At 31.9% G+C, this 58,112-nt stretch overlaps 6 protein-coding genes across 15 annotated transcripts; 2 read left to right on the forward strand and 4 right to left on the reverse strand.

Annotated features, from left to right (window-relative positions):
* Window positions 1-927: 927 nt before the first annotated feature.
* Window positions 928-4,264, forward strand: LOC107949014 (B3 domain-containing transcription factor VRN1). Of its 9 annotated transcripts, none has more exons than XM_041090965.1 (5): window positions 962-1,288; window positions 2,747-2,898; window positions 3,037-3,248; window positions 3,332-3,531; window positions 3,609-4,264. In XM_041090965.1, exons 1-5 carry the CDS (start codon window positions 1,229-1,231, stop codon window positions 3,963-3,965), a joined length of 981 nt encoding a protein of 326 aa, XP_040946899.1. In that variant the 5' UTR covers window positions 962-1,228; the 3' UTR covers window positions 3,966-4,264. The 9 variants fall into 9 exon arrangements, with proteins under 9 accessions (XP_016739201.1, XP_016739200.1, XP_040946899.1 ...); XM_041090966.1 differs by having other exon boundaries at window positions 964-1,288; window positions 3,335-3,531; XM_041090967.1 differs by lacking the exon at window positions 962-1,288 and adding an exon at window positions 1,711-2,100 and having other exon boundaries at window positions 3,335-3,531.
* Window positions 4,265-5,499: 1,235 nt separating this feature from the next.
* LOC107949015 (B3 domain-containing transcription factor VRN1) lies at window positions 5,500-8,117 on the forward strand. Its single transcript, XM_016883715.2, has 4 exons — window positions 5,500-5,733; window positions 6,629-7,175; window positions 7,254-7,459; window positions 7,557-8,117. Exons 1-4 carry the CDS (start codon window positions 5,638-5,640, stop codon window positions 7,803-7,805), a joined length of 1,098 nt encoding a protein of 365 aa, XP_016739204.1. The 5' UTR covers window positions 5,500-5,637; the 3' UTR covers window positions 7,806-8,117.
* Window positions 8,118-25,086: 16,969 nt separating this feature from the next.
* Window positions 25,087-29,802, reverse strand: LOC121215974 (uncharacterized protein At4g06598). Of its 2 annotated transcripts, none has more exons than XM_041090969.1 (5): window positions 28,597-29,802; window positions 27,594-28,307; window positions 27,148-27,223; window positions 26,903-27,029; window positions 25,087-25,682 (listed from the first exon to the last, which is right to left on the reverse strand). In XM_041090969.1, exons 2-5 carry the CDS (start codon window positions 28,247-28,249, stop codon window positions 25,489-25,491), a joined length of 1,053 nt encoding a protein of 350 aa, XP_040946903.1. In that variant the 5' UTR covers window positions 28,250-28,307; window positions 28,597-29,802; the 3' UTR covers window positions 25,087-25,488. The 2 variants fall into 2 exon arrangements, with proteins under 2 accessions (XP_040946903.1, XP_040946902.1); XM_041090968.1 differs by having other exon boundaries at window positions 28,543-29,665.
* A 1,548-nt stretch (window positions 29,803-31,350) lies between these two features.
* Window positions 31,351-35,333, reverse strand: LOC121215975 (uncharacterized protein At4g06598). Its single transcript, XM_041090970.1, has 5 exons — window positions 35,178-35,333; window positions 33,741-34,454; window positions 33,295-33,370; window positions 33,050-33,176; window positions 31,351-31,824 (listed from the first exon to the last, which is right to left on the reverse strand). Exons 2-5 carry the CDS (start codon window positions 34,433-34,435, stop codon window positions 31,631-31,633), a joined length of 1,092 nt encoding a protein of 363 aa, XP_040946904.1. The 5' UTR covers window positions 34,436-34,454; window positions 35,178-35,333; the 3' UTR covers window positions 31,351-31,630.
* A 2,981-nt stretch (window positions 35,334-38,314) lies between these two features.
* On the reverse strand, window positions 38,315-41,590 carry LOC121215977 (magnesium transporter MRS2-4). The gene is made up of 4 exons (XM_041090972.1): window positions 40,866-41,590; window positions 39,297-39,745; window positions 38,841-39,122; window positions 38,315-38,752 (listed from the first exon to the last, which is right to left on the reverse strand). Exons 1-4 carry the CDS (start codon window positions 41,224-41,226, stop codon window positions 38,474-38,476), a joined length of 1,371 nt encoding a protein of 456 aa, XP_040946906.1. The 5' UTR covers window positions 41,227-41,590; the 3' UTR covers window positions 38,315-38,473.
* Window positions 41,591-41,999: 409 nt separating this feature from the next.
* LOC121215976 (transmembrane 9 superfamily member 1) lies at window positions 42,000-47,612 on the reverse strand. Its single transcript, XM_041090971.1, has 12 exons — window positions 47,295-47,612; window positions 45,695-45,887; window positions 45,477-45,581; window positions 45,199-45,216; window positions 45,006-45,103; window positions 44,770-44,922; window positions 44,482-44,616; window positions 44,215-44,381; window positions 43,672-43,766; window positions 43,209-43,582; window positions 42,705-42,978; window positions 42,000-42,488 (listed from the first exon to the last, which is right to left on the reverse strand). The coding sequence occupies exons 1-12, from the start codon at window positions 47,391-47,393 to the stop codon at window positions 42,421-42,423; spliced, it is 1,779 nt and encodes a 592-aa protein (XP_040946905.1). The 5' UTR covers window positions 47,394-47,612; the 3' UTR covers window positions 42,000-42,420.
* Window positions 47,613-58,112: the final 10,500 nt, after the last annotated feature.

Genomic DNA, 58,112 nt, shown 5'->3' on the forward strand with positions numbered 1-58,112 from the left:
GATAAAATTATAATAAAGATTATGGGGATTTTTTTATACAAGGATCTACTTTTGCTGTGATAATAGTTGGGTCACAAGTTACTATGCGGGCATTGGTTGGGGCAATTTTATTAAATAACTCATTAGAAAATACAAAAATAACAAATATTAAGAATTGTTTCAATCTGTCAGTTTAATTTGGCTCAATTGATCCTTAATAATTTATGATTCAATCGATGAATAATTTTTTCTCAGTCACCACAAACTCTCAATTGTTTGCTATCAAATATCTCTTTTAAATTAAAATCGTAAAATACAAAATTAAAAAAAGAACAGTATGAGGATAAAAAATTTTGATTTAAATTTAATCCAAATTTAATAATACGAAGTAATGTGTCTTCCTAAATTATTTAGGTTTTAGAAAGAATAATTCAAATATTAAATAATTTGATTGGAATATCTTAGTGCTTAGGTTTAAAATTAATTAAAGCATTAAAATATTCGACTTCACTTATTATTAGATAATTAAATTTAGTTATAAATAGAGGAAATTAGCTATAGGAGATAGGTTTAAATATGTTGTATATTTCTGTATTTTTTGTTAATTTCAAATTTTAATTTCTATATTTAAACAGTTGAATTTTTTAATAATTTTTTCATCCAAAAATTTCAGTTTAATCATTAAAATTAATAATATTTTTCATCAAAATTTTCTAATTGAACACGTTGATTAAGTTATATTCATATGATTGAAAAAAAATATATATTTTGACGAATTTTGATAAAGATATTAATAATGCTTGGATTAAAATTTTTTAATAAAAAATAAAAAGGTTTAAATTTTTAATTTTTAATTTTTAAAATATAAAAACTAAATTTATCAAAATACAAGTATTATTCGAACGCCCTTACTTAGCTCAAATTCCACGTGGGATTTCCACTCAGTGGGTGGGTAAGTGAGTCCACAAATGCGATAAAAACTCGGCTCAACTTTTAAGCTCAAGGGTTTCGTTTAGAGAGCCAGAGAAGAAAAAAGAAAAAGAAAAATCAGTAAAAAAGCAGAAAGAAGAAGGGAAGACCCAGATCTCAAATCTCTTTCTATCAATGAAAGGGATAAAATATATATTGTATATATAGATAGATACATAAAGGAGTGGAATTACATGTAATTTGAGAAAGTAAGCTGTTGTCCTTCAAATTCAACATCATTTCATATGGTTTTGAAATTGAGCTGACCATTTTTTCCAAAATGCCACGCCCTTTTTTCCATAAGCTTATTCTCTCCACTACCCTTCAACACAAGAAACTGGTAAATTACTAATAAAACCCCCAAATTTTCTCTCTTTTTTCTTTCAGTCTCCATTTTTGTTTTTGGTTATGGTTTTATCTGATTTTTTTTGGTGGGGCGGGGGGGGGGAGCAAAGTAGTCTTGAAAAATGATAGAATGATGGAAATTGATTATGGGTTTTGCTTGTTTTTTGTTTTATTATTATTATTATTAACTTTTTTAATGGCAAAGTTGAAACCTTGGGAGCTTCGAAATCCCAGTGTTGGAGTCTCATTTTATGTAAATGTGTGGATTTTTTTAGTTAAGTTTGTTATTCAGTACTTGTAACGAGTTATTATGACTGAAATTGATGATATGGTTATAACTTCAAATTATTATTTGTTAGATTTTAGGGTTTAGGGTTTCTTTTTCCTTTCATTTTAGGGTTCAGTTTTGCAGGAAATACTGTCCTGAAACAAGTGTAATCGAGTGGATATTTCCGACTTTTCCATTTTTCTCTTGAAGTATCCGTTGGTCCGTCACGCAGGTCCTTGTCATGTAGCTGAATAGAGTGAAATGCTTGTTGTTTGAAATTTTAAGTGGTGTGATGGTTCAGTTTAATGGATTTCATTTGGTGGAAAAAAGGTTCAATGGTGTAAGTTAAATTAGTTTGCCTTGTAAAATTTTAGTTCATCTCTCATGATCTCTTTGCATTTGAGTGAAACCATACTAATTTGTACACTCCGGACCGATCTGCCGTGTTTTAAAAGCTGGTATATGTTTGGTTTGAGCTTCCCGAATGCACCCCTTAATGTGAAAGGGGAGTGTGGAAGACACAGCACATCTATGTGATGGTAGGATAAAATTCTTTGTTTCCCAGATTTTGTTGGATCGAATAGGATAACTAGGGCCAGTATACCTCATGTTTGTTTGTTTTTTTTCTGGGTAAAAAATTTTGTGTTTCTAATACGTATGGAATCAATCGAAACTTAAAATTAGAGTGCAGCAGGATCTATATAGAATGTAATATATATTTCTAGCTAGGATTCCATGAGAGTATTATTTGCCTAACTTTCAGATAAAGAAATCGAGATAATACCAGCTGTCTTATTTATGTCACTCTTCATTGGTGCATATTATTTGGATCGAGAATCCGATGACTATCATCCATGCTTTGCTGTCTTTTGTATGACATTCTCCTTGTACTTATACTGCTAGTAAGTTTCATCAATTTGGCATCAAGTGGTTGGCATGTAATGGTGTTTTATGAACCAGATAAGAAAGTTCATCGACATTGTATTTACAGAATTTAGATTTTAATCTTTTATCCTTTTTTGGTTTTTTGGTCATTGGAAAAAAGCATATATGGATTCGGTTTTTAGCTATATGATTATAGTAGCCATGTTTATGTGTTATGATGTATATATGCACTTAAACCATTCAAGCCCCGATTTTATTATTTGTCAGATAACTAAGCCTAACTTGATTTGGGTTCTGCAGAGGATCCCCGATAACTTTGTTAAGAAATTCGGGGACGAACTTTCTGTTGCTGCTGCTCTCACTGTTCCTGATGGTCATGTTTGGCGTGTAGGAATAAGGAAAGCCGACAAGAAGGTTTGGTTTCACGAGGGTTGGCAGGAATTTGTAGAGCGGTACTATATCCGTGCCGGCTACTTATTGGTTTTCAGATATGAAGGGAATTCTTGTTTCTGTGTTAGTATATTTAGTTTGTATAACTCGGAAATCAACTATCAGACTAATGCTTTCGTCGGTACACAATACTATCATAGAAAACCGTATCCGTTTGAAGACCTTGAAGATGATGAATGCATCTCTCCAACACTGCAGAATTTGATTTCCAGGTCTAAAGTTAATAACTGCATGAACTGGAGCGGTGAAATCAATTTTCGTGCGTTAAAGGGCATGAATAGCCAATCTTTTCGAGGTGCAGTGCTATCAAAACCAAACAAGCCTGGGAGGAAAAAGCAGAAGTTTGATCATGGTAAATTCTCGAAACTGTTTTTTTTTCTTTTTTGCAGTGCATAAGGAATCGGAATTTCTCATTATTGTTTGTACGAAATGTAGCAGAACCGGATTCATCCGTTGGACGTGAATATGATGTGTATACAAACTTTAGATTATACGAAAGTGCTTCAGCCCGAAAGAGAACCGTGACAACGGAAGAAAGAGAGAGGGCAATTAACACAGCCAAATCGTTTGAGCCGATGAACCCTTTCTGCAGAGTTGTCTTACGACCATCATATCTATACCGGGGATGTATTATGGTGAGTATTGACCATACATGTCTTTTCCGATTCACCCTATAGCATACCTCACTGTTCTTTTTGATGTGTCGTCGCAGTACTTACCATCATGCTTTGCTGAGAAGTATCTAAGTGGGGTTTCGGGATTTATTAAACTTCAGCTTCCAGATGGGAGACAATGGCCCGTTCGATGTCGTTATAGAGGTGGCAAAGCCAAGTTTAGTCAGGGATGGTACGAGTTTACGTTGGAGAATAATTTGGGCGAAGGAGATGTCTGTATCTTCGAGCTGCTCAGATCAAGGGAATTCGTGCTTAAAGTTACTGTATTTCGTGTAAGGGAAAGCGCACCAGTCTCAATGAAGTGCCGCCCCGAGTTAAACCAGCTAACAAATAGTGAACATATCCTTCCAGATGATGTGAAACCGATCCGGGTCGATAAGAGCATGCCATTTTGATGTCCATAAAAAGCTTTTAATGGGGGGAAGATTTTTAGTTGCCTAGAAGAGTAGATACAAAATTTTTCTTTTGTGGGGTTTGTTTAGGACTGTAAATAGAGCAATGAAGGTGATGATGATGGTGATGATGATGACGACGTTGAACTTTGAGGGAAGGAAAATGGGTCGTTTGGCTTTGATTTTTGTGGTCTGTTTTTTATTGGCTTGAAATTTTCATTCACTGCTTTTGGGTTGAATTCCTCGTAATGTAGTTTTTATGCTACTTTTTAAGTGGGTAAATTATACTCAAGTTCATTAAACTATTAGTAATATTACATTTTAGTCACTTAATTTTAAAAAGTTATAAAATAGTTATTTAATTATTTAAAAAGTTATATTTAAGTCAATAATTTATTTGAAAGTATTTATTTAAGTAATTTGGCAGTTAAGCTTTTTTTTTTGTTGTTAAAGTCTTTAGCGAGTTTTGGGTGACAATTAGACGAGTCAAATTGGTATGGTAGATCAATACCTATTAAAGAGTAGAACATAGTTTAGATTTAAGTTGGTTTGGTGGTCAATAATAAAGATTGGAGAAAAAACTTGTTCAGATTTTGATTCGCAAATTTGTAACGTTTAAAGTTATTTCATGAAAAAAATTGAGTTGTATGAGAAAATGAGAAAGAGAGTTTTCAATTGATGTAAGTGGTGTTTTCAATTGGTGTAAGTGGTGAGAACAGAGAAGATCATATAACAATAATTTTAACAATCCAAATGACAAATGAAAATTTTTAAACAGCTCAGTCATCATTTAGTAACAATGAGGGTAGTTTACCCTTTTAACTTAACAATTTGAAAAGGGTTAATATAACTTTTAGTCCTTACATTTGGTAATTAAATCTATTTTGGTCCTTCAAACTAAGTAAATGTATTGTTACCAAATTGATGGATTAAAAAAAATTATAGGTACAAAAGTGTACCTAATTATCAAATTAAAAGTTATATTAACCCATCTGAAAACATGTAGAACTTTCACATCAGAGAACATGGTAATTTGAGCTATAAATTTGAGGGTCTCTGTGCAATTAACTCTTTTTAAAATTGTCAATTACTTTTGTAGTTTTCCATAGCAAAATCACAATTAATAAACAAACATGAAACCAATTGTTTTTTTATTACAAAAAGTAAGCAAATTCCTTTAGATTTTAATGAATCTGGTAGTGGTTTGGACCCACAGTAGGATAGGACTAGTTTGAGAGTTGGTACTGCATGAAAAATATAGTGATTCAACTATTAATTTTTTTTTTTCAATTAGGCAATTAACTAACATAAAAATAAAAATATCCAAAAATTCAAGATAATTGAGTGATAAAAAAGATAAAAATTGAATAATTAAATGATCATTTTATAACTTTTCATAGTTGAGGTGACCAAATAAGAAATTTAATAATAGTTGAAAGATCATTTTATAATTTTTCATAATTAAGTAGCTAAAAAAAATTATTAATAATTGTATAATTGCTAGTATAATTTAGCAAAGAAACCAACTAACCAAACAAACAAATAATCATTTTTAGTGCATAAACATAGAAAGTATCAAACTATCAAAGAATACATAAAAATCCTTAGGATTTGGTCCCCAGAATTTTTATTTTTTATTTTTATTTTTGTTTCAGATGATCAAAGAAAAACAACAATGTCACAACCAGTGGGTCCATCTTTGCCCCTGAACAATTCCTCTTGCATCTTCTACAAGTTAATTGTGGCTTCCATCCTTCAAGACAAGAAGCTAGTTAAGTCCTCACTTTCTCTCTCTTTGTTTGGTTTCTGAGAAAATTTTCATCTTTTCTTTTTCTTGCATGAAAGGGTGTTTTCTCTTTCTTGTGGGTTGGATCATCTAAGATCAGTGCTTGATCTTTAATGCTTGTAAAGTTTTAAACTTTATTTTGGTTGCTGGAAATTGCTGATTCCTAAAGATTTGAGCTGTTCATATTGCTACTTTACCTTTTTTTTTTTTTCCTCTTTGATTTCTGGGCTGGTGAGGGTTTTGTGTGATTTTGGGATTGAAGCCAAAAATTCTACGTTAAAATAGATTAAATTGAATTATTAATTTTTGTGCGGAGTCAAAAATGAAAAAGAAGATTTTTTTAAGAGGGATTAAATTGAATTATAATTTTAAGAGAGGCTAAAAAGGGAATTATACCATTTGTCAGGGAGTATAGACATACCTTTTCTTTTTAAGTATCGAGATATCACTTTATATTCGAGCTTATCAATACTTGGCTTGACTCAACTGCTCGCAACTCTTATCGAGCTTTTTATTATTAATATATATTTTAAATATTTTTATATTACTAAATTATGTTATTAGCCTTAATATATTATTAACTTAAGTTTTATTATTGAGCCGAGCTCGAACTTAAGTACGTACAAGTTTAATTGAGCTCAAGAATTGATAAACAAGTTTAATTTGAACAAGAGTAGCTCAATTATATCATGAGCCGAATTTGGGCTTAAAAGTAGATGTTCAATCGAGCTCAAGCTTGCCAGTATTTGAGTCGGCTCGATTAAACCCCTACTCATAGCGGGCGGGAGAGGCTTGAAAATCGTTGTCTGAAAATCCTTGCATCAATGAACCAATACTATGATCTCTCTGATCGATTCTGACTCAGGTTTTGTACTCGCAGAGGATCCCGAATAAGTTTGTTAAGAAATTTGGTGATGAACTCTCTTCGGTTGCTACGCTCACCGTTCCGGGTGGTCGTCAATGGCTAGTGGAATTGAGGGAAGAGGACAAAAGAATATGGCTGGATAATGGTTGGAACACGTTTGTTGAATACTATTCCATCTGCATCGGGTATTTCGTGGTCTTTAAATACGAAGGGAATTCGCATTTTGGTGTTCATGTGTATAATCTGAAATCTTCGGAGATCAACTATCTGTCGAATAATTCTCGAGAACCTGGTGATTTTGCTGAGATTACGGGTTCTAGTTCGTACTTTTTGGTCGATAAAGATGTCGACGAAAGTCTAGATCACGAGAAGAAGAAATATAAGATCTCTACATGCCTGCATCAGGAAAACGAGTTGCGTGATTTACGAGCAACGTTTCAATCTACTGAAGACAAAGGCATTCAGTTTAATGGGGTTGAGCTTACGAGTATCGGAGATGAAGGTGGACCATGTTTCTCGAACGAAACACTAAGATACACTATAAAACAAGAAGTTGAACCTAGTAAGCTCGATGAACTCGAATACTTTCTTTATATAAGGTATGTTACTGATTGATTTATGCTGTTCTAATTCATTGAAGGTATGGATGAACAAGAGCCGTTCCGGAAATTCAAAGTGAAAGAAGAGCTTCCTACCCTGGACTCACCAAGGGTTCTTCGGAGACGGAGAGATGTTACGACAGAAGAAAAACAGGGTGCATTTCATGCGGCTTCTATGTTCAAACCCGACAATCCTTTCTGCAGGATTATATTGCGACCTTCTTATGTATACAAGGGAGTACTTCTCGTAAGCTATGTTACTCAGACTCGGCCCTTTTGATACAATTTATTGATTGAGCTTCGAAATATTTGTAGACTTAACTTCGTTTTCTCCTTCTGCGCAGCATTTGCCCCGTTGCTTTGCTCGGAGATATCTGAACGGAGTTGACGGGGTCATCATGCTTCAGATACCGGAAGGGAAAAAGTGGCCGGTTCAATGCGTTTATTGTAACGACAATTTGAAGTTCAGCAAAGGATGGGCCGAATTCGTCCTGGATAATAATTTGGATGAAGGAGACGTTTGTATATTCGAGTTGATTAATACGAAGGAGATCGTACTGAAAGTTACCATTTTCCGTGCTCTTCGAGACTGAAATCAGGATAGCATTGAACCCGAATATAACCGAGTCTTCCGTTCTTCAACTAAATAATACTCTCAGGTACATCTTTCATGTAGGATATGGTCATGGAGTTTATGACTGCCTTAGCTTAAATTTGTATATATAGTTATACTCTTTGCTATGTTATATTTCCAATTTCTTTCTTTTTCAAGATTTTCATGTATTTGGAGGATTTTTGGAGAATTATTCGTGTCGGACATGATTGTCGGACATGGATACCTAAAAAAATAGTTTTCCGAGCTTAATTTCGATTGGTATAATAACAAATATAGCACTCAAAGTTTATACGTTTTGTCAGTTTGGTCGACCGCTTATCCGTATTCGTGTTTATTGAAGGGCCCATGAATTAATTAATTAATTAGTTAATTAATTAATAAAAATCTAAGAAAATCGTCAAGAAGCACTGCTTGAGATGAAATGGGACATTACATCATTGTTAAGATAAAAGCATAGAAATAAATGAACCTATATCACGAGTACACCTCAAATGATAAAATTTTATTTTCTACTTAATTTGTTTTGCAAAATCTAATTATAATATATTTTTAAAAATACATTACGAACAAAATCTAGGTTTGATTTGTCGAATTTTAGATTAAGTTTCGTAATATGATTATAGGACTGTAAGATTTTGAGTTAAATATGAGACTATTCATTTGACTGAAATGTAAGATTTAAGTATTTGGTTGACGAAATATAAGATTGCCTAAAAATATATTTTACTCAATTGTTCTTATTATAAAATTTTTATTTTTAGCTAGTTTAAAAAAAAATAGTCTCAATTTTCATAAAATTATGATAAACTATTATTGAAAAGATCTTTAGTTTGCACTTGAAAAACAGTTTCTTTCTAATTACTATTAGAACATATTCGAACAAAGTTGAACTAAACAGATTAAATGCAAAGTGAAGCAATGAGCAAAATACGAAGAGAATTAACCATATGGAGCCTCGTTCAATGAATGATTTTATTAAACAATCGTTCGAATCACCTATTAGCTTAAATTCAATTTACCCTTATACAAAGAAGTAACTGCAATCTCAATACCGACTCCAATTGGTACAAATCATTCATCCAAATCTCTCACAATACAATCAATAAACCTATTTATCGGCCTCTAAAAGTGATCATATATCAGTATTTTGGTAAGCTTTAAACTCTCTTTTAAAAGCTGAAATTATTCCATTAATAATCATGAATGTTTATCACATAAAAGCTGTCATAGATAAGTTTTCCAGTTATTCCAAAACTTTCTCAAAAGATACGTATAATGATAAATATTTTCAACACTTTACACTTCTCCCTTCTCCTTCAACTTAGTCAAATGGACGAGGGTGATTTAAACTAGATTATAATACAAAATTCCTTCCTCAATTGCTGTATAACAAGATTAAAACATAACTCGTGTAATTAAAAAAAGTCAAACATGTCAACTCGAAAAATTTGACTACACCAAAGTTGTTGTTCTATCTGTCATTCGAACAAGACAGTCAAAGTTTCCAACAATTACAATTCTTACTTTTTATTACAATTTATATATTAATAAGTAAATATATAATGTTGAAATAAATTTATAAGTCATAATTATAATAATTCATTAAAAGTGATTACAACACTAATTACAATTATAATTATAACCATAATTAATATATTAATAAATAAATTATTATATTTTTAAAGAAAAAATATTTGTTTTAATCAGTCTTAAATTTTATTTAAGATAAAAGCTTAAATTGATTAAAAAATAAAAACAAAAAAGTAAATTAGTCTAAATTTTAAATTGATTAAAAATTTATTGGTGTCAATGATTGTGGGTGAAGGCAGTGCTCAACACTCAGACAAATTTAGTGAGGACTAAAGAACAAGTCCGAATAAATTATTATTTATTAAAAAAACGAAAAAGTTTGAATTAGTGAGTTTTTAAAAAATATTTTTTTATAAAATTATTATTTTAATAAGTAAATTTTATACTAAAAAATGAGTATTCAATTATTTATAATTTATTTATAATAAAGTAAAGAATCAAACTATGCTAAATTAAACTACATAGACTAAATCTCACATTTGAGTATAGTGGGAGGGCCAAAAACAAAATTTAACCAACTATAAAACAATAAGGCGGTTTGACAAGGCAGTGACGATCGCGCGATTCCAACAATATAATCGCGAGTCGGCCTTAGCGTACGTTATCGAACGACCTTACATGTGTGTATATTTAGTAAACTATAAGATGAGGATTAATGCGACTCGAGTTCAAATCGCTTAAAATAGTAAATAATTTGATCATCAAATCAGTACATGGGCTGGTTCTTGCATATATCGAGCTCTAGTCAGCTGTCCTATTTTTTTTTTTAAATCACTTTGATTCATTTTATCATCAAATTCCCATCCATAATTAAAACAGAAAAAAATGGGTATTTCGAAAACATTGAAATTATCAATGAGTTTAGAGACCCAAAATCATTGTTCTGTAATGGTTCTCTCTCAGCCATGTAAGAAAAACAGGGGAAAACAGGGCAATCTAAATGGCTGCCTTTAAAAAAAAAAACTCCCCTTTTTTGCTCTTCATACAAGTGAATAACAATGTATACATTCCAAAAAATTTGAGCTTAAATTTCATTTTTATGAACAAAACTTGAATAACCATCAGCATCACCCTTGAAAACTTCAATTTTGTAATGTGGACCTGTAAGTGTATCATCGTCTTTGTTAAGAACAATAACATCACCGTTATTTAACTGTTTGAACCGGAAAAATTGGATCCAACCGGAAACTATGTCGAGTTTCGGAACAACCCCAGATCGTATAGTGCAATGAAAGTTCCATAAGATTCCGACATCATCTTTAACCTGCAACTTTTCTTCTCCATCTCCATGGCTCCGTTGTGATTGTGGCGAAGCTTGTTAACAGCTGTCTGGTAATGATAATGATCTTTCGATGTCGATTTTCGTTGGAACTTTAACGAAAATCGCCATGTTTTTGAGCAGAAAAATTTTGTTGACTTAATGATCTGAAAGGGAAATGGGATCAAATATTTTCTACAGACCCTTTCTGCATGCTTCACAATTTCTTCAAATGATGTATACATTAGCATAAATTTCCTTTTTATGAACAAAACTTGAGTAATTATCACCATGGTCCTTGACAACTTCAATTTTATAATGTGGACCTGTAACTGTATCATCGTCTTTGTAAAGAACAATAGCATCACCGGTATTTAACCGTTTGAACCGGACAAATTGGATCCAACCGGAAACTATGTGGAGTCTCCGAACAGCCCCAGATCGTATTGTGCAACGAAAGTTCCATAAGATTCCGACATCATCCTTAACCTTCAACTTTTTTCCTCCATGGCTCCGTTGTGATTGTTGCAAAGCTTGTAAGCAGCTGTCTGGTAACGATAGTGTTCTTTCGATGTCGATTTTTGTGAGAACTATAAAGAAACTGGCCATGTTTGAACTGAAAAGTGGTCAAGTTTATGCTTATGGAGTGGCTATATATATACATAAAGAGAAAGAGAACGAGAACGAGACTGGATTGAAAATTGAAAACGCCAGATAATATAACACGAGGGATCGTGCGATTGTGATTTGGGTGTTTTTTTTCTTCTTGATTTTTGTTAGAATAAAGAAAATATTTTCTCACATGTCATTTTCATTTGGTCTTGTCTTTCTGTGTAGAAGAAAAGACTCAGAGTCGCTCGAGATTTTGCAATTTAGTGGCCGTTACCTGCTGCCTCGCGCGCCATTCTTCTTCTTCTTTTTTTCTTTTTTAAGCCTAGCTTTAGATATGATTATCTTTGAATTTAATATAACTAGTAATTTTAATTCTTTCGCAAAAAGTGGAAGAATTTGAGAAAAATATAGGCTTAAAAAATAGATTTGGACAAAAAAAAATAAGATCCGTTCCTCGAGTAAGTTTTTTTTGCTCGGGCCGGCCGAATTTGCAAAAAAAAAAAACTTGTTTTTTGTTGTAGTTCAGTGTTTTGGTGTCGTTTCACTATTATATTAGTACTATTTTATTACTATTATTTGGATATTATATAACTTTTGTTTTATTAATTTGCTACTGTTTTAGAGATATTTATTCGCTAAGTTGCATCTATCTGACTGTTATTTAAGTATAAATAATTTTTAAATTTTATTTTCAATTTATTGAGAAATATTTATTTTAGTTTTTTGAGTGTATTTGATGTATTATATTTTTTAAAATTTGTTTTTAAATACAAATAATAAAATTGAAAAAAAATTAATACGGTCTGGCTAGACTCGAGTTTTAGCTTTTTATCCGAGTTGAGGTTGGACAAGATCTTAGGCCCATTTTTCGGGCTGGGTCAAGTCAGCCCAAGCCTAGAAAACAGGCCTAATGTTCTATTGATGGCCAAACTCGACCCATGATTACCTCTAATCACACCTTAGTGAATCTCGTTTTTGTATTTCAAAGACTCGACCTCTCATCACTAAATTCTTCACTTGAGAACTTAGTTTGTAAAACCAACAATAAAATTATTTACAATTTTCGAATATACTTTCACAAATAACATTGTTCAATAAATTGATAAGTGCTCTAAACAGTTACATACATAAACCTATATTATAATAATGAAAAAAGCAAGGTGAATTGTTGAAAGGTAAGTCTTCAAGTTTATTACAATCCAAAGGATTTGATACAATCGATCTAATCTGATCCTCAGAATATGTTTTTTCAAGTGAATTGATCTTCATTAAAAAGCTTGAATAATCTTATGATATCAACATAACCCAAAGAATTTTTTCTAATAAATGGTCAATCTTCCAAATATAGTAAGTTGCAATCTATCATAATGGTATAGAAGTGACACTTCTATTAGCATATTGTAATGACTTCAACACCTTTCACTTTTGGTAATTTTTTTTTAATAAACCAAACAAACCAGGAAACTAATCAACTAAATAACCATAATTAAACAAATTAATCATTAATGTTTTGTATAGATTTCGTATCAATAATTAACCATCAATGTTAGCTGGAGGAAACCTATTTCGGGTTGTTACAAGTTGAATATTAATGGTGCTCGTAAGCCATCTACTGGTGTGTCTACTTGTGGGGGTGTTATACGGGATTGAAGTGGAAAATGGGTTGTTGGGTTTTCTAGACTCTTCATGTAACACCCCTAACCCATATCTGTAGTCAGAACAGGGTTACGAAGCATTACCAAAATTTACAGATCAAATAACAGACATTTCATATCATTTAGCAATCATATCAGAAACTAATCAAAACCAATCATATTGTCCCTTATGTGAGCCGTCGATGCCCAAAATACACATTAGAAACAAGTCGGGACTAATCCAGGTACTCAGAAAATTTTATGGAAAATATTAAAATTTTTCAAAGGTGCAGGGGACGCACGCCCGTGTGGCCAGACCGTGTGTCTCACACAGTCAAGAGACACGTCTGTGTCTCAGGCCGTGTGGGCATTCGAAATAGGGACACATAGACGTGTCCCAGCCCGTGTCTAAATTTGGGAGCTCTCTAACTTATGTCACATGGCCGAGCCACACGCCTGTATGCTAAGTCGTGTGAGCATACTGACTTGCATTTCATAGGTGCGGGGGTCACACGGCCAAGCCACACGCCCGTGTACTAGGCCGTGTGAAATAATTTGAGCATTCTGTTTTTCAATTTAAAAGACGCAGGGGACACACGGCCAAACCACACGCCAGTATACTAGGCCATGTGTCACACACAGCTGAGACACACGCTCGTGTGGACGAAAATAGGCTATTTTCCAAGCCACATTTCTCACCCAATTTGTCTTCAACCTATATCAACACTTTTGCACAATAACAAGACATAACAATGCATTCAAATCAAGCCAAAACTAAGTTTATACATGACATATAACCACACATATCCAAGTTTTCATACTTACCAAATTGACCATCTCAATCCAAACATTAATATGCCTATATGATTTCCATCATTCAACCATTTTAAACACATATCCAACATGATAAGGCCATATACATATATATATCAAAATTTATCAAACACAAGTCATTCCAATGGTTAGTTACAACCAAAATATTTACATGCCAACATTGGCTAATTAACCTATACATGTCATTATATCCAAAATTAATTTACTATTTATACTGAAATAAGCAAATGGATAGTGTGAGTGATCTCCGCTGAGCTTCCAACCCAACGAGCTTCTAATTTACTATAAAATGGGGAAAAAATAAGTAGAGTAAGCTTTAAAATTTAGTAAGTTTGTATAACATGGAATTTAACTTACCATTTATTTCACATTTAAGGTAAGCAAACTAAACATGTTCAAATCAATTTGGCCAAAAGCCTAAACACATATCCTCATCAAGCATGTTAGTCATGTAATTCATATAATAACTCATAATCACAAATGTACATAGTCATCAGGCAAGTTTCACATACATGTATCTTTCATCTCATTTATCAACATATCAAGTAACATCATTTTCATATATTTCAGGCATATATGGGTAATAATTCATTTCGTACTCATATTGTTTCATATCAGAATTTTGTCCGTTGAATCATTTAAAATATAGATGGATACACGGGTAGTACACACTAAGTGTACAAAACTATAATCCGTCAATTCATATTCAAGAATGCTCATGTGAGCATATAAACGGGTAGCTCTTTCGAGCCATATAAACGAAGCTCATGTGAGCCATGTAACGGGAAGCTCATAAGAGCCATAATCAGGAAACTTATGCGAGCTAATATCGGGAAGCTCCATAGAGCCATAAGTGGGAAGCTCATGAAAGAGCTTTAAATCGGGAGGCTCATGAGAGAGCTTTAAATCAGGAAGCTCGTAAGAGCCACATGTCGAGATGCTCATAAGAGCTAAATAACGGGAAGCTCGTGAGAGCCAAATATCGGGAAGCTCTAGAGAGCCATTAATCGAAAAGCTCCGGAGAGTCATTTATTAGGAAGCTCATTGGAGCCAATTATCGGGACGCTCTTGCGAGCTGTGGTGTGTCCGCAACACATGCAGGATCACAACCAATCGAGAACCCTTAATGACAATGTCATTTGTATCCACTGAATTTCTTAAGCTCAAACAAGACTTAACACTTGTCAGACATTATCAGATATGTGATCCATACTTATACATGAAAATTTTATATATTTGACATACATAACATTCAATTCAAACATACAAATATACAATTTAATTACACAAACTTACCTCGACAAATGTTCGTAGACTTGTAAGTTACTAATCAGATACTTTTTCTTTTCCTTGTCTAACTCCGTACTTGGTCTATCCGGATCTATACGAATGAATTTAGCTCAATTTAATACAAACTCACATTCAATTTAGTCTAATACACATATTTGGAAAAATTACTATTTTCCCCTATTCTTTTAATTAATTACAATTTCATCCTTAGGCTCGGAAAATGAAATTCATACAATTTAATCCTTATTCCAAGCCTAGCCGATTTTCATATGTCACAATAGCAGCCCATGTATTTCATAAAATTTAGAATTTTTCCATGAATTTTCCATCTTTTAAATTTAGTCCCTAAATAATAATTTCATCAAAATTCACTTTACAAAAGTTGTTTATCTATCAACAACCTTTTATTTTCTACCATAAAACTTCATAATTCAACTATATTCATCAATGAAAAAACCCTAATTCTTTGATAGTTTTGCAAATTAATCCCCGAGATAGCTAAATTAAGTTATTACGATCTCGAAAACATAAAAATAATTAAAAACGAGACAAGAATACATACCTCATTAAGCCAAATAAGTTTGTAACAGCTCGATTTTGGGCTAGTCGGAACAGTAGTTTCGGGATCACAAATCCGACAAGGAAAAATTTATTTTTCTTATATTTTTATGGTCTACAATTTCACGGAATGATTTTGTGAAATTTTCGTTCGAAAATTTCGATGTTTGGGCACTCAATGATAATTAGACCATTGGTTAAGTTGGTAGACAAAAATGGGCATGAGATAAGTGAAATAGGAAAATTTTAAGTTAGGGGCAATTTGGTAATCTAGTAATTAAAATGAATTAAAAGGGAAAAAGATGGCAAATTGTGCTCATCTTCTTCATTTGGACGAAATCAGCAAGGGGGGAAGCCATTTTTAGGGTTTTCAAGCTTCCAAGCTCCATAGTAAGTGATTCTAAGCCCCGTTTTTAATGTTCTTTACGTTTTTAGAGTCCCGGTAACTTGATTTTGCTTATTCTAGCAATAATTTAATCTAGGGTTTATATTTGGAAAAATACTCATATGTGAAATGTGTTTATTTTGATGTTTTATGGTAGAATATGAAACTAGAAATTATGTTAAGCAACTTTTGCTAAGCGATTTTGAGTAAAAACGAGTAAAATGACATAATCGATAAAAATACTAAATGTTCATAAGTAAGTGTTAGAGTGGGAATTTGATGTTGCCATAGAAGGGAAAAATGCTCAGCATGTCATAATACATAAGAATAAGGGATGAAGTTTAATTTACGAGCTTTGAGGCAAAAGTGTAAATATGCAAAAGTTTAGGGGCAAAATTGTAATTTTGCCAAAGTTTGAGTCAAGGATTGTTTTGATAAATGTGAGTACTAAATAAGTCAAATGTGTTATTATAGATCAAGAAAGAAGTGGAATCGACATTGACCGGAGAAAAGAAAAGATTCAAGACTAAATTGCTAAATTTTTATATTGTTACATCAAAGTAAGTTATGTGTAAATAATAGTAATATACTTTTATAAATTGTGAATTTTATTGATATGTGAATCAATATTGAATGTGGAAGGAAAATTGTTCATGAATTATTCAAGTGATAAAGTGTTAAAAATAAAGTGTTAAGTGTAAATTCCCGGTTGAACTTAGGAATAGAAGTGGATACAAGTGACATGTCACTAGAGACCAGTGTTACAATGAGTCCCGGGTGCTGGGTGATCTAGCATGTGTTGCAGACACCTGACAGCTTGTGTAAGCAGGCCCGTGGACATTTCCAGTGTTATTGATTAGTGGTAGCTTCGGCTACATTTCAGTGGTAACTTCGGCTACATATCAGTGGTAGCTTCGGCTACATTTCAGTGGTAGCTTCGGCTACATATCAGTGTGGCACTTATGTGCTAATTCTCTACGTATCCGTGTATATTCCGAGTGTTCAACGGGAAATTGACTAAGTGAAAATACATGAGATCATGTAACGATTAAGTGTAATTGAATAATGAATATATGTGTGGAATTGAATTGAATATTGACTTGAAAATGGAAAAAGTAGAATTAGCAACAAAACAGTTTTGGACAGTAACAATAGTGTGACTTTGAAAAATCACCAAAAATGGTGGAAATTGAATTAGAGAGTGAATAAGATATGAAATGAAATATTAAGGAGTCTATTTTTACATAAAAGAAACATAGAAAGCAAAAGAGTTATACATTTTGAGATATTTTAATTTTAGTGAGGCAATGTCAGATTGATTTCGGAATCCTCTGTTCTGACTTTGAAAAATAATTAAAATTTGTAAAAAAATTATTATGAGTTACAATTTATATTCTTAGAATCCTTAATGAGTCTATTTTCAAAAGGAACAAACGTAAATATCATCCGAGTTCTGTACAATAAGATAATTCATTTTTAGTGAAGAGAGGTCAGATATGTTGAGCAGTGAAAAAGGGGTGACTTTAAAGAATAAACTGTACTAATTGGCTAAGTCAAAAATACTGAAAATTTTATGCTAAGAATAAATGTGAGTATAGTTTCAAGGAAAATTAACGGATCTTCATTTGGAGCTCTGTAGCTTCAGATAAAAATGATTTAGTGACTCTGACTCAAATAGATAGCTTTGAATTTAAATATAAGTGAATAGTGAAATTATGTATAATGCTATTTAAGCATGTTTTATACATAAAGGACGTGGAATGGAGAGGAGGAGGAGGACAATAAAATGTATGAAAGAATTGTGTATAATGGTCATATGCCCAATTATAATCGGTAAATGTTAAATTGAATGGTAAATATGTATTGGTACTGAAGGAACTATTGCGGTATTGAAAAGCAATTGATCAAATGTTTAAGAAATTTAGTCATGACATATATATATGATGAGTTGCATTGATTAATTCGGTCTATGTGATGGAAATGTCAAGAACATTTGTCTTTGATATGTGATGATCATGGTTTAAGCTCATATGGAAAATAAAGTTTCATAATATGAGAGTGTGGTATTGAAATATATATATTGGATTGAGAAATTGATTTGAATTGTGAACATGAAAGATTGTGAATTGAATAAAATGGAAATGGAGCTTTGAATTACATGAGTAAGTATCGGGTCTCGTAGGCCCTATTTGTTATGAATATAATATTTTGAGGATATGTTGTAAAGAATTATAAAAGCATGTTAAAAATTTGAAGAGTTTAAATTTGAATGAAATTTTGTAACTCGGTTTAATACGTTTACATGTGTAAGTGTTCTAGTAATGCCTCATACCCTATTCCGGAGTTGAATACGGGTAAGGGGTGTTACAAAGTTTGCTAGAACTAAACACCATAGCTAGGGTTTCCATGTCTTTAATTTTAGGAAAGATGATAATATGATGATATTTTATTTTATTTTATTTTTATCATCTTTAATTATTTCATCTTTTCAATTTAATCTTTTTCTTTAAATTTTCCAATGATGAATAATCATCCTTATCTACTAACTCCACTAAATGGTCTATTTTTCATATAAGGACCTCAAATTTTAAATTTCATAGCTATTTGATCCCTTTAGCTACTAGAATTCAACTTTTGCACTTTCTGCAATTTGGTCCTTTACATCAAATTAGACATGTAACCAGTAAAATTTCTTAACGAAATTTTTATACAATATTCTTATCATACTGTAGACCATAAAATAATATTAAATAAATTTTTTTTTCCAAAATCAGATTTGTGGTCCTGAAATCACTATTCCGATTTCACTAAAAACGGGTTGTTACACCTCAGCTCATGTTCAGTATGGGAAGTGGAGATATGGGGTATGATTGAAGGACTCATGCTTGCTTGGAGGAGTGGACGGCGACGATTGGCTCCCAAAGTGGACAGTATTGATGTTAACATGCTGACCAGCGATGTTAAAGATGGGAGATAAATTTAATTCGGAAAGCTCGGGACTATTTGAAGAAAGAGTGGAATGTGGTTATCCAACATGTTTATAGGGAAGGTAATAAACTTGATGATAGTCTAGTACCGATGGCTTGGGGACAATCACCGCAGAGTATTTTCTATTATTCTCCTTCAGTGGCGCTTTTTGATCAATTTGGTACTGATATTATTAGTGTTATCAGAGTAAAAATTGTACCTGATTAATTTATATATTTCTTCTTCTATGATAAAAATAATAATCAAAATACTAAGTAAGAAGTGGAAAAGTAAATGTGTAAGCCAATGTAAAAACCATAAACCATTATAAATGATTTTTTGTACAAAAGATTGCCAAATTACTAATTTGTTTCCTTTTGATAACATACTTCTAAATATTGTTCTTCAAGACTTTTTATCATTTTTCTAGCATTTTTCCCTTTATTAGGACAACTGCTAGCTATATGTCCTTCTTCATCGCAAATAAAACATTTACAAATTTGTTTCTTTGGTTTGGAATTCTTTTTCCTAACCACTTTTTGATTTTTACCAGAGAATTTTTTATTACCTGGTTTCCATTTTCTTAATTTATATTTTTTTACGTTTTTTGTAAGTATTGGGATATATTTGTTTACACCCAAACTCCCATTCATTTTCTAAAATTTTTTAACAATATTTATGACTTAACTTATTTTTGACTTGTTTAGCCGCTTTACTTTGCAAGCAATGTAAAGTTATTCTTTCTTTTGCAAAGTTAATTCTGTTACCTATAGTATCTATATTATCTTTTGAAAGTCCTGAGTTTCTACAGTGCTTATCTAAATAAGATACGTATTTGTTTATACATATCTCATCCCAAGGTGGGGGTAACTTATGAAAGTATTGGTTTTTCCAAAATTCTATATTTTTATTTTTTAATTTCTAATATTCATGAAGGAATTTTTTAGAAAATTCCTCTAAATATCTAATATCACATAATTTTATTTTTGAGAGTGTGTAACTAGCTCCACTATCTTGATCTTTTTTATCACAATAACCACAAAATTCTGTTTTTAGAATTGAGGTTAACCCTTTTAAAAGGTCTTTAGGAGATCCTATTTGGTTTAATAAAAACTCCTTTTGTTCTTTTCCTTTCTCAGACTCTTCCCATCGTCTAAGAAATTGAAGAATAACACCTTGAAAAGTTCCAACAAAATAGTTTAAAAACTTTTCTTTTGACCAAGTGTTGTTGTTTACAACAATAATCATTGACTGTGCCCAATCATCTATGACCTTTTCATAGTCTGATATAGGAATATTAGTTAAATCTAAATATATTCCTCCTTGAGCAACATTTCTTTTATTTAAATCATCTATTCTTGGTTGAACAGGTTGATTTGAAGTTTCCCCTGGGTATTCAGGTTTTACATCATTAGTAGTTATGTTTTCGGTTTTATTACCAAAAACCCTAAATTTTTCATTATCGAATTCAAAGTCTTTATTAGAAAATATAAGATAATCATTTGTTTGACTATCTGACTCTACTTTTCTTTTTCTATATGGATCTGGTGGTTCAGTATCCATGGGTTCTGGAATATCTATATTTTCATCTTCAGATGAAGTGGTTTCTTCATCAGAATTATAAGTTGAGACTTTTATGTCTTTATCCTGATCTGTTGAAGTTTTTTCTTCATCAGATTGTTTCTTTAATAATTCTGTGTTTTCAGAATTACTTGAACTGCTACTATCATCATATTTTAACATATAATGATAATTAAACATACTAAAAAGATCTTTATGTTTTTCATAAAGTTATTCTATTAGTTTTAAATATTCAACTCTTTCTAGTTGATCATTACTTTTAGTAAATTTTTCTTTCCAATGTTCTATAAGGGTTTTATAAGACTGGAAATCATATTGTTTTTGTTTATCATCTTTTTTGCGTTTTTTATGTTTTTTATATTTTTTTAACATAGAAGCTGACTCATCAGAAGAAGTGTTTTCTTCTTCAGATAAAACTAAAATATGATCTTTACCATTACCATAATATAAAGGACCTAAATCTACCTCGGACTCAATATTATTATTACTAAAAACCTGATCTAATTTGTTATTAACATTAGTTAATATTTCTTTAGACTCATGGTTTAAGTCTAATTCTTTTATATTACCTAAGTTACTTTTTCTTCTACAGAACTGGCCTTACTATATAATTTACTGAAATAAAAAGAAGTTATATCAACAAGACTATTAATACCCTTACTTAGAGATGAAATGTTGTTTTCATTTTTAGAGTCTATATGCGTAATATGATCACAAGTTTTATCTTTAAACTGACACTCAATTTGCTCCATAATGTTTGTCTCAGGTACCTAAGACCGGCCTGTTATCCTAACGTCTTCACACAACGCCTAACGTCCTCCCTAGACTCAACGGCAACAAGAAGACAGATAAATAGATAAACAGATATAGGTTTTGAAACAAACAACTGCGAAACAAACAGAAATGTAAATCAAAGACAAAAACTTACAATGAATATTACGATATTATTTCTCCAGAAACTCGTTACTCCGGCAGCTCTGATACCAAGCAGGGGAGGGGAGAGAGTAGAGGGTATTTGAGAGTATAAGCGGAAGGGAATATAGACTCTTTTATTACAAAAGGAAAAGTTTACAAGAGAGAAAACTAAAAAGTAAAGTAGTTGGTAATTTACAAGATGCTATACAATTGAGCTTTCCTCCCTATTTATAGAGGAAATTAAAAATTCTATACAATTGTATTTTGAATCCCGTACAGTGTTTCTAATAAGGACTCGGCTTCTTTGTGGATATGGTTGCTTCCACGTCTCCATCTTTTTGCATGGCTATGGTTGCTTCCATGTGTCATGCTTGCATTTATGACCGTTGTTGTCACTGCTTGTGTCACAGCTGCTTTTTGTCATCTCTTGCATCATCATTGTTTTAATGATGATTACGACTTGATTAAGACTTTTTGTCTTCATCTGGATGTCTTCATCAAGCATTAATGGCTGCTTCCATCCATCTTGATGTGATTAATGGTTGCTATCTTTGTTGACTTCAACCTTCTTGCATATTATTGAGATTCATTTCTTCAATCTCATCCAAATGTAAAGAATCTGATGAGAGTCTTGGTAGTGAGTTCCACATTTCCCATGTATATTTGATTTTTTCTGTGATGTGAGATGGAAATTCTTCTATCTCCATTTCAGCAATCTTTTTTAACAACTTCACAGATTCTTCATTTCTTTCCTCCTGGATGTTTCCATTTGGAAATGCCAATATTCTTCTGCCATCCGTCCATAGTTTGTAGACTTCATCATGGAGAAGATAATAGGCTTGTGATAATAAATCTAATCCTGTTTGGACTTGATAATCTTCAAATTTATTATAACATTTATCAATTGTTTTTGACAAATATTCTTTATCTTCATTTACAGCAGATAATTGGGGAGTTCCAATCATCTTTTTAATTATCCAAATTTGATACGGCTGATAAAATTTTTCTTGTTCAGCTATACCAATTAGACTACTAATATCAATATGAAAATAGTAATAAAAATCATCATTGTTTATGATGTTTTGTAAGACAGACTTTACAATAGCTGGAAAATCTTTTAAAAGATGAAAGGAGAGATTTTGCACAACTATTTCTTTAGTAAAACCCCATTCAATATTGGTTATATCAAATGGTTCATGATCAAGTCTATATTTTAAAGTAGGAAATTCATTATCTAAATAGTCAGTAAAAACATAAGCTTGTAGAAAATATTCTGAAAAAGCTTTTTGAAATTGAATTTGCTGTCTGCAAATTACTTTATCTATTTTTGTGAATATTTCTATCGATAATAATTTCCTAGCTTTATTATACATACATATTCTAAATACTTTATTTATAATAGAATTGTTTTTCCCTTTATGAATAAAATATTGAATAATATCAAGAAGATTGTTTATCTCCTTTATATCCATGAATTCTAACTGGAATTCATCCCATTTTCTATATAAAATAGATTTTAATAATAAATCTTCAGCTTCATTTTCTTTAGTTGTTTTTTCAACTAAGGATAATGAAAATCTGGTAAGAGCTCTTCGGAAATTGGCTCTTTGATTTGAAATATGGGTTTTCTATATCTCATTTATAAAATCATAAAATTATGGTGATAAACCAGCGTTATAAAAATCTTTAATTTTTGAAAGATCTTTTAATTCTTGAATTTGCTGTTGATTCAACAAATTTTCAGCTCCCTTAATGACTTCAGCATAACTTGTTTGTGATACTGAATTCGGATTTTGGGACCATTGTAATTGACTCACCGTGTTTGGGGTCAATGAAAAAGTATTTCCCATTGGTTGGTTTACCATCGGGTAATTTAAAACTTTTGATCCAAGTGGTTGATTTACCATCGGATAAGACATATAATATCCTTGGTAAGGATAAAATGGTATTTGTGCAAGTTCAAATCCTTTTTTGGAATTTGTGCAAATTCAAATCCTTTTTTGGAGTTTGATTCTGCTTTCCCTTTGTTGGACTTTTTGTGAACAGTTGTCCATTCACCAACTATTAGAGATTGTTTAACTCTATCCATGAGGCCTGCTCAGAAAATCAACAAGAAGATTTTCGTCACTTGTAATATAGAAAACTTCAAAATTAAAAGTACATAAATCATTTGTTTTCTGAGTCCTGTTGGCTGCTCCTCAAGCTCACTCGTCGCATGCTTTCCTTCAAGCCTGTAGCCTTTCTGCATGCTTCACAATTTCTTCATTTCTGCAACCTTTCTAAGAAGCATAGCAACTTTTGATATACATTTGAGCAAAACTTGAATAATCATCACCATGGCCCTTCAAAACTTCAATTTTATAATGTGGACCTGTAAGTGTATCATCGTCCTTGTAAAGAACAATAGCATCACCGGTATTTAACTGTTTGAACCGGACAAATTGGATCCAACCGGAAACTATGTCGAGTTTCGGAAAAACCCCAGATCGTATAGTGCAATGAAAGTTCCATAAGATTCCGACGTCATCTTTAACCTGCAACTTTTCTCCTCCATGGCTCCGTTGTGATTGTGGTGAAGCTTGTAAACAGCTGTCTGGTAATGATAATGTTCTTTCGATGTCGATTTTTGTTAGAACTTTAATGAAAACCGCCATGTTTTGAACAGAAAAATTTTGATTCTTTGAGGTGGTCGGGACTGGTCAAGCTTTTTGGTTATGGAGTAGATATATATAGTGAAAGAGAGATAGAGAACGAGGCTCGATTGAAAATTGAAAATCCAGATAATGTAGCAGGAGGCATCGTGCGATTGTGATTTGGGGTTTTTTTTTATTGATTTTTGTTGGGTTAAAGAAAAAAAATGTTCTTACATGTCGTTGTCATTAGGTCAAATGTCCTCTGTAATAATCAAAGTTCATGGTCGCTCGAGATTTCGCAATCCAATGGCTGTTAACTGCAGTGTCGCGCGGCACTTTTTTTTTTATTTGTCCACTGAGTATTAATTTTAATTTAATTGATATCTTGCTGTTGCAATCAATGTTAATTGGATTCGTGTAAAAACAGCGGTTGCGGTGAAATTAGATACTGTACCGATACTATAACGTGAGACAAAAAGTAAACTAAACTTACCGTACCGCACTCAATTGCCCATCCAAACCCACCCTAATAGATCTTTTAGATGAGCGATGCGTTTATTTTCAATTATGATAAAAATAGTGATAGCAGTAAGATTAATTATTGCAGCGATGAAATTAAATAATATAACATTAGACAAAAAGAAAACTAAATACACTGCACTAGAACTCACCACCCATCCAAAAAGAACTAAGAATCAGTCAAATAAATGGGTTGAATTAGTAATCACTCGAAATTAATAAATAAAAATAAAAAATCAGGATTAAAATTAATGGTTGAATCTATTTTTTATAAAAATTTTAATATTTTCTATTAATTTATTTTATCATTGTTGGTTGAATCAGAATAGAAATTTACAGTTGAACATCGAATAAAGAATTAGTGATCTGATCAATACAATGTAAAAAACTGTAGTAACTTGAACTCAATCGAATTTTATTTTTGTGATTTGATTTATATTTAATTTTTTTATGATGTAAAAATAAATATTTTATATTTATAGTAGTGAAAATAAATTAAATGGTATTTGTTAGAATGAGTTAACATAGTTTTTTAAACCCTAAACCCAATTTCAGTTCAAGCAATACAAATGTTCAATGGAATTTGCTCAAGAGAAGCTGAACATTCACCATACATAGATTGGGAATATGGAAGTTGAAAGAGTAATTAAATGGATCTAATTATGAAAATGGTGAATCTAATTCCTTCTTCTTCTTCTTCCTGCTCCAATTGCAGAAACCGAAAGGGTCGTCTCGGCTTTTGGGGTACGCGGAATCTACTTTCGTAGTAACCTCACACATGTTTTGTGTCGTCTCATGCGATGAAGAGTTGAAGACGGGTACAGCGTCCGGTGTAGAAGAAGAATCTATATAACGGAGGTGGCAGTGGCGGCTAAATTAAGAACTTAGATGCGAACTGGACCGGTGATAGGGTCAAGAGAGGAACTGCTATCATTATGTTTCAGAGAGAGGTTTGCGAATTGGGAATCAAGATCTCTACTGCTAGAGCATTGATGGCTAGACGACGGCTGCTGTTGATTTTGCTGCTGGTACATGACTCGTAACCGACCGATCTCCCTCTCCAATACCTCCTGCTCAACTGAGAAGAAACATGAATGCCTAATTCAGTCTTTATTCAATAAATTTTTATTCTAATCAATTAAAACAATTACAGTTCATAGCAACATAGATCAATGATGGGCCATTAGCCACATTGACCTTTTTCTATCATGCTTTTGGAAGATCTAATACATTGTTAAGAGAACCTGCTATGTCGATATGATAAGTCTTTTTTAATCACCCAACTATAAAAAGTTAAAAAATATTACCCATCTATTCAAATTTTTCTTTTTCGGTCACCAGCCATGGGAAGGTAACTTGACAGCTTTTAAAATTAACATAATAACAACTTTAACCCTCAACATTTATATACTATGTGAATTTAGTCACGATTTTAAAAAATTTAACTCTCAACGTTTACACATTGTGTAGCTTGGTCTACTTTTTTTTAAAAATATTTTTCTTTATGTCATTCACTTAAAAAGTAAAAACCAAAAAAAAAACAAATTTATCAAAAATATACTAAAAATGAAAACACTCGGAAGTCCAAGATAATATTTTTTATCTTTTTTCGTTCTTTTAAAATTTACCCTCGATATCACAAATAAAAGTAAAACTGCAAAAAGAAAAAGAAAATTTATACAGTGTATAAATGTTGAGGGTTAATTGGTGATAAAAAAAACAAAAGTGAATAATTGGGTGACCATTTGTAACTTTTCATAGATGGTGATTAAAAAAGAAATTTACTAATAATTGAATTACTACCAGTGTAGTTCAACTTAAAATATTCATGTCCGACACACATATATGACGCATATCCAAACATGGATATGGGGCTACAACCCTCCAAAGGCACTCCAAATATAAGGAAAAGCCCAAGGGACATCTACTCATATCCAACGCTCATACCCGAGTCCCATTTGTGCTCTCGAGGAAGGGGGAAAATCAAATTTTCCAAGCATAGAACAAAACCAAAAGAATATGACATGGACCCCCCCCCCCTTAACATGAAGAGAAAACTAGTAAAAGTGGCTCAAACTATCTGAAAAATGAACTCTCCGGTGATTTTTCAGATCAAAGTTTCTACTCCCTGGATTTATCACACCTCTCGTATTGCCAATTCATACAGGTCGAAAATATGGAGTATATACAAATAATTAGAAGGTAAAAAGAAAAAAAAAGTGAAAAGCGATACATAATACGTAATGCAGAAAAAAGAAATCTAATCATAGCTTTAGAAGTCATGGGTTCAATGCTTACGATATTTGATAGCTTGTTCTTGAGCTAAACTCTCTAAACGTTGCTTAAGAGCTTTGTTCTCCATGCTAAGAATAAGATTCTGCTGGTTGAGAAATTCGAGCTCAGCTGAAACTTCAGACCCTTCTGCCTGTTATTTAAGAACCACATTTCATACTTCCATATTGAGGCATATACCGATCCATAACTTCTAAGTCAATTTCAAATGTAAATAAATGTTTAAAATTTCGATTTGCACAAACTCTTGCCTGCAAGGCTTGTACATTTCTTTCGAGCTCAGCTATGTACTGGAGTTTACGCCCCCTTGAGCGTTGAGCAAACTGCCTGGATAAGACAATAACAAAAGTACTGTAATCAAACATAAGAAAACATAATACGTATTACTGTTATGCTTCCATAAGTATCTATGCATGAAAAACCTGCTAACAGACAATACAAAAGCAGGCTCATATACCTTGATCCTGTATGTGCATGAAAAAAAATAGTAGCACAATAGCCAACTAGTGTTATTCGTTGAGCTCGTAAAATGTAACTTTTAAATGATATTTGATAACAGTGTGAGATTCGGCTCAAAGTAAGCACAAGCAGGGAACAAAAAATAGCACAGAGGCCCTTGTAACCAGGAGAACACTGTAGGTTGCTTTACTGTAATTGTAATGTAATTCAATTGTGAAACAATAAAATGGCAACTCACTGCTTCGCACGTTTTGAGTCGGTGTCAGATGAAGAAGACTTAGTGTGAGAATTATCCTTTTTCTCGGAAGAACCTTTTGCATCAGGAGATGCAGATTCAGCAGAATCTTTTTTCTCACTTGCTGTTGATGGCGGAGCCTCCGGTTCTTCCAGTGTACATGATGATCCTAAACCTTGGATAAACGTGCTTTCTCTAAGAGAAGGTGAATCCCATGCCCTATTTTTTTGCTTTACCAAGTTTACATTGGCATGGAAAGAGTTAACCCGAGCATCTTTCTGATTGTGATGATCAAAGTCCTGATGTGTCCAAGAAGGTGAGGAAATCATACTTTTATATCTGCATTCATCCCGAGCTCCGTAATCTAGGTTAGGTGCATTGGATACATCAATGAATGCAAAAGAATCACTAGATGAACATCGATGACGGCCTTTGTACATAGGACTCTCTGGTTCGTTAAGGAGATTGTCAAGCCAAGAAGGTTGTTCCTCTATCAGATGACTTTCAGAGGAAGTATGCTGGTGGTACGTACTTCCCACTCTAGACTTTTGAATCACTTTTGATCCAATTACATTGTTCGGGATATAATCGGTATACACAGGGGAGGCTATAGGAAGAGGACTTTTAGGAGGAAGCAAAGCGTGTTTTCCGGCAAACATCAAATTTCTTATATTTGTTGACCCCTTCGAATTCGCAATGACCAAGGACAACCAGTTCCTGCAAAGTAACATATAAGAGAGACTGATCATGTAGTACCCTTGTTATATAGCAGATAATGATCTAAACATCAAAATATCCATGTTCGATGCACAATATATGCGTAACAACGAGACATTCCAGTAAATATTCACGAAAACAAACCAAAAGATCACACAAGAACATTAAAAAAAAAATCATGAATTATACATTGCATACATATTTCAACTTATCGAGCAATCACTGAATTTTGTACCTTCATAGCTTGTAATAGCTATTGTGCCCTTTCCCTTGACTTCTAAGTACTCACCATTTCCAATCCTCACTCTTTTGACTTCAGTGTTTCTCAATTCCTCGAAGAGCTCCTTGTCATACATCATGTGATTTGTGCACCCACTGTCAATCAACCAGCTCTCACTTGATTCTCTTCCTGAGAAACAAGTAACCACGAACAATTGATCTTCTTCTTCTTGATCAGCTACCTGTGCATCTACTTCTTGCACCTGGCCTTTGACATTGCAAATCACAGCTTCATGTCCAAGTTGATTGCATTTGGGTCAGGTCTTTTCCAACATTTGAATGGTGGATGACCTTTCTTCTCACAATGGTGACAAGGTGGGTAGGAATTCTTGACACCTCCTCTTTTGCTCTTCTGATAATTGCCTAATGAATTTTCTCCACTCGTCGACTGGTTATTAAAATATTTCTTCTTTTTATACTTGTTGTTGTCTTGATGCTTGATAGGTAAGGCACCTTCTATCACTCCCTCTTGCCTCATAAATCTTCTTTACTCTTGTGCTTGTAAAGCATTCAAGAGCTCTGTAAGAGAGATCTTTGACAGGTCCTTAGTGTTATCCAGAGTAGTAATAGTGGCTTCAAATTTCTCTGAAACAGTGACCAGCAGCTTTTCTACTATTCTAGAGTCGTTCAACTCAGAACCAAGCAATCTCACCTTGTTGGCAATGCTGAGAAGTCTGTCAGAATATTCTTTCACTGACTCAGACTCCTTCATCTTCTGTAACTCGAAATCCCCGATTAGATTCAGGACTTTCATTCCACGAATCCTTTCATCTCCTTCGTACTCAGCCTTGAGGTAATCCCAGATTTCCTTTGCTCATTTCAGAGACATTATTCGTGTGAAAATCATTTGAGACACAGTTGCAAATAAGCAAGCTTTTGCCTTTGATTTCCTTGTCTTCTTTTCCTTTTGTGCTATAATCTGTGTCACAGTAGGATTTGCTGGAAGTGGTGGGACCTCGTAATCCTCTTCTACAAGTTCCCAAAGATCTAAAGCCTCCAGGTAAGTCTTCATGCGAACGCCCACATCTGGTAATTGTCTCCATCGAAGACTGGTGGTGTAGCAACTAAAAAACTGGACCCTCCTCCCATCTTAACACGCAAATAACCTCACAGATCCCTGAAGAAAATAACTCCGATAGCAATTTGTTGGTGATTAGAACTCGAACTTTGATGATTGATCGAGAGATTTGAAGCAGAAAGAAGAGAAAAGAAGTTTTAAGATAGAAAATAATTAAAGACTGGAATAACAATTGATTTGCAATTCAACAATTTAAATATAAAAGTTCAAGACTAAAAATAGAAAAAGAGTTCTAAAAAATTGGCTAAAATTCTGGTAACAATATACCAAACAAATCAAGAAACTAAGCTCCTAAAGTCAAAGGAGAATTATTTAAACTTAGTAACAAAAAAAATTAAATGGCAGCAATAAACACATGATCTCAACACTTTCTAAGAAGCATAGCAACTTTTGGTATACATTTGAGCAGAACTTGAGTAATTATCACCATGGCCCTTGACAACTTCAATTTTATAATGTGGACCTGTAACTGTATCATCGTCTTTGTAAAGAACAATAACATCACCGGTATTTAACCGTTTGACCCGGACAAATTGGATCCAACCGGAAACTATGTCGAGTTTCGGAACAACCCCAGATCGTATAGTGCAATAAAAGTTCCATGAGATTCCGACATCATCTTTAACCTGCAACTTTTCTCCTCCATGGCTCCGTTGTGATTGTTGCAAAGCTTGTAAGCAGCTGTCTGGTAACGATAGTGTTCTTTCGATGTCGATTTTTGTGAGAACTTTAAAGAAACTTGCCATGTTTGAACTGAAAAGTGGTCAAGTTTATGCTTATACTCCTAAAGAGAAAGAGAACGAGAACGAGACTGGATTGAAAATTGAAAACGCCAGATAAAATAAAACGAGGGATCGTGCGTTTGTGATTTGGGGTCTTTTTTATTGATTTTTGTTGGATTAAAGAAAAAAAAAGTTCTTACATGTGGTTGTCATTAGATCAAATGTCTTCTTTAATAATCAAAGTTGGTCGCTCGAGATTTCGCAACCCAATGGCTGTTACCTGCACTGTCGCGCGGCACCTTTTTTTTTTAATTTTGTCCACTGAGTTTTAATTTTAATTTAATTGATATTTTATTGCAATCAATGTTAATTGGATTCGCATATATTTGATTGGTGACACTAATAAATTTTTTAGATGAGTGGTATGTTTATTTTCTGTTATGATAAAAATAATGATAACAGTGATAAGATTAAATAATATAACGTGAGAAAAAAAATTAAACGCACTGTACTAGAATTCACCGTCCATCCAAAAGGAACTAAGAATCAGTCAAATAAATGGGTTGAATTAGTAATCACTCGGAATTAATAAATAAAAATAAAAAATCAAGATTAAAATTAATGGTTGAATCTATTTTTATAAAAATTTTAATATTTTCTATTAATTTATTTTATCATTGTTGGTTGAATAAGGATAGAAATTTACGGTTGAACATCGAATAAAGAATTAGTGATCTGATCAATACAATGTAAAAAATTGTAGTAACTTGAACTCAATCGAATTTTATTTTTGTGATTTGATTTATATTTAATTTTTTTTATGATGTAAAAATAAATATTTTATATTTATAATAGTGAAAATAAATTAAATGGTATTTGTTAGAATGAGTTAACGTAGTTTTTAAACCCTAAACCCAATTTCAGTTCAAGCAATACAAATGTTTAATGGTATTTGCTCAAGAGAAGCTGAACATTCACCATACATAGATTGGGAATATGGAAGTTGAAAGAGTAATCAAATGGATCTAATTATGAAAATGGTGAACCTAATTTCTTCTTCCTGCTCCAATTGCAGAAACCGAAAGGGTCGTCTCGGCTTTTGGGGTACGCGGAATCTACTTTCGTGGTAACCTCACACATGTTTTGTGTCGTCTCATGCGATGAAGAGTTGAAGACGGGTACAACGTCCGGTGTAGAAGAAGAATCTATATAACGGAGGTCGCAGTGGCGGCTAAATTAAGAACTTAGATGCGAACTGGACCGATGATAGGGTCAAGAGAGGAACTGCTATCATTATGTTTCAGAGAGAGGTTTGCGAATTGGGAATCAAGATCTCTACTGCTAGAGCATTGATGGCTAGACGACGACTGCTGTTGATTTTGCTGCTGGTACATAACTCGTAACCGACCGATCTCCCTCTCCAATACCTCCTGCTCAACTGAGAAGAAACATGGATGCATAATTCAGCCTTTATTCAATAAATTTTGATTCTAATCAATTAAAACAATTACAGTTCATAGCAACATAGATCGATGATGGGCCATTAGCCACATTGACCTTTTTCTATCATGCTTTTGGAAGATCTAATACATTGTTAAGAGAACCTGCTATGTCGATATGATAAGTTTTTTTTAATCACCCAACTATAAAAAGTTAAAAAATATCACCCATCTATTCGAATTTTTCTTTTTCGGTCACCAGCCATAGGAAGGTAACTTGACAGCTTTTAAAATTAACATAGTAACAAATTTAACTTCTCAACATTTATATACTATGTGAATTTAGTCACGATTTTAAAAAATTTAACTCTTAACGTTTACACATTGTGTAGCTTGGTCTACTTTTTTTTAAAATATTTTTCTTTATGTCATTCACTTAAAAAGTAAACCAAAAAAAAAACCAAATTTATCAAAAATATACTAAAAATGAAAACACTAGGAAGTCCAAGATAATATTTTTTATCTTTTCTCATTCTTTTAAAATTAACCCTCGATATCACAAATAAAAGTAAAACTGCAAAAAGAAAAAAAAACAAATTATATAGTGTATAAATATTGAGGGTTAATTGGTGATAAAAAAAAACAAAAGTGAATAATTGGGTGACCATTTGTAACTTTTCATAGATGGTGATTAAAAAAGAAATTTACTATTAATTGAATAACTACCAATGTAGTTCAACTTATAATATTCATGTCCGACACACATATATGACGCATATCCAAACATGGATATGGGGCTACAACCCTCCAAAGGCACTCCAAATATAAGGAAAAGCCCAAGGGACATCTACTCATATCCAACGCTCATACCTGAGTCCCATTTGTGCTCTCGAGGAAGGGGGAAAATCAAATTTTCCAAGCATAGAACAAAACCAAAAGAATATGACATGGACCCCCCCCCCCCTTTAACATGAAGAGAAAACTAGTAAAAGTGGCTCAAACTATCTGAAAAATGAACTCTCCGGTGATTTTTCAGATCAAAGTTTCTACTCCCTGGATTTATCACACCTCTCGTATTGCCAATTCATACAGGTCGAAAATATGGAGTATATACAAATAATTAGAAGGTAAAAAGAAAAAAAAAAGTGAAAAGTGATACATATTTCGTAATGCAGAAAAAAAAAATCTAATCATAGCTTTAGAAGTCATGGGTTCGATGCTTACGATATTTGATAGCTTGTTCTTGAGCTAAACTCTCTAAACGTTGCTTAAGAGCTTTGTTCTCCATGCTAAGAATAAGATTCTGCTGGTTGAGAAATTCGAGCTCAGCTGAAACTTCAGACCCTTCTGCCTGTTATTTAAGAACCACATTTCATACTTCCATATTGAGGCATATACCGATCCATAACTTCTAAGTCAATTTCAAATGTAAATAAATGTTTAAAATTTCGATTTGCACAAACTCTTGCCTGCAAGGCTTGTACATTTCTTTCGAGCTCAGCTATGTACTGGAGTTTACGCCCCCTTGAGCGTTGAGCAAACTGCCTGGATAAGACAATAACAAAAGTACTGTAATCAAACATAAGAAAACATAATACGTATTACTGTTATGCTTCCATAAGTATCTATGCATGAAAAACCTGCTAACAGACAATACAAAAGCAGGCTCATATACCTTGATCCTGTATATGCATGAAAAAAAATAGTAGCACAATAGCCAACTAGTGTTATTCATTGAGCTCGTAAAATGTAACTTTTAAATGATATTTGATAACAGTGTGAGATTCGGCTCAAAGTAAGCACAAGCAGGGAACAAAAAATAGCACAGAGGCCCTTGTAACCAGGAGAACACTGTAGGTTGCTTTACTGTAATTGTAATGTAATTCAATTGTGAAACAATAAAATGGCAACTCACTGCTTCGCACGTTTTGATTCAGTGTCAGATGAAGAAGACTTAGTGTGAGAATTATCCTTTTTCTCGGAAGAACCTTTTGCATCAGGAGATGCAGATTCAGCAGAATCTTTTTTCTCACTTGCTGTTGATGGCGGAGCCTCCGGTTCTTCCAGTGTACATGATGATCCTAAACCTTGGATAAACGTGCTTTCTCTAAGAGAAGGTGAATCCCATGCCCTATTTTTTTGCTTTACCAAGTTTACATTGGCATGGAAAGAGTTAACCCGAGCATCTTTCTGATTGTGATGATCAAAGTCCTGATGTGTCCAAGAAGGTGAGGAAATCATACTTTTATATCTGCATTCATCCTGAGCTCCGTAATCTAGGTTAGGTGCATTGGATACATCAATGAATGCAAAAGAATCACTAGATGAACGTCGATGACAGCCTTTGTACATAGGAGTCTCTGGCTCGTTAAGGAGATCGTCAAGCCAAGAAGGTTGTTCCTCTATCAGATGACTTTCAGAGGAAGTACGCTGGTGGTACGTACTTCCCACTCTAGACTTTTGAATCACTTTTGATCCAATTACATTGTTCGGGATATAATCGGTATGCACAGGGGAGGCTATAGGAAAAGGACTTTTAGGAGGAAGCAAAGCGTGTTTTCCGGCAAACATCAAATTTCTTATATTTGTTGACCCCTTCGAATTCGCCATGACCAAGGACAACCAGTTCCTGCAAAGTAACATATAAGAGAGACTGATCTAAACATCAAAATATCCATGTTCGATGCACAATATATGCGTAACAACGAGACATTCCGGTAAATATTCACGAAAACAAACCAAAAGATCACACAAGAACATTAAAAAAAAAATTCATGAATTATACATTGCATACATATTTCAACTTATCGAGCAATCACCGACTAGAGTATCAAAGCGAACACCGTAGTTACCAAAATCGACATCCCCCATGACCATGACCAATTCGAGCATCAATAACTATACATCCCCTAGTGTTGCAATCACTAAATCTTAGGTAACAACAACATTTTTTTTAAGTAATCTAACTTAGTTTTCAATTTCATTTGAGAAAAAATGGGAAAAAAATGCAAAGCAAAATCTCTCAAAAATCCAATTTCTGGCACCATTTTTCTATCTAAAAATACTAAAAACAACATTAAAGAACCCTAGATAATTTTTTTTCTGAATAATTAAAAAGTATAAATAAATATTAAAATCTCCTAAGCTAACAAAGGAATAGAATAGTGAAAACCCAAGAACTGGAAACTGTGATTTCTTACTATTTTCCACATTTTCTCAATACCCAAAAGAAATCTAAGATTAAAAAAAAAAAAGCAGCTCATGAAATTAAAAAGGGAAAAAATCATAAGCATTGAAGATTGGGTATTTAAATATATCAAATAATTTATTTATTTTTTAAATTAAAGCTTACCTTTAGTGGATTGAAGAACTTGAGATCTCGAAAAAACAATGCTTTAGTGTTTCTTATGTTTTTTTTTTTCCTGAATCTCTGCGTCTCTATGACTATTTTTCTGAGTTGAAAATCTAGAGGTAGGAAGGGACTGAACTGAAAAAAAATATAAAATATGAAAAGGGAAAAATGTTTTTTTTACAATTTAACCCCTCTAAAATACAGTTTTTATATATTTACTCAAGTCAATTTCTAGTTTTTTTTTTCTTATAACAAGTTGTTTATTAATAAGAGTTATTTTAAATTGGTTCTTAAACTTCAAAACATTCTAATTATATCTTTAAACTATCGATGTTATATCAATAAGATCCTTTCGTTATTAAAACAGTTAATTTAACCATTATATGACACGTCAAATCTTAAATAGATAAATTTAAAATAAAAATGTTAAAGAAATAGAACGTTGCCTCGTAACTTTTAAAAGTTAAAAAGTAAAAATAAAAAAATAATATAATGAGTGAATGATAAAGCTTCTATAAAAGCTTTGAAAACCTCAAAACTAAAAATTTTAAAACATTCGTTTTTGAGATATTCATTTTTTTTTAATTATTTTTAAATCATATCACATAAGATTCGATGTGTCATTTAAAGTTTAATTAATGTTTTTAGTAACAAAAATATCTAATTGATATAACTTTGATACTTTAAGGATATAATTATAATAATTTAAAGACTAAAGACTAATTTAGAATAAAATAAAAATTTGGGGATGTTTGGTGCAATTAACTCTATTTTATATTTACATTTTTATCTTTTTTCTCATTTTAGAAAAGCCGGGTTTGAGTGGAACATTCTTAATATGTGAAAAATTGAATATAGTTATTTATTAATAATAAAACGGGTTAATTCATTTTTGGGTCTTGAACTTGGCAATAATTTTCATATTAGGGCTATTTTTTTCATGTTAGTCTCTGAACTTATTAGTTGTTCTTACATTGGGGCCTGAAATAGACAATTATTCTCACATTGGAGCCTAAATTCTTTTTTCCAGGTTAATCCATGAACTAGACATTTGTTCCTACATTGAAGCTTGAACGTTTTCTTGTCCGATTTTTTTAAAAGAGGTATCAGGGACTAACTTGAACAAAAAATTTCAAACTCTAATGTTGAAATAATTGTCAAGTTCAAGGACTAATTTGGATTCAAAAACTCCAAACACTAATGTGAGAATAATTGCCAAGTCTAAACCCCAATGTAAAAATAATTGCCAAGTCTAAGTCCCAAATAGTATATTAACCCTAATAAAAAAATCAAATCTCAACTAATTTTTTTTTAAAAATTGATAAACTATCAAAATAGTCACTTTTGTTTGCTTCAGGTTACATTTTAGTCACTTAAATTTGAAATGTTACGTTTTAGTCACTCCAGTTAATTGCCATTAACAGTGTAACGTTAAGCTGACATGATACGTTAAATCATCATTTCAAATAAAAATTTTAAGTTAAACTATACAATTGATCCCTATATTTTTTTCGTTTTGAGTAATTTGTTTTTTTCTTTTATATTTTTTAACTTTCTTTTCTTTTTTCTATTCTCTTCTGTTTCTCCCTCTATTTTCCTCCCTTCTCCATTTCTTTTAACATAGTTTTTCTATGTTTTTCATTTATTAAAACTAGTCCCTATACTTTTATTATTTTGAACAAATTGTATAATTTAACCTAAAATTTTCATTTGAAATGATGATTTAACATGCCACATCAGCTTACCGCTGCACTGTTAACGGTTCAGTGACTAAAATGTTACAACACAATAACATAAGTGACTAAAACGTAATGTTTCAACCATAAGTGATTAAAATGTAACTTAATACAAATAAAAGTGACTATTTTAAGAATTTACCCAAAAAAATTATTTAAAAATGGCGGCTGCATGCAGAATATCTCGTTTACATAGTTTATTTCCCAAAAAGGGAGGAAAGTGGATTGGATTGCATTTAGTTAATGCGGTGCAAGTTGTTGGCTGAAATCATTATTATAACTATAAACCACTTAATTCCACTAACTAATTTCATCCTAAATCTCAAAATATATCATACGCATCGTATCAATCAAGTGTCATTAAATACTAACTTAAATATAATAAGATATATATTTAGTATATATTGATTAAATTATAAATAAATTTGTACCCTAAACAAGATACGTAACAAAAAAAAGTCTTCTCAACTTTTATCGACACTATTCTTTCTTTTTTAATATGGCAAATTTATAAAATGCTGGAAGAGTACGTGTGTTTTGTTTTAGTATCGCCATGTTCATTTTCAATTCATGTTTGGGATTCAAAACTCTTTCTCTTAACAATATTGTTTCCAAAGTTATATCTCGTGATCTCTTGAGAGTAACTATTGCACCTAACACTAATCGATTTGCTCAATGTGTTTTGAATATATTAAATATCAAATCTAAAATAGTATTTATTGCATAAATTAATAGTTAACGTGAGAAAAGAATTTAATCATATTGTGAAGATTCAATTAGAACATTTCAAAGTTTAAGGATAAATTTTGAAATTAAGGTGGTAATTTGGGTCTAATTATAATTATTGATTACTAATAAAATGGTAAGTAAATTACATTAGTAGTCATCTAATTATGAAAAGTTACAAAATGATCACTCAACTATTTATTAGTTACCCAATTATCTTGAAATTTTTAGCGTTTTTATTTTCATATTAACCAAATGATAATAAAAAAACACTCAAAATTAAATAGTTTAATAATCGTTTTGTAGCTTTTCATGGTTAAGTGATAAAAAAAACATTTACAATTCAGTGATCATTTTATAATAACATTTCTTAATTAGACGATAAAAAGTGACCTCTACCATAATTAACCCCAAAATACTAAGCTCCAATTCTCAACAAGAGGTGGAAGAAAGTACATCAATAAACAAAGACAACCAAACTCCACAAACAGACAACATCATCATACAGGTTTAGTTCATAAACATGACATTAATTAAATGCATAAAGAAAATATTAATTAATAATCAAAATATAAGTTTATTTTAAATTTCCATATTTTAATGGACTGAAAATTGGTATTTATCATAGATATCTATAAGGATGGAAACATTCATGTATATATTCATGCACATATATAAAGAAAAATGTGACCTTCAGTTTTCATAGATTTAAAGCATGTATCAGAGAATTTGGTTAATTGGCCTTTGATTTCTGTACATACTTCAATTATATCCCATTGATGGGGCACAACTATGGTGAAAAGCACATTCATAGTTGATGATGAAGGATCAGTTTTAAGAACCAATCAGCTTCTTCCATCTGGCATATCCTAGGATCAGAAGGAAAATCAGCACACACCCGACTGTAATACCTCCCACAAAGATTTCAAATATCCCCTCCTTGTTGTTCCATGTAAAAGGGATGTTCATGCCGAACCATCCAGCTACTAATGTCTCGACGGCTATGGCAAACGATGCGATGGTCAACGTCAATTGGAGTTGAATGAGTTCGTTTCGTTGGTTGTCAAGTTGGATGTTAACGTAGTCTTCTGTGTCATCGATGTATTCGCGGACCTGTGAATCCAACAGAAGAAATGGTAATCAAATCAATGAGATGAAAGTCGATACATTGGTTCTGAATAATACAAACAGAGATGCTCACAGATAATATCTTGTTTCGCGTCCCGTCCAGTTGCATGAAATATGCCTCGAGCAACATCTCTAGATCCTCGACATCGTCGTCATCTAAATTGTGGCTGCTCACCAAACTTGCACTCCTGTTTGAACTAAGTCGAGGTAGACGAGGCGAAATAGTAGTGATGCTATTTGAGGCTGCACCTCCCGACAAAGCCTCCAATTGCTGATTTTGGATCCACTTTCTTGTCAAATACAAATTTGACATATCTTCATTGTCATCCAACAAATGTTCAATTTCATCCCTCACCTAACATTTTAACAGGTAATAGTTAATGTTTCACATATAAAATATATTGAATATTTGTAAATGATGCATCTTTTAGATGTATCATGTAATTGGGCTTCCATCCCTTCAAGGACACGCACAAACGGGCACCGAAACAGTTAGGATGTTGAAAGAAATAACATGCATCAAAAATACCTTCTGTACACGTGCAAGAAGACGAGTGAGATTGCTTTTCAAACTCCTAACATGTTCCAGATTCTTGGTACTGACATTTCGAGCCAGTTCATCCAACACAGGGTAAGCATCCGTCTCCAGTTCTGCCACACTTTTGTCCAGAAACGAGCAGACAACCTCTAAAGCTATCTCCAGAACCTGAAACTCAAATGGAAGCTCACACTGCAAACCCTCCATGGCTTCTGGAACTGGTAACCACCGTCCGCCAGTTGAAACATGAGTTTCACTATCATTAACATCCGCTGCGCCTGCTCCTTGTGTCTTATATGCACTTTTATGAGGAAGTTGTAGTCTTAGTTGATCCACGAATTGAAGCACCTCCTGTTGTAGAGGGTCCAGTATAAGAACTTCTTCAGCTGTAACTATTGCCTTTATAAACTCTAAATTCACAACCAAGGCTTTCTCCCTGGCTGAAAATGATAATGATGAGTAAACAAAGAATCCGATATTCTAGATTGTTTGATACATATATCAGGATAATGAAACAGACCATGGTACAAAACAGACTGAAATAAGAAAAAATGGAATAGACTCTCAAGTGTATAAAACTGAACCATAATTCACACCCTTCCTCTTTTGAGAGCAGACAAAACTACAAAAGGAACACAGCAACGAGCAGAATACTCATGCTAGGTTATCACAACTAAGTATTTGCTGGCATCACTTGCAAAAAGATCTCCAATCACATAGGTTTTAACTGCTAAGCAACTCATATGATTAAGAATGGTGGGGTCATGTAATACCTAACATAGGATTTCTTTTTCTAATTGAGATCCACCTAAACACAATATTCAGCTTACCGTCACGAGCATAATTAATAACCAAAGCAAACTAAACCTTTAATTATTACCTGATAACCTAAAACATTCAGTCTCTTCCCATTGTAAAATCCAATTAAAATTCAACAATTACCAAAGAGTAACAATATATATCCAAGAGTCGGCAAGAAACCAAGAACAATAGGAATCCTCTTAATCAACATGCAAGATCGATAGTCAAGAAACTGCTTTGCTTATCAAATCCATAACTAATATCAGTATCTAGGGTTTGGCTAGAAGCTGTGGGTGAGAGTGTCGAGTACACGTATGTCTCTGACACAGCTATGTTCATTTTTTCTTTTCTAAATTTTTCCGTATATTTGGAAGGTCCTTGAAGTGTCATATGCCCATATTTAGCAAAAATGTGTAGTGTAGAACAGAGGGACTTCAAGCAAACTTTGGAATGGCACTCATTTCCAACCAAAAGGTTGAGCATTTTTATATAGTTCTGGGCTATACCCAAAAAAACCTGCACCTTAGCAGCATACGCAATTCCACTCTAAATTCACAGTTCTTTTGCATTTCCTAGTTTACACTCCTACTTACAAGCTAATAGTACCCTGAATCCTCAGTATTTAAAGAAATGAACAATATGTCAGCCGAACCCTAAAATCAAAATCTGAAGTCAGAAAAAGGCTAACTGTAATCACTCTAAATCCATTGAAAGCAATTTCACAGAAGAATTTCAAAGAGAATAGTAGCTTAAACATACCAAGAATCGTTGATGAGTGAGAGAAGACAGGGCCAAGAATCCTCAAATCCCTAGCAGGAATCGAAGCCCTCTTAATTATCGTACTCTTATCATATTCCACCAGCTCCGATACCCCCATCGCGTCGAATCTCATCCACAGCCTTGCTCCCGCCGCCTTCTTCTTCCCCTTCCCCGCCGCCACCACCCCACCACCACCACCTCCTCCACCAATCAAGTTACCAGTGCTAGGAGGCGGAGGCGAAGATGAAGAAGCGACGGCCCCAGCAGTCGGTATCGGCTTTGGCGATTGAGGTACCGCCGTAGATTTCGGACGGCGGCGCCTAATAGAAGGGCGCCGGAACGAGAAGGGGCCTTTTCCCATTGAAAACTTTGATCACTTACAAAATCTTTTTTCTTTTCTTTGGATCAAGTGAACATGGAAGTTAGTTCAAAGCTTGAAGTTTCTGTTTCGATCTTTTGGCTTCTCCCTTCCCTTTCCGATTCCGATTCCGATTCCGATTCCGATTCCGATTCTTCTTCTTCTTCCATAAACTAATGAATTTCACTCTTTAATTTAATTATTAATTCAGGTAGGGATTAAGGTGGGGAAGAAAGATTCTTGCATTGTCGAAAATACATGTTCTTATAATCTCACGCTGCCCCCACCTTTGCGTGGACGGCTATAATATTATAAAAGTAAGATTGATGCTTTTTGACATTTTTGAATTTGGTGGCTTTAGTTAAAACCCCAATAATAATAGTAGTAGTTAGACGTGATATCAGTTTAGCTTTGTTTTTCTTTTCAAAAAATGATTTTTTTTTTTACTTTTAAAGTTATTTTCGCTTCATGAATACTTATAAAAATTATAAATTAAATAAAAATAATTTTGTATTATGAACTGAACCGAATAGATTTTTGTACTAATTAAACCAAATCAAATTCAATAAAATGGAACCAAGTAGACATTGGTTTCTTTTCCTAAGACCGCTAATTCTCGGTTTCATCAATCAATCAATTTTTTTGTTTTGTTCCGGACTGGTGTACCAGTTGGTTCCTAGTCCGATCCGGTTTCCACGATCTTTGACAGAAACAATACTTCAATATGCATATAATTAAACTGTTAGTGAAGCCAAAAGAAAGGGGGGAAAAACATATGCTGAATTCTTTGTGAAGTTCCTTTATCCCCTAACAAAATGTGCAGATACTTTAGCCATTTTGAGTTCTTACAGACGGGACACACGTATATGCAGAAGGGGTGAAGGACAAAAAAGTATAACCAAAGAGTACTATTTTTTTAACTGGTTTTTTCAGCATTCTAAATCAGGCTTCGATTACATTTTGTGTCAAAATAGAAATGAGGCAAATAGAAAAAGCAAAATCGCATGGAAACCCACAAATACCAACTCCCCCTTACCCTCAAACCCTGTGATTTCTCATCTCTAGGATTTTGCTAGGTCTTGACCCATACCCCCCTCCTGGCTGGAAGTTTCATCTCATCATCATTTATTGCCTCAGACGACAAATAAAAATGCTCACAGAAGCGCTGATGGTTATACTTTCAAACATTTTAAGGATTTAGTCGCACTTGATGTTTCTGTAGATCCTCCTTACAAACAGATTAGAACCGAGATAACCAACGGCTCCTGCATTTTGAAAAGGAAACGATAAAAGAACCCACATTATTATGTAGGAACAACAGATGCCATAAACTCCAATACTGACTGGCAAGGAACAAAAGGAAAATAAACAACACTCAAACAAAAATGAGAGAGAATGCTTATTTGGTATGAGCACATAAAGAAGGCAGGATAACCATATATTTATGGATACGATAGATATTTATATGTTCCAAAACTCACCACAGAGAATTCCCAAACCAAGACAAAACATCAAAGTATAGCCGAAGTAGAAGCTGGTCTGGAAGAAGCCTGACATCTTGGTTTTCACATGGTAGTAGTAGACGGAGTACAAATAGACATAGATTGCAGTTGAGGCAGCAGAGAAGAATGATGTCCACTGCCAATGGTAGTTCTCAGCATTTAGCAGGAAATATGTTCCCACGATTGTCACACAAATGGTCACAATGATTAGAATCAAGAAGACTAACAGCATAAAGCCATAGACATAATAAACCTGCAAAATGCAGAGATTTATTGAGTCTGAAATTACTAAAATACGGATGCACAATCTCCATGTCAGAAAAGAAATGAAGACCATGTTCTAGTATTCATCAGCATATATGTATTTAAAAAGGAAGCAACACTTAGTTATAGTCTATACAGCATACGAAAGAGCGAAAGATTGCCTAACCAGATTTTCATTCACCATCAAGCAAATAAAAAACATAGGGAAAAGAACATTACCTTGTAATTCCAGAAGGATGTGAAGACAAAATACATTTCAATGAATATGCTGCCAAATGGCAGAAGTCCTCCCATCATAGAGACCACAGAGGGTGTAAGATACCACTTCTTTTCCGGAATTGGGCGAGGAATGGTCTTCACACGGCATGGATTATTTGGAGCACCACTCCAATTTCTTCCAACAACTGTACCAAGAAGGGCCAAGGGGAATGAAATGAAAGCCCAAATCACAAAAACAACCACCATTGTACCAAAAGGAATTGCTGCTAGAGATCCATAAAATATGGCGATTGTGTTCAAGATGAAACCAATCCCAAAGCACATAAATGGGAACAGAGATGCTGTAAGGATCATAGCCTTTATCCAATTTTTACCTGAAAAAAAAATCCAACTTTTTTGAATGAGAGATCCATGAGTAGAGGAACAAATGCAAGCAAGAAAGGATAAGTGATCAAGCACATACCCCCATTGCGTGAGTACATTCCACCACTTACATAACCAGAAATGAATGATGTAAAAGCATAACACAGAATAAAAGTTGTGACAATTGCTCCTCTCCTGAACCAAGTGATCAATACATAATTGTTAGTACTCAAAAAGATGAAAGTTGAAATGCCAACACCAAAGAACAATATGGTTCATAGCAAGAACTAAAACAAGGAGAAAGATAAATCATTTGGTCAAACTTGAATATGGCAAACAGAAAAAGGCTCATAAAAAAAAGTCATCATACAAAGGGATTTTACACGTGGGTGAATTTTTTTCTCTTTTTTATTTATCTTTTAAAAGTAAAATGTACTAGAATAAAGTTGGTAGTTTTTCCATGTAAGGTCCCTTTTTCCTAATGGATGGTTATTTGGTTTTTTTTTTTTTAAGTAAAAGAAGGCATTAATACTTTTAATTTCATATTTATCAAAATAAATTTATTTAGTTTTTTAGTCAATTCTCAAACTAAGTTGGTGTTGCCAACTCTTGGATTTTAACTCACTATAGCTTCTCAACATACCCGACATACAACGTTCCCACAATTGCCAATAAGATGACAAGGAGAACAAGCATCGCTAGCTGAGCACCTGTGCCAACAACAGCAGAAAGCAGGGCCAAATAGCGAGGAGGTCGGAAAACATCACCATGAACGAGTTTCCAACCAGATTCTTCACTCACATCCCTTTCCTGAGAGCATATAGATGAAATAGCAAGCAAAACATGAATTTTCGAACAACAAAACTTTCCTTAAAGAAGAGGAAAAAAGAAAAGGTCCAGGTATTATCACCAAGCTTTCCAGATCATCATCTTCCCGAGCATACTTTGCATAGTCATTTCTCAGAGTTCGCATCAAGATCATTGACACCAAACCAGTGAGGAAGATAACCATCATGAATGAATTGAAAACAGAGAACCAATGAATCTGCATATTGCAACATGTATTTAGAGCTATCAGAAAATTAAACGAAAACAGAACAACCTAATGGGAGGCTTATGAAAATAAATGTTGTTGCATAATAGATAACTAAAAAAGAATCCACTGAAGTAGAAAGTTTTCACCAATAGTGATACTTACTTGGTGCTCAAAGAAAGGATAGTCCAAATAAACATCGAAGCGACGAGCAAAAGTGACATTAGTTTGAAGCCATTTGACAGAGTATGTCAAGTCCAATACTCGCCCTGCTTCCAGTGGTTTTGGACTCTCTTGAGTGAGATTGACATGAATAATCTGCGAGATTGGAGCGTGGTCACTAAAAATAGCAGATTCAAAAATAAGGAATGGAAGTCGTCTGTATGTCAGGAACCACAAACCTGGTCCTTATTGTATTTAATAACAATATTCTTATGAGTGTAGAGGACATGCTTGCCATTATCACTGTTCTTATCAGGATGCAGCTCACCAACAAAGCCTAAAAAGTTAAAAAAGAAAAAGATAAATTATTCAGTAACAAGCAATAAGGATTAATAAACCAGATAAAAGAAAAATGAAGTAGACTATGCATACCCCATAAAGGCAGATCATCTGAACTTTCAGCATCGTTAAGAGCACAAACATGGCAAAAACAGAAAAGCAAGGAAGATAGTAAGTGCTCCTACAAAGTAAGCCATATAGATAAAATGATACCTAAATCCAGCAAACATCCATTCAATGCCAAAAGAATTCAAAGCTTTCAGATCCTGAGATCTTCAGTACTCGTCCAAGCTGTCAAATATCAGTATCTTTGTAGCTCTACTTATGCACACTTACTATTTTTATATAAAAGAATGAAAAGCTAAACATACCCATAAAGAATTCAAACCAATAACTGTTTTCAATAGCATCCTTGAACTGTCTGACCTTCGCTTCATCAAGTTCCAATTGGCAAATAGTACTTTTGTCAACATTCTCTGTTGAAGAATAAAAAAAGGAGCAGAAGAAGGAATATAAGTCAAACATATGGAAATAATTACTAAAGGAATTACAGCAATTGAATAAATTCTAACAATGAAAAAACACATACTTTGGAACTTTATATCGATTTGGCTATCAATTAGTTCATTTCCACCAAGGACCTCACCAAGACCACCCCACTTGTGAGAAGGGTTGGTACCCGGATGACAAAATGGAAGGCTGTAATAGTTGTATGTTTCTTGTGGATTGTTGTATGGACCAACTTTATTCACCCATAGGGTAACTGGGTCATCTGATTGATACTGAAAGGAAAACCAATGCAAGAGTTGGTAAGAGTTACGCATAGCCATTGAAAAAGAGAAATGCAAGACAAATATTAAAAAAATCTAAATATCAAACCAACATTGAAAGAACAAATATAAACTTAAGTTCTCATTGGGAATAAATCTTATTTAAATGCAAAGAAACACACAGGATAGATTGACGTAACATTGATCTTGAGAAGGATTGACAGCATTCAAAAAGATACTTTGAGAAAGCCTATTAAGCCTAGATCCCAAAAAACTCAAATAAATGAAATTAAAATACTCAGTTTACCAATCACCAATACTAATACATATGAACAAACATATACTGGTAAGAATATTTGCCAGGCAACTGATTTCTAGCTGATAAGTCAGTTCAACAAGGAATGTACAGATAAGTTTTGTCACATCTAACCAAGCCATACTGCTTATATTGATAATTCAATTCAAGACTGAAGATCAAATTTCTTGGTCAAGGTGAACAATTGTTGACTCAATATCAATTATCAGAAATCGTATAAACAAATTTTCAATCTACACTCCAAAGCATTCAAGGAATGCATGACCTTATACCTAGTCAAGAAGGCTCATCTTGCAACCCTGCCATGAAGAGAGAGAGAGAAGGAAAAGGTTTCAAATGTTAATTCTTCCGCATCATTCTGAGACACTTTACAAGTTATAATATACTTAATACTAAATGTTTGTCTTACTATGGCAAAGGGTAGGACATGATTTATGCAAATGCAAATACATTCTCAAGTTCCCACAAGAATTCTGCCAGTTAACTGAACTCTTCCAAGCATATCTAATCAAACCCATCAGATCCAATAGAAAACCAATGTTAAAAAGAATAGTGTAACAATTAATCCACCAAATAAAAAGTTGAAAAATGCTAATATCTACATTTAAACATGAACAATTGGTCTTAGACAAAACATCCCCATGCCAGCTTCGCTACAATTTGATTTACCTCAAAACTAAACTACCTAACTTGAACGAGAAAAAAGATACACTTAATCCTCTATATCAACCTCTCGACCATCCATAGACAATTTGCATTAAGATTTGTATAATAAATTCCAAAAACGACACGTATATCACGAATAACCTAAACGAGGAAATGATACAACTCGAGCGTGTATACCAATCTTTACATCACATACATAGACATGCACGTAAACGATATAAACCATTTCATAGATAAATTTACATCAAGAGCTCATCCATCAGAGATCCACATCTTACACCTGATAATTACAACATAGTAACAAAAAATTCCACACGTAAATCATGAATTTCCACAAATCAAAGGCAACAATTAAACCTAACCATAAAAGAAGAAAAAATTTAAGAAGGAAAAAAGTTTGCAGATAGGGTTAGAGGGGGGAAATAGAGGTTATTTACCTTGTGATCTGACTCGGAAGCGAGAGCGGGAGAGAGGAAGAGGAAAAGGAAGGCGAAGAGAGAGAAAGATCGGACGGCGGAGAAGACGGAGGAAGACATAGCCGACGATGGTCGGATCTGCAGGTCCGGTGCACTACGCTGATGAGTTTCTCTCCCCTTTTTTCTTGTTTGTTTTTTTTTTTATCTTTGTTAAAGATTTGGGAGAGAGTTGTCTTTTTTTTTTATTTTATTTGTAAACTTTTTTTTTACATGAACAAGCTCTCTTCTTCTCTTCTAGTTTCTAGATCGGTGACATTTGACTTAGAGATGTTCTCACATGAGCCGGGTGGGTCGGGTGGATCTAAATTCGGTTTTAATATTTTTATTTAAATTTAATTAGAAAATGTATAAATATTAATATAAAATTATTTTTATATATATTTTAATTTTCAAATAGTAAATCGGGTTGAATTAGATCGACCTAATTCAAAGCAGTCTAGGTGGACCACTCGATCTATGAACATCTCTACATTTAACTCTTTGTACATTTAAAATTTAATTTTTTTATTTTTTATTTAAAATTAATAATCTAATTATTAATAGTGTTAAATTTTTTACTACAATTTAAGGTCATTTTTTGTTATATGATTACTATGTGGGTTTTTTTGTTTATTTCAAAATGTTACACTAATAAATTTAACAAAAAAATTTTAACCGTGTTAAACATCATATATGAATTTTAGATTTGAAAAGTTAAAAACTAAATTCCAGAAAACAAAAATAAACGACTTTGTTAATAAAATAAATTTAATGTTTAATTCTAGTTTTATAATTGTTTTGGTGAATATTAAGTGTTAATATTATTATATTTGAATTTTTATAATTTTGTTAATAAAATAAATTTAATGTTATTTGTAGTTTTGTCTAATTTTATGTTTAATTTATTAAGTGTAAAATATACTCAATGTCACGTTAAAATAGGTTTTGTCCTATTTTGATCACTATAAATTATTTTCTCATTTTAGTCACTCTAATTAAGATAATTATTCAAACTAGTTATTTCCGTTAAAAATTTCGTTAATCTACTAACTGATTCTTGACATAGTACATTAGCCAAATGAATGACGACACATGGTATCATTTTTTAACTTTTGATTAAAGCTTAGGGATTTCTTTGTAATTAATTCAAAACATTTTTTTTCTTTTAGTGGATTAATTACATAGAGGTTCCTAAGCTTTACTAAAAAGGGAAAAAAAAAAAGGTCTCATGTGTTGTTATTCAATTGGTTAATGTGCCACGTCAGCAATCTATTAGCGGATTAACAAAATTTTTAACGGTAATGACTAGTTTGAACAATCATCTTAACTAGAGTGAATAAATTGAAAAAAAAAATTAGAGCGACCAAATTAAGACAAACCTTTTTTTAGAGTGACGTTTGGATATAGTTTACCCATTTATTAAATACAATATTATGGCTTTGATTTTTTTTTAAGGATTGATTTAATAAAAGTTAGATAAACTACCTCCAACATCACTAAATTATTAGTAACTTTATATTTTGGTCACTCAACTTTAAAAGACTACAAAATGATCATTAAACCATTTGAAAATTTTTATTTAAGTCACTAAACTATTCAAAAGTTTTTATTTAAATCACTGGATTAAGTTTTTTTTTAAAGTCTGGCTAGTGAGCTCCAAGTGATGTTTCACGATCGACAAGTAGATGAATATATTACAAATCCAAGTTGATCTAACGGCCAATATTAGAGATCCAGTAAGAAAGCCGTTTGGAATTTGGCTTGCAACTACGTGACGTTCAAAGCTATTGCATAAAAACAAATTGAGTTGTAGAAGATAATGGGAAAAAGAGCTTTTGATTGATACAGATAGTGCAAATAGAGAAGCTGTACAATAGCGATTTTAATTGCTCAATGACTTTAATGAATACTTTTGAATAGTTTAATGATCATTTTGTAACTTTTTGAAATCGAGTGGCCCAAACATAAACTTACTAATAATTTAGTGACATTATATGTATTTTACACCAAAAGTTAATTGTTAACATTATCAATTAATTACGAATTTTAATCAAATTAGTACTAAAACTTAAATTAAACACTAGAAAATTTATATCAGTTTTTTGCATAACAATATTAATAATTTTATTAAATAAAAAATAAGTATCATATTAAAAAATGATAAACTGCAAGGGTCTTGGCCTTTAAAATTGAAAATTTAACTTTAGACCCTTTAAAATTTATAAAGTTTTAAGTTAGTATTGATGGAGTTTTCTCTCCTCAGGAATCCTATGTTGCAGTAGGGTCAAGATGGAGCTCAGTTACTTGGCTTTACAATGACATTTGGCAAATCGAAAAATTTTCAAACCAAGGCAAGGACGATATACGAGAGATTTTCTATTGCATGGAAGGAAGGTTTTAAGTTAGTACTGGAAAGTAACAATACCATTCCGATTGATATTATTAGCAACAGTTATGCATGGGATAATAGCCTTTTAGAGGTATGATTTATCCACTCTCTACTTACGAAGGGCTGGCAAGTTAGATTCTCACATATTCCAAAGGAACAAAATAATGTTGCGAAGTACTTGGCAAAGATGGCTGCTGGAGATTTAAATACGATTTACACTTTTAAATAGCTTTCAACGAGCGTTCGAGCATTGTTGTTGATTGATCTTTAGCAACTTGGAACCATGAAAAATTCTCATTAGAGTTATGTTGATACTTTTTTTTTCACCAAAAAAATTTATTAAATAATAAAATTACATTTTAACTCTCATAAAATTATACCATTTAATTTTTTTCTCCTAGAAAATTGTTTTGCATACCATGGCCTATGGATGGCAACAGCTATAAAAAGCTCAGTTGCTTTCACCACCCTTTCCGTCAAGGAACTAGCTCAGACTTGCGAAGGACAATTTCCACCAAACAAAATCCCTCTAAAAGCTAAATAAACGACATGCGACACCACTGCCTCCCCATGTCGCAAGCTTCTCATCACCTATCTGTTATTCTGTCTTCATCTCTTGAGAACCCCCACTAATTGTTTCAACGATCGCTTCCATATTTCGGGTCTAAGTGCCTCGAGCGTGGTATGGTGTAGTTTGATGTGTCGGTTTCCATGTCCGTGGGGTTTCTCGTTCATGAGGATTTGCCGACAGATAAGAATGAATGCTGCATGTAAATAATCAGATTTTTAGATCCTTTGTTGACTCTGGGAACACTAAAACAAATTAGATTTTTAATTCTTGGATTTGAATTTTTGTGAAGAGAAAAAGTTTATTTTTTTATTCTCCTATTAAAAAGATATAAAGATAACGTGAAACCATAATTTTATATAATCCCTTCTCAACCAGACATACAGGTATTGTCAACAAATACTTTTGCAAGCACATAAAATCATCATCCAAACCAATGGTTTAAGCAATAATTTAATTATTTGATATACAAGTTCATAATAAATATTCTTAATTGATATTTTATTTAAAATAAAAATATATAAATAATACGCAAGAGCTTCTTCGATAAGAGCTTCAAAAAACTCTTTTTACTATATCCCAATTTGCATTTTAATTTATCTACGGAAAAAATGAGTAAAATAGTCGTTGTATGATAAATAAGTGAACAAAATAGTCATTCTATTAAAATTGTACCGTTAAATGTTCTTTTTTGTTTATATATAAGGTATAATAAAAAATTTAGTCATCAACCTTTACATGTTTAATCAATTTGACTCTTACTCTTTTATTGGAAGTAAATTAAAAAATTTTGAAACTAATAATGTTAAAGGGTTAAAAATGCTTTAGCAACAAATTTTAAAAAAAAAACAATTAAGCCATTTTAAATTTTAAAAATAATAAAAATTACAAACAAAATTTATAAAAATTTTAAAATTATAAAATTTTTATTAAAAAATAATACCAACTCAATAAAAAAGTAAGGGTCAATTTTTTTAAAAGTCTTATGACCATTGAATTTTAATGAGTTGGTATTATTATTTTTAATAAAAAAATTATAAATAAAAATTTTTTATAACTTTTTTTATTAATTTTGTTTATAAATTTTATGGTTTTTAAAATAATTTCTAAATTTTAAAATGGCTTAATTTTTTTTAAATTTGTTTTTAAAGACTTTTTGAACTTTAGCCTTATTAGTTTCAAAATTTTCTTACTTCCAATAAAATAGTAGGGGTCAATTTGAATAAATGTGTAAAGGTTAAAAGCTAAATTTGTTATTATACCTTATATATAAACACCAAAATTTAATGGATGGACTATTTTGCTCACTTATCTAACGTATAAGAGTTGATTTGCCTATATTTTCAGTAAAGGAGCTAAAATGTAATCCAGAGAGATTTCTGATATTTTTATCGACCTTCCTTTAACTCTACTTGTAAAATTAAAAAAAAACTTCATTATTTCTTATCAAATAATAATCCAAGGAATAATATATATAAATTTTGAAAAAACTCCACAATCAAAATTATATTACTATCACATGTCTTTTAATTATATTAAGAAAAGCACACTCATAATAACATAATCTCATTTATGCCTTTTTATGTGTTTTTCAAACTTTATTTCTTTTTAATTAAGAGTAAAAAGAATTTTTAATCAAACTTAAGCTCGAGTATAAATAATCAAGTTAATCAAATATATAAAAATTAAAATATTTTATTAGGTTTGAATAAATGAGTTTAATCAGTTAAACTTTAATACGTTTTTTTTTCTCGAATTGAGCTTTAAAACTAAAAGTCAAAAAGCTCGAATTTATACTTAAGCTTGAGTTTAGCTTGACACAATTAAACCCTAAGAAGATGAAGTTAAGGAGAGAAATGTGTGGGGAATATAAGCAAGATAAAAGAGATTTAAAGAATACATTGTGGATGTTACAATTATCATCTGAATCTTGGCCTAAACATATCTTAATTTAGATAAATTTTCCATGTTTGTTTTATAGTTCATGTTCGAGGTTTGTGGGCTACCTTCTCATATATGTGTCCCCTTTTAAGAGTGCAATGCATCTTATTATTACACCCAACACTTATTAATTCAATCTAGATAGGTTAAGTATTAAGGTTTTAGGCAAAACTTGAATCTGTTCTAGGATCGGATCATTATTAGGCTTATCTTGTCTCATGAATTCCATGATACTATTGAGAATGTGTTTAAGCACAAAATTGGCTATGCAAGCTTTTCAAAATCTCTATATAAATGGAGGTTAGCTAGGCATCGGTTCTAATCATTGGATTTTTTACTCTTTAAGTGCGAGCGGTAGTGTAACACCCTTATACCCGGTTCGACCCAAGGAACTTGATATATGGATATTTCATTTGGTGCCAAAGTGATTTTGGCTAATCACTAATATATTTTAACATTAAAAAAATAAAGTTTTTATGACTTATATTTTAGTCCCTACTACTTGGAACACACTCAATCTTCCTAAGTATATGCCATTCTATTCAAAATTTTGAAACAGGCCCTCTTGGCACTTGGAGATGTGATGAGATGGATGCTCACAACCTCAATTACAACTCTTCAAAATCACTGTACCTAATCTGCGCACGGAAAGCAAAACCGTACGCTGAGTAAAAACTCAATGGTATTTCTATAATCCAAATATTTAAAGACAAGATAATATAATAGGCACAATTAAATTATAAGGACATATTAATGTCTAATATCATAACTATCATTTTTCATTTATTAAACAATATCCTAATTCACACAATTGCTATATAAATGGTTATTCACATATCAAACCATATTTATTCGTACAATGGCATCAGTCGTGCAATACTCAATTCATGAATACATCATTTCATACCATACTCAATTCATGAGTATTTAACTCATATATTCCATGTATTGCCAACATATTTCACATTATATTTTCAATTCACTATATCACTTCCATTTCTCATACCATGCAATTTCAATATCAATTATACAACTTTATTATTTATTTACCCCAATTAACATGACTCGGAAATTATTCATTCATTATCATATATTTCAATTCCAATTCACTTCACAATTAATACCCCTCAATTCTTGAAATTACACAATTACCCCAACTTTGATAGTTTTTGCAATTTAGTCCCTCACCAATTAGTCTATCAAATGAGCTAACCTTTCTCAATTGACAAATTATCTAAATATTATAAGCTATCATATAGCCTTTGATCAACAAAATTTTAATATCAAACCCTAATACTTAATCTTTTAACAAATTGGCCCTAAAATCAACATCTATTGAAATCACTTAATAAAATCATCATATAACAAAATTAAAGCTCTAAATCCATGTTAATTCATCACAAACATTCAGTATTCACAAATGGTAACTTACAAAATTACCCATAAATTTTAAAACTAATGAAATAGATAGTTGGATCTAATTATAAAAGTCTTAAAAACACAAAAATTATAAGAAATAATCAAGAATTGAACTCACTTGAAGTAAAACTATGAAAAACCAGCTTTTTGAGCTCTCCTATGGCTGTTTTTGGCTGAAGATTGATGAAGAAATGTCTAGAAAATCTTTTAATTGTTGTTTTATTTGTTTAATTTCAACTAATTTACCATTTTGCCCTTAGTTCACACTATTTCATTATTTATTTTCCACACTCATGCCGTCCAGCCTTCCCATTTTAGGCTTATTTGCTCTTCAAGTCCTCCCTCATTTAGCATTTAATCCATTTAATCACTATTTCTTTAATTTGCAAGTTTTACACCTTTTTCAATTTAGTTCTTTTTATTTAATTAACTATCAAAACGTTAAAATTTTCTAACGAAACTTTAATAATACCTTAATGGAACTCCATAAATATTTATAAAAATATTTATGACTCGGTTTATAGAATCGATGTCTCGATATCTCATTTTGGAAACCAATTAACCTAATAAATCCCTCTAAAACTCAAATTATCAATTCAAAAATCTTTCTAAAATCACATTTGACTTGTAAATACTAAATAATAAATTTTACGAGCTTACTTATCGGATTTGGTGGTCTCGAACCACTATTTTCGACACCATTGAAAATCGAGCTATTACACCCAGTGTCTCATCGAATAAATCCGAAGTAGTAAATTGGCACCCAGTGTTTCATCGGTTAAACCGAAGTAAATTGGCACCCAATGCCTCATCAACTCGAAGTCGAAGAAATCCCTAAACTCTTCCAATCCTATGACATGCCATTTATATCTGACTCAGTCTGATACAGTTAATAGGGTTTCAATTCACTTTCCAAATACAACAAATATTCAATATTCAAATTTCACGTTAATATTCATTTCAATTTAAATAATCAATATATTCATAGTATATGTATCAATTCAATCCATTCAATCAACTTTTAATTCAATTCAATGTCAAAGTGTCGAATACTCACCTCAACACTTACCATATGTATTAAATAAAAAATACAACAATTAATAACTAGTTTAGGATTATAGAAATATAAATAAAAAATTCCAAGTTATTCGATGTCGACTTTATCTTTCCCCTTTTTAGTCAAAGATTCCGGTACGACGTTAGCTACGGAATTAAAACAATTAAAATTCATCAATATAACACAATTCAATTTCATATTGAATATTTTCATTTTTAACTCAATATTTTCCTAATTTTTAATTTAGTCCATAAATCGAGACTAACTTTATTTCTTTACAATTAATCTTATATTTTTATACAAATTTCACTTTAAACTAAATTTAACTCCCTATTTTCACTTAAATCCCTAAATCTCAAAATTTTCACAATTTAGCCTCTATTACTCAAAATTTACAATTTATTCTAGAATTTAATCCTTTTTCATTCCTAACTTAAAAACCTATCAATTTAGTCCCTAATACTAAAATTATTCAACATTAGCAACATTTAAAAACTCAATAATTGCTAAAATTTCAACATAGGTCGGGTAGTATTTAATATCGAGATTCCAAAAACATAAAAATTACAAGAAAAATTGACTAAATTAACTAACCAATTGAACTTGGAAACTTCGAAACCCTAACATTGTCCCTAGCCTTGTCTTTCTCCTTTCTTTCTTTCCTTTTTTTTTTCTTCTTTTTCTCTTCTTTCTTTCCTTTCTATTTCGTCTTGTTTCTTTCTTTCTTTCTTTATTCATTTGCTTATTTGTTTTGTTTTATTATATTTACTTTATTATTATATTATATATATTTACTTAAATATTAAGTAAACATATTATATTATATATTTTAACTTAAACTTTTATAATAATTTCACCTTTATGCCACCTTATTTATAAACTATGGCAAATTTGTTTCTTTAGTCCTTTTAATTTTTTAATCTATAATTCAACTTTCACCCTTTATGCAATTTAATCCTTATACCTAATTACTCTCAATTCATGCAAATTCACAAAACCAAAACCTAATTAACTATACAACTAACTTTGTAAAATATTTTTAATAAATATTTACGAGTCCGATTTACGGTAACAGAGTCTCGAAAATGTACTTTTCAACACTCGTGACTATCGAGTCATTACAGGTAGAGTAACGAATGTTAGCTGATGGTACTGTTAGAGTCAATTTAAAGGAACTGGACAAAATATTTGTTAGGTTGGGGTGCAATAGATTAACAGATGTTATTAAGAATTATTTCCCATATATCTTTTAAGAATCATGTACCTACTTAATGTGATATGATGTTTAGACGAAACATTCTTGAAATAAGAGTTATTCCATAAAACCAAGCTTCGTTAGTATGATTGTCGAATAATTTGAGAAAGCATGAGTATAACAATACTTTTAAGTATTTTTTTATATTATAATTTACCCTTTAATAACTTTCTACATCTCCTTAATAGCAATTCTACAAATTCCGGCTCTTCCTTTTCAATTTCATAAGCTATAGTTTTTAAATTTGTAGCTGTCTAATTTATACTCAAAGTCATTAAATTATTAATAAATTTACGTTTTGGTCACATAATTTTAAAAAGTTATAAACATGTCATTGAACTATTTGAATGTTCTCATTTAAGTCACTGAACTATTAGAAAGTTTTTATTTAAGTCAATACACTGAAAAGTGTCTTTAAAAAGAAAAATTCGGTTAGCCAGCTTCAAACGACGATTCAACAATTAGTTCGAAAGATCAATACCCATTAATGAATAAAATATCATATCTTAGATCCAAGTTGATCTGATAGTCAATGTCATAAATCAGATAAAAAAGTTTTTTAAATTTTGGTTCACGAATTCGTAACGCCTAAAGCTATTTCATAAAAAAAAAGTTAAATCGTAAAAGAAAAAAAATGACTTTTAATTGGTACAAACAGTTCAAATAAAGAAAATAATACAATAATAATTTTAACGATCCAATAACTCAAATAAAAATTCAAAATAATTTAATAATTATTTTGTAACTTGATTAAAACGTAAATTTATTAATTTTATTTTACAGAAAAAATAGGCAATAAAGCTGAGACGCTTCATGCCCTCTTGAAGCATCACCGAATTTTTTGCCGTTAATATCTGTAACGGTAATGTTTGGTCCTTGCCGTAAAAGTAAACCTCCGAGCTTAAAATAGCACGTGTTAAAGGTGACTAAAATAGTCACCGAATCCACCAACCAGTAAGATTCACTCCAATATATTTTTATCCACTAATATTTAATACAATAATTATCACGAGCACATATAAAATTCATTTATTAAATATGATCATCAACTTATGAACGGTAATTAAGCATGCATTAAATATTAATGTATGAAAAAGTAATAGAGTGGAGCCAAACTAGAAGTGCTTATGGGTTGGGTCAGGTCAGGTTCAGGTTGGGTCTAAGTATAATATTAACATATTTTATGCTTGATTAAATCCGATTCGATTCAAAATATGAGCTTAAAATTTTGCTCAAACTCGCACATATTTGCAAAATACTAACTTAAACCCGTTTTATGCTCGCTCAGATTATTTTTTAAAAATTTTTAAAAAATATTTATATTATATTATTTTAATATTTAATAATTTTATATTTTTTTATTTATTGAAATTTTTTATATAGCTATCTTAACATTATTTTAATGTTTACATTAGAGTAGTATTATATATTTAGTATAGGTTTATTTTTTTAATATGTTAAATTACATAACATATAAAAATAACATAATATAAGCTTAAAAATGGGCTAGGCTCAGGTTTTGAATGTTCAAGCCTAAGCCCAACTCATATTTTAAACAAGTTTAATTTTTTTACCCAATCCCGTTTTTCAGGCTTAACTTTTTAATCTAAATCCTCTCAAATTTCGAGTGAGCCTTCGGGCCTAGACGGATAATTCGACTCATAAACAGGTCTAAGTCAAACCCACCAGATAAATGGCAAAACGGGTTATCTTTTTTTATCAATTTTATGAGGCCTATTTATTATTATTTATTATTCTTTTTTTTTGGGTTCATTATTATTGGGCCTCCTCGAGAGGCGCCTGTTTTATTGTATGGGCCATCCACAGCCCTTTAGTTTACTGGCCACTTCCACAATACGAAGACCACTTATTCTTTTTTTAAATCTTTATTTTTTTTGTATTTTAACAATTTATTAAGTAAATATATTTTTTATAAATTATTTAATATTAAAAATGTTCATTAAATACTTTAAAGTAAAAATGGTTCCAAAAAAAGCTTACTAATTTAACTTTCGGTCCCTTTTTCTTTTTCTTTTAAAAAAAAACCTTCTGAAAATTGAAATGATAGATGGATTTTTAAGAAAATCCATTCGGATTTCAGTTTTTCTAAATGGAGTTTAATATTAATTTTTTAAAAATAACCCTTTTTATTGAGTTAAAGAATATAAATA

Source organism: Gossypium hirsutum, chromosome D04 (assembly GCF_007990345.1).
Source record: "Gossypium hirsutum isolate 1008001.06 chromosome D04, Gossypium_hirsutum_v2.1, whole genome shotgun sequence".
Lineage (NCBI taxonomy): Eukaryota > Viridiplantae > Streptophyta > Magnoliopsida > Malvales > Malvaceae > Gossypium > Gossypium hirsutum.

Bases quoted from the DNA above. Each gene is read 5' to 3' on its own strand.
- LOC107949014 (XM_016883711.2), top strand. From the start codon at position 1,229: ATGCCACGCCCTTTTTTCCATAAGCTTATTCTCTCCACTACCCTTCAA. The intron at 1,289-2,746 runs GTAAATTACTAA...TGGGTTCTGCAG, and splicing joins CCCTTCAACACAAGAAACTG to AGGATCCCCGATAACTTTGT. The intron at 3,249-3,331 runs GTAAATTCTCGA...TACGAAATGTAG, and splicing joins AAAGCAGAAGTTTGATCATG to CAGAACCGGATTCATCCGTT.
- LOC107949015 (XM_016883715.2), top strand. From the start codon at position 5,638: ATGTCACAACCAGTGGGTCCATCTTTGCCCCTGAACAATTCCTCTTGC. The intron at 5,734-6,628 runs GTTAAGTCCTCA...TTGTACTCGCAG, and splicing joins TCCTTCAAGACAAGAAGCTA to AGGATCCCGAATAAGTTTGT. The intron at 7,460-7,556 runs GTAAGCTATGTT...CCTTCTGCGCAG, and splicing joins TATACAAGGGAGTACTTCTC to CATTTGCCCCGTTGCTTTGC.
- LOC121215974 (XM_041090969.1), bottom strand. From the start codon at position 28,249: ATGTTTGCCGGAAAACACGCTTTGCTTCCTCCTAAAAGTCCTCTTCCT. The intron at 27,224-27,593 runs GTGAGTTGCCAT...TGTCTTATCCAG, and splicing joins GACTCAAAACGTGCGAAGCA to GCAGTTTGCTCAACGCTCAA. The intron at 25,683-26,902 runs GTAAGCATTGAA...GTTTCTTCTCAG, and splicing joins AGAACAAGCTATCAAATATC to TTGAGCAGGAGGTATTGGAG.
- LOC121215975 (XM_041090970.1), bottom strand. From the start codon at position 34,435: ATGGCGAATTCGAAGGGGTCAACAAATATAAGAAATTTGATGTTTGCC. The intron at 33,371-33,740 runs GTGAGTTGCCAT...TGTCTTATCCAG, and splicing joins GAATCAAAACGTGCGAAGCA to GCAGTTTGCTCAACGCTCAA. The intron at 31,825-33,049 runs GTAAGCATCGAA...GTTTCTTCTCAG, and splicing joins AGAACAAGCTATCAAATATC to TTGAGCAGGAGGTATTGGAG.
- LOC121215977 (XM_041090972.1), bottom strand. From the start codon at position 41,226: ATGGGAAAAGGCCCCTTCTCGTTCCGGCGCCCTTCTATTAGGCGCCGC. The intron at 39,746-40,865 runs GTATGTTTAAGC...TATCATTTTCAG, and splicing joins TCACTCATCAACGATTCTTG to CCAGGGAGAAAGCCTTGGTT. The intron at 39,123-39,296 runs GTATTTTTGATG...TTAAAATGTTAG, and splicing joins TTCTTGCACGTGTACAGAAG to GTGAGGGATGAAATTGAACA.
- LOC121215976 (XM_041090971.1), bottom strand. From the start codon at position 47,393: ATGTCTTCCTCCGTCTTCTCCGCCGTCCGATCTTTCTCTCTCTTCGCC. The intron at 45,582-45,694 runs GTATGTGTTTTT...ATTCTTCAACAG, and splicing joins AATCGATATAAAGTTCCAAA to AGAATGTTGACAAAAGTACT. The intron at 44,382-44,481 runs GTGATAATACCT...ATATGCTCTCAG, and splicing joins ATGATGATCTGGAAAGCTTG to GAAAGGGATGTGAGTGAAGA.